General features: G+C 51.8%; 1 protein-coding gene across 1 annotated transcript; it reads left to right on the top strand.

Annotated features, from left to right (window-relative positions):
• Positions 1-18,503: 18,503 nt before the first annotated feature.
• On the top strand, positions 18,504-50,301 carry LOC144717484 (uncharacterized). Its single transcript, XM_078592854.1, has 6 exons — positions 18,504-18,965; positions 33,897-33,980; positions 43,607-43,894; positions 44,582-44,720; positions 48,269-48,571; positions 50,160-50,301. The coding sequence occupies exons 3-6, from the start codon at positions 43,660-43,662 to the stop codon at positions 50,299-50,301; spliced, it is 819 nt and encodes a 272-aa protein (XP_078448980.1). The 5' UTR covers positions 18,504-18,965; positions 33,897-33,980; positions 43,607-43,659.
• Positions 50,302-72,089: the final 21,788 nt, after the last annotated feature.

Genomic DNA, 72,089 nt, shown 5'->3' with positions numbered 1-72,089 from the left:
CCGCTCCCCTTACCCCCCCCGCTCCCCTTACCCCCCCCCCCCACTCCCCCTTACCCCCCACCCCCTTACCCCCCCAGCCCCCTTACACCCCACCCCCCTTACCACCCCACCCCCCTTACCCCCCCACCCCCCTTACACCCCCTTACCCCCCTCCAACCCCTGCCACCAAGCACGTGCCGGCAACCCGCGTGACGAGGATCGCTTTGAAAATTAAATCCCGACAACGATCCGAAAAGCGGACAACAACCAACAACAACCAACAACTAACCCTCGCTACGACTAAAAATAAACGGGCACCGATGACTGGTGTGGTGTGTGTGTAAGCGCGTGTGTGTGCATGTGTGTGTGCGTATGTGTGTGTGCGTGTATGTGTGCGCGTGCGTGTGTGTGGTGTGTGTGTGCGTGTGTGTGTGCGTGCGTGTGTGCGTGTGTGTGTGTGCGTGTGTGCGCGTGTGTGTGCGTGTGTGTGTGGTGTGTGTGTGGTTTGTGTGTGCGTGTGTGTGTGTGCGTGTGTGTGTGGTGTGTGTGTGGTGTGTGTGTGGTGTGTGTGTGCGTGTGTATGTGTGTGCGTGTTTGCGTGCGTGTGCGTGAGAGGTGGTAACGCGTTACCTGGCCGTTGGCAAAGCTCCTCATTAGCGTCATCGCGCCTTCAACACGTTCCCAGCTCCTTGTTGTTATCCAACTTTTTAACAATGCACGCATATTACACGGGACTTTGCACGGGCGATAGTTGGGGGGGGGGTGTGGTGTAACTGGCCACGTGCGAACCTGTTGTTTGTCAAAGCGAGAGGATTCAACAGAATGTAGGCATCTGCGGAACCGTGCCACGGATTAGAAGGACGGAACTTGGAGGGCCCGTGCCAGTCATGGGATTGAGGAGCAGCGCGCACCTCCGTCGGCCGCTGACCCTCCTTCCCGCCAGCCAGTGAGAAAAACTTTGTTTTTAGATATAACAGCATGTGCAGTATAAACATACGAATAGGTGTGTACCTTTCTGGCAATAAAACAGGAGGTGTTAAGATGTTAAAACACCAAAAATAAACCTTTTGCAAGGAATCAAGTCTGCATTAACCACACACAGGTACTTGTGGTGAACATGAAAAAAACATGCTTTGATAATTATCAGAGAATAATTATCTGTGTAACAATTTTTTTCTCCTGGGTAGTAAGTGTCATTTCCTAATTGACAGTGCCTCAAAAGTACAGGAAATGGCTATTATTCCCCACAAACTTTGCTTTTGTGCCCAGGACAGTGATATTTCGAAATTTACCTATTTTCTAGAACATTCCAGATAGATTCAGTGCTGAGTAAACTTGGAGTAACTTCTAGAACATTCTAGAACTTTACAGTAATATAAATAGCCTTAAGCCTACCAGTTCAGTTTAGTTCCAGCCGCCTAAGTGTATACATATCTGCAGATGCATTTTGCTATTTCTGCGGCCAATTTATCAAGACAAGAGCGAAAAAGTACTCTGTGGAAGCATCTGCTAAGATGTGTGAGGCCTATAAGGCATATTTCGGCATGCCTGTAAGGGATCAAGACAAACCCTAGGCACCTCATTTCACCTACGAGCAATGCAAAAAAACTCTGGGAGGTAAGATGGACAACTGTTGCCCGGAATGTCATGTTATAAAATTTGCTAAAATTTGTTAGATTGTAAAAGTTTTTAACTTTAAAATGTTTAACAATTTTCAACGTTCTAAAAAAAAGAGACGCGAATGACGTCATCACTCCAGAATGTTGCTCGTTCTGTCGCGTGGCTTCTCGGCCTTGCAGCGCGCGTCTTTGTGACGTCACAGACACGCGTCACCCCGCGCCTATAATGGTGGACAAGCCTCGAGACAAACGATCGAGGGATGATGTAATAACATCCTCACTTAAACGCGAGCCCGCTCTCAAAATAACATCAATGCATTTTCACAATCGGCCATGGTCAATCCACTGCTGCATGAAAGCCTCCGCGGGGCCCGCACCAAGACCTCTCACAGCCCCGTGATGTTCAGGGTGGGCCATAGGTCAGGACACATCGGGTTATGAATTTTTTTTTTTTTTACAAATCACACGGGGTTATTTAATTTATTTTAACACACTTTCAAACTGACTTCCATGAACGTCAATGCCCGGAGTGGCGTCGCGAGAACCCAAGGCCAAGGAAGATATCGGGAGCGAAATGAAAATGCGATTTGATTGTGGATTACAGCTGCCTTCTTTAGCATACGCAAACACTGAGATGAACCCGTGTTCGTCTTTAGTCAATTGTATTTCCATTGCTAAATGACGTCTGGAAACGAAGAATAAACATAGATAGCGATAATAGAAACGTAATATTAACTTAGAGAATAAACAATAAAACGTATTTTAATACCAGTGTTAACATCAATTAAATAACCCGATGTGTCTTCGCCTGATGTTATTGCTCCGTCTCCTCGGGGGGGATGTAAACCTCCGCACGCCCTTCCCTCTTGCCTGCCGCCTCGAGTTTATTATTGTTGACCATCTGCCGCTACCCCGGCTAGCCGAGACGAATCCTTCCCAAGGCGCGCTCGTTTCACTCTACCAGATCGACTGTGGTCGACAAACCCTGCGCGGGACCTCCGATCGATGCAATTCCTCTGCCTCTCGATGCAGTCGTTCCGTCGTTTGCACAACTCGCTTGGACAGACGCAATGCATTGAATTGTATTCGTATTATTATTGATTTCATGTTTTTTCATTTTATTTTATTTAAAGTGATCCGTGACTTTTTTTCGATGTAAAGCTTTCGTGACTGCAGGGATTCATAGTCTTGGTTCTTTCGGTAAAGTCACGTAGAAGGGAAATAATAATAAAATAATATAATAATAATAATACATTTTGCTGATTTTTCTCTTGCCGTAGTTTTCACACCTGATGACGATTGCTTGTGTTGCAATCGAAACGTCGTGAGAATTTGTATAATCTTGTATTTGCATTATTTTAGTATTTCCCTTCTACGTGACTTTACCGAAAGAACCAAGAATATGATGCGTGGCTGCCATGCTCTTTTTTTCGCGACGAGCTAAACACCCCTAGAAAGTTTAAGTGCAACGGATTTCCAATCCGCTCTGCCCCTCCGTTGTGATGTTTTGCAGGCTCTCTTTCGACGGCGCTGTGTGTGTTCGTGCAATCGCTGCGCAGGAGAAGACCAAAGACGACTTCGTGTGCCCCGCTCTCTTTGTTTCGCTCGGCTCCTTTCGCAGCGCTTAGAACGCATCTGACCTGTCACGTTCACATCGTTTGACCATACTTCACCACGCTGGTTGGTGCGGCTCGGTGAATAATCAGTCGGTGGTGGAGGGTGTATGTATGCACTGTATGTCGAACTTCTTTTGCACCGTACTTAGCCAACCGTGCTGATCGGAGGTGCGGGGGTAGGACAACAAACTCGACACAAAAGTCAGTTCTGAAGAAATGCGCTTTCAACCTCGGTGATTTAAAAGTTGCATAGCTCCGGTGGCTTCCTAATATCGGAAGGAAGAGCGTTCCAGACGGCCACAGAAGCAGCGCACATGGCGGTGCACGATGCAGTGACCGCCGTCTTTGCTCGATGGGTATCCACAAGGTACTGCGGGGATGACCACCGCAGTTGGCGCGATGGTTTACATTCATCGACGAGATCAGCGAGGTATCGTGGTTCATTTGTTGCAAGCACTTTGTGTCAGCCGTGGTCGGGAATTGAACTTGAGTTCGCGTAGCTCAGCACGCGAACCACCGCCGCGCCGTCACTTGCACTCCAGCACACGAGACTCATCCTGGCCTCCTGGGATTCTCAGCGGCCTTAGCAAAAGTAAACGTGCCATTTGTAATGATGGTGCATAACTTAAATGTGCCTTGCTCTGGCCTCGTGTTGACTCAGGACACCCCCTTGCAAAAGGAGACTTTGACGTCTCATTGGGGCGTCTCACCGGCCCGAATACAGTCCGTCGCATTTATTGCGCGCATGGTGGCGGCGCAGTTTATCGAGCGGGTTTTGTGCCATAAACCGCGGCCACCTTGAGTGAGAATCTCCCGGCAAATGGCGAGCGAATATCTGTGCTGGTCCCTCTGGGCACCCACTTCACAAAGCACCACACTGGGTCCGGGCGCGGTGAAGTATGGCCCAGTCAAACCGACACGCCGTGGACGAGAGGGGCTTCATCAGCACAACGGTGGCTTGCTAACGGGGGGTTGTAAATGAACAAATTAGTTTCGTCTCCCCTTTAAAACAGCGCGTCAACGCTCTCGTATCGATCCCCCAACCCACCACACGGCGCTTGGTCGAGTGATGGGGCGTGGCTGGCGTGCTCCTGGGTGCAGGGCATCACCCCCCGCGCGCGCGCGCCCTTGATTGACCCTGTGCCTCATCACCTGAGTCACGCAGCCAGGTGCAATCACCGTCCCGTGTACGTTCGCCCCTCGTCGCGTAGATGTCGTGAACTCCGACCCTTTCCTAGCCATATGTATTAATATTATTGTTGTTGTAAAATCTGGCCAACGATGCTATTTCACTATGCGGGTCGGTGTACTGAATTCCGTGTGTATTGGGGAGAGCGGTGGGGGTGTGATGTGGAGTGTGTGGGTGTGGGGGGGCTCAGACGGTCTGTCTGCCGCTTACCGGTGTCGTCCGCCAGGAATAGGGCTGCAATTATGAGGGCTGTGGATAATTAGTGTTGTGATGCCTCGCGTCCGGCCCGCGAAGACCCTCCCAGGACACGGGACGCCCCGTCTCAGGTCTTACCTCGGACCCCTGTAGCCTCAACCCACCCCCTCCCCCACAACGATCCCCTCCCTCTGCCAGCAGACCCCAGCCCCAAACCACCTCGACCCCCTCCATCGCACACCTCGACGAACAAAAATAGACTACCCGGTTTTACTTTCGCGCGGCTCACCATTTCACTACTTTTTAAAAATATATATTCCAATAAGTGCCGCAAATTGGAAATGCCAACGGTTTCGCGTGTTTTCATCCAACAGTTGATTGCTCACGGCTGATGATGACGATGACTACTACGCTGGTGATGATTTTGTTTTATTCTGTAGGAATGTGAAAGAAAAAAACACTGCACGCCCTCCAAAAACAAATGTATGTAGTGGGGAATGAGATCGGGTTGAGTCCCATCCTGATTGTAGAACACTCCGTGGTGCAGAGTTCACCACTCATCATCACCGTTCATCACCACAATCGTTGTCATCACAGCAGTAGAATCATAAGCATGGCTGTCCACTGATGAAACACCACCATCCTCACTGCTCAATTATCATCACCAAACTAAAAACTGACTTCAAACTATCTTTTGTTTTACCAGATAAGGCCCACTGAGCTGTGTAGCTCTTTTTCAGAAGCGGCCTGGCCACAAATGACAGCTCAACGAAGAGGCTTACCACGTGGAAATGTACAGCAGCCAAACACTCTAAAAGCGCGTTGTTGATTCTAAATGTGGGGGGGAAAATACCGGAGGACCCGGAGAAATATCCACGCGACCACGGGGAGAAGACGCTAACTCCAAACATACAGCAGGCATCAGGGTCGGGATCGAACCCATGAGTTTCTGTATACCAGGCGAGGTAGTGAACATCTCACCACCGCGGGGAGATGTTTATCACCGTGAACTCCTGCTCCTCATCATCATCATCCATCATCACCATCATCATCACCACCGTCGTCGTCTTTGTCTGCGACCAAATCCAGGATGGGGGATGGGAAAGGCGAGAGGCGTGTTGTGGGAGGCAGTTCGTGGCGAGTGGTGGGGGGGGGGAGATCGTGGGGAGGGGATAGGGGGTGGGGGTGGTAGAGAGGTGCCTTGAATCAATCCGTCCGCCCGTTCCTAAAACATCCCCGCTCTCCGTGAACGCGTTCCGCCGCCATGGTAACGTGGAGAGGCGCGATGCATCGGACGCCCCTAGCGGGGAATTAATTGGGAGCTTTAATTGGGAGCAAATTAGGCGGGCGCTGGGAGGGGGGGGTGCGGGTCCCGGGACATGTACGTGCACACGCAACGCGCAGACAAAGGTCCCAGCGTTTAGCGTTCTACACAATGTCCTGTTAGCGAGCACCTATTAGGGCCACGCTGCATGGGCCCACAAATGCAAATATCTCCCGTATAGCCTTGACATAGTTGGCCAGCACCACGCCCGGCCGCCTTTGTCTCCCGAGTGGCGATGTTTACACACACCAGACCAGGTACTCATGTGAGGCTGAGTCGACCTAGGGGAGGTGTTGGTGGCCGTGAGCGGGAATCGCTCATCTGTTTCCCGTGCCCCTCGTCCCCACTCACCTCTCCCCTCCCCACACCCAGACACACGAAGCTCGTGGATATTCCCTGGTAGATCAGCGCCTACGAGCCAATGTCTCCCACTGCTGCATGGCTCTCTCTGGGCGAACGTCCGGAGAGAGAGAGAGCCATCGACTCCGCCGATACGAGATTGAAACCCGAGCTGCCAACACACGAGGAGGAGTTGCAGACACCACCGAGAGCCTGCATGACATCCACCGCGGGGATGACGCCGGCTCTCATCACCTCGACCCTGCGGGGCGAACGCTGGCGAGAAGAGCGGACGGATAAACGGGCACCTGCAGGAGACGGACCCCCACGAAGGGACCAGCCCCCTGGCTTTGATCTGACCATAAAACGATGAAATTCTCCCTCGACTGCAATGAGGGCGTCACGCGGGCATTGCACCCACGTGCAGTTCAAACCCTCATCGGGTTGAATATTATCATTCTCGCGTTCACGGCGATTGAAGTCCCCGCTGAAGACGACACCACCACGTGTGGACCACGGCCTCCACTCTACCTAGTCCTCTCTCTCTCTCGTCTCCCCAGTCTCTCTCTCTCTCTCTCCCCGCTTACTTCTCACTCAACTCCACCCTTGATATGCACGGCGCTTTGAGATCCATCGTGTGTACGTCTAAAGCGTCGATATGCAGTATCGTGCAAAATTTTCAAACGAAGGGGAAAAAAGCCCCCAAATGCGACTGCGGCTCCACGTCGCCAAACCCCGGGGCCGTGGTCCTGAGCCACGGCCCCCACGGGATCGCCGAACGGGGAGAACGGAGCAGCCACGCAACGACCTCCACAAACGCCATCAGTTGTCTCAATCAACTGGGCCTGAATATCCAACATTGCTCAGTTTCAAAGACAATTCCATAGATGATTATCAGAGCATGTTCATCTGCATGTTCACCGCAAGTACGTGTGGCTAATGCACACATGATTCTTTGTAAAAGGTGTCTATTTGGTGGTTGAACATCGCCATAAAGGGTCAAACCTATTCTTTTTTTTCATATCTGCATTGATTTTTGACGTAATCTTTTTTGTACATTCAGACGTACGCACAAAGGTTGAGGGTGGGACCAATGACCACGCATTTCCCCTGCCGCCTTTGTCTCCCCGAGCACGGGTGCTTCCACGCCGCGTAGGGCGCGTGCTTAATGAATGAATTAATTAATTAAGGCTGGATCGATCGAGATGGAGGTGGAGAAGCTCCCAGGGGTCGCAGGTCAAGATGCGAATCGTGAACGGGAACCCACCAACTCGGTCGGTGGTGCAGTGTGCTAACCACTGCGCCACCACTCCAACTACGGCGTGAACTCGCGGCTCTGCTGTGTACATTGCAACTATTTAACATTTTGTGTTTATTTATTTGACCAGGTAAGGCCCACTGAGCTGGCCACGAATGATAGTCCATCACGTGGAAATGTATCGCAGCCAAATGCTCTGAACGCGTGGTGCTTCTAAGTGTAGAGGGAAAAAACCGGAGGACCCGGAGAAAAATCCACGCGACCACGGGGAGAGGGACACCGCAAAACTCCAAATATACAGCAGCAGGCATCGTCAGGGTCGGGATCGAACCCACGACCTCCTGTATAGCAGGCGAGGTAGTTAACATCTCCTAGCCACCGTGGTACCCGTCGTCACGGTACATGCATTTGCACGCGGGGGATTTCTCTCGTACGCCACGTGCCAAATTTTTCCCATGAAAAGATTTATTTTATTAACTCGTCTTTCGTATTATCTTCTCACTCATTGTCTGAAGCGCATTTTTGGCACACATTTCTCTTCCCGCAATATAGGTCAGTGATGCTATTGCGTTATAATACCTATCTTTGTGTAGGCTGTGCCTATATTTGCGTAGGCTATATTATGTACGTATATTTTACACACAACAACAACAAACAGCTGCCATTGGCACGTTTGCTCACGTGACAAAAGTATACATCTTCTGTGTCGGGTGGAGGGGGGGTGTACGACACACATTCTACTTACGCGACCTGACCAATGAATCATAACAATAATATTGATCGCGAAGGCCCTCCACGTGTTGAGCGTTGCCCTTGCCTTACACCGATTCAAAGGGACGACCTCGCGGAGTCTTCTTGGTTCTTTCGGTAAAGTCACGTAGAACGAAAATAATAAAATAAGAATTAAACATAATAAAATACAATTCTCACGACGTTTCGGCCACAACGCAAGCAGCCGTCCTCAGGTGAAGAACAGGTCTGTCGGAAAGACAGCGTCTGACAGACCTGTTCTTCACCTGTCTTTCCGACAGAGTGAGGGTGAGTGAGAATGAGTGAGTGAGGTTGAGTGAGGGTGAGTGAGTGAGGGTGAGTGAGGGTGGGTGAGGGTGAGTGAGTGAGGGTGAGTCAGGGTGAGTGAGGGTGAGTGAGTGAGGGTGGGTGAGTGAGGGTGAGTGAGTGAGTGAGGGTGAGTGAGTGAGGGTGAGTGAGGGTGGGTGAGGGTGAGTGAGTGAGGGTGAGTCAGGGTGAGTGAGGGTGAGTGAGTGAGGGTGGGTGAGTGAGGGTGAGTGAGTGAGTGAGGGAAAGTGAGTGAGGGTGAGTGAGTGAGTGAGGGTGAGTGAGTGAGGGTGAGTGAGTGAAGGTGAGTGAGGGTGAGTGAGAGTGAGTGAGTGAGAGTGAGTGAGGGTGAGTGAGGGTGAGGGTAAGTGAGTGAGGGTGAGGGGGTGCCGGGGGATGGACCGAGGCCGAGGGAGTCGCCACCCTTGGCGACTATTTGCGGACTGCGTCGTGACCCCACGTGTCAAGCAGCACCACCGTCTCGCGTCCACCACCACCACCACAGTGCATTGCGGCATCTTGACATTTTGTTGTTGTTGTTTTTACCGAAATCAAACAAAAATGGCTTTTATTATTTTGATTTCCGGCTCCTGGGCTAGGTGGGGGCGGGGGTGAGCGAGGAGGGTGAGGTGCAGGCTGTCGGGAGAGGTGAGCGAGTGAGTGAGGGGTGAGCGGCGTGGCAGAGAGGTGAGCTGGATTCGAGACTCGGTAGGGCAGGGGAGAGGCGAATGAGGGGTGATCGGGGGCTGTAAGCTGGGGGGGTGGCGGGGGAGGGGTATGGGGGGGATGGAGAGAGAGGATGGATCTGGGGCTGAGAGCGCGGGGCGTGTTGGCGTCCCCATGCCGTCAGGCGCTCCTGCTCGACGGCTCTAATTGAGGGCATAATGAATAACAATCAGCTCCCGCCGCCGCTGCTATTGACAGCGCGCGTTCGTGCCAAGCAAACCGCGACGGCTCGGACCGCCGAATCCCACGACGGCCATCCTCATTCCAACACCATCAGCTGCACCCGGGGGGAGGGGGGCTCGGAGCGGTGGTGCTGCAGCAGCGAGCCACGAATCTGTCGGAGCCGAGTTCGAGTGGCGGTCACGGCTCACGGCGGCTTGCAAGTGACGGCTTCGTTCGTCACTGAACACTGTCCCGGGTGGCTGGTAGTAGCTGATTGCGCTGGTTGTGATTTTGTTGACCTAAACTTATTTGTGTACATATTCTTGGTTCTTTCGGTAAAGTCACGTAGGAGGGAGATAATAAAATAATATGAATATAAAACAATAAAAATTCTCACGACGTTTCGACTGCAACACAAGCAATCATCATCAGGTGTGAAATCCAAATTTTCATGCCGTGGATTTCACACCTGATGATGATTGCTTGTGTTGCAGTCGAAACGTCGTGAGAATTTTTATTGTTTTATATTTATATTATTTTATTATTTCCCTTCTACGTGACTTTTCCGAAAGAACCAATAATATGAATCCCTGCAGTCACGAAAGCTTTAAATCAAAATTTATTTGTGTACCTTTCCTATCGTGGTTTTGGTCGTGTGTCTTGTTTGTTGTGTCACGTTGCGACCTGCCCCGACTTGACATTTGTGCTCGAGCGCTGGACAGCTCGGAGCATTCCTCCGGTGTGAATACATCACATTCTGGTTCCGAGGCGCTGTGTGGCTGAGTAGCCGTAGCGAGATGCACACTGGGTGTGGGGGGGGGGTGCCGAACCAGACAGCTTCCAAGCCCCTCGTGGCGAATGACACCGAAACAACACCACCCCGCCCCCCCCCCTGAGCGACACGCTGTTGGGAGGCCTTCATCCAGCAGTGGATTGAAGGAGTGCCACCGGTATATACCGAAGCACGTGGGTTGCAGTGTGAAATGCGATTTCCACCGTATTAGTACGATTGCTCCGACGTTCACCTGCGGAGTGTTTTTTTGCGGGCCTGACACCTAGTTTGTCTGATTTGCTCTCCAAAATGACACAGATTTGCGGTCCTCTACAATTTCGAATTCTTTATTTCCCAGGAAGGCATTTGGGGATCCATTCAAGGGCACTGAATGGACCGGGTGGGTGCCTCGCGTGTGAGCGGAGACAGGACAGGGATCAGTAGTAATGTCCAGATGACCCTTCAGCACATTCACAGCAAGCCGACTTCACACTCACGTAATATATCGTATATGAGTGTACTATGTATATCGTCAATTGTGGCAGTCTTATGAATAAAACGAACTGGATGGGATGATTGTAACGCCTGGATGGGATGGTTGTAACGGACTGGATGGGATGATTGTAACGGACTGGATGGGATGATTGTAACGGACTGGATGGGATGGTTGTAACGGGCTGGATGGGATGATTGTAACGCCTGGATGGGATGGTTGTAACGGACTGGATGGGATGGTTGTAACGGATTGGATGGGATTATTGTAACGGACTGGATGGGATGATTGTAACGGGCTGGATCGGATGGTTGTAACGGACTGGTGGGGATTATTGTAACGGGCTGGATGGGATGGTTGTAACGGGCTGGATGAGATTATTGTAACGGGCTGGATGGGATGGTTGTAACGGGCTGGGTGGGATGGTTGTAACGGGCTGGATGGGATTATTGTAACGGACTGGATGGGATGGTTGTAACGGACTGGTTGGGATTATTGTAATGGACTGGTGGGGATAATTGTAACGGACTGGATGGGATGATTGTAACGGACTGGATGGGATGATTGTAACGGGCTGGATGGGATGGTTGTAACGGCCTGGATGGGATGATTGTAACGGACTGGTGGGGATAATTGTAACGGACTGGATGGGATGATTGTAACGGACTGGATGGGATGATTGTAACAGACTGGATGGGATGATTGTAACGGGCTGCTTGGGATGGTTGTAACGGACTGGATGGGATGATTGTAACGGACTGGATGGGATGATTGTAACGGACTGGATGGGATGATTGTAACGGACTGCTTGGGATGGTTGTAACGGACTGGATGGGATGATTGTAACGGGCTGGATGGGATGGTTGTAACGGACTGGATGGGATGATTGTAACGGACTGCTTGGGATGGTTGTAACGGACTGGATGGGATGATTGTAACGGGCTGGATGGGATGATTGTAACGGACTGGATGGGATGGTTGTAACGGACTGGCTGGGGATGATTGTAACGGACTGGATGGGATGATTGTAACGGACTGGATGGGATGATTGTAACGGACTGGATGGGATGGCTGTAACGGGCTGGATGGGATGATTGTAACGGACTGGATGGGATTATTGTAACGGACTGGATGGGATGATTGTAACAGACTGGATGGGATGATTGTAACGGGCTGGATGGGATGATTGTAATGGGCTTGATGTGATGGTTGTAACGGACTGGATTGGATGGCTGTAACGGGCTGGATGGGATGATTGTAACGGACTGGATGGGATTATTGTAACGGACTGGATGGGACGATTGTAACAGACTGGATGGGATTATTGTAACGGACTGGATGGGATGATTGTAACGGACTGGATGGGATGATTGTAACGGACTGGATGGGATGACTGTAACGGACTGGATGGGATGATTGCAACGGGCTGGATAGGATGATTGTAACGGACTGGATGGGATGGTTGTAACGGGCTGGATGGGATGATTGTAACGGACTGGATGGGATAATTGTAACGGACTGGATGTGATGATTGTAACGGGCTGGATGGAATTATTGTAACGGACTCGATGGGATGATTGTAACGGGCTGTGGATGGGTTGATTGTAATGGGCTGGATTGGATGATTGTAACGGGATGGTTGGTATTATTGTAACGGACTGGATGGGATGGTTGTAACGGGCTGGATGGGATGGTTGTAACGGACTGGATGGGATGATTGGCCCTGGCCAGGAATCTAATTTAAGTCCCAGGTTCGGAGTACAGTGCACTAACCACAGCCCCACTGCTCCCATCATTGGCACCAAATTATTTCCGTCGTTTTTGACAATATTTGCTCATGTTTATATTATATTGGAACAATCCTGCGACTTTCACTTGAATGACACATCTCACGCTGAAAGTGCACAAATAACAGCTTTTCGCCATTTCCTTGCCTATGAAGTAGTATAAAAAAAATATATTTTTTGGCATTGGCTTGCGAGCCTCAGAGCCCATGCTCTGCACGTGTGTTTAAACATCCCAACACAGGTCTGCAAAGCACACAGGAAATGTCATTGCATATCTGTCATTCGTGTAAACCACCCACACACACATTGCATGTGACACAAAGACAAAGATCCCCCGTATAGCCTTAACAGAATGTAGATGCAAGTGCTCTGAGCAAGTAGCATCTATGAAGGCCGGGAGTGGGTGGCCAGCACTACGCCCTGCCGCCTTTGTATCCCTAAGTATTATGTAGAACTTCTTTCGCACCGTACGTAGCCAACCATGCTAATCATAGGTACGGGGGAAAGGTCAACAAATTAAGTGCTGATGTTTACACACTGCACCAAATACCCATTTGAGGCTGAGTCGACCTAGGGGAGGCCCAGCACTGGTTCGGATATTCGCCGACTGATATGGATTGTCAGCGGGAATGGAACTCGGGTCGCCGGGTTCCTAGCGCTGTGCGCTAACCGCTGCCCCACCGCTCCTCACACATACAAGATGACAAGACCTACGCTGCACCAGGTACGTGGACTCGTTTACAGCCGAGTCGATCTAGGGGAGGCCCAGCACTGACTGCTTCATAAATTGGCCGCTTGCATTTTTGCCGTGGGCAGGAATTGAACTCAATGTGTGTGGGGTTCGTAGCGCAGTGCGCTAACCGCTGCACCATCGCTTCCCACCCACGCACGCGTGTATTACAGTGTGGTCAGCTTTGACACGGCGGCTCGCGCACTGCGCTACGAACCTGCCAACTACAGTTGGATTCCCGCTCACGGCCACCACCGGTGACGAGTATCTGAACCGGTTCTGGGCCTCTCCCCTAGGTCAACTCAGCTTCAAGTGCGCACCTGCTACGCTGCGTAAACATCGCCACTGGGGAGACAAAGGCGGCCGGGCGTGGCGCTGTGCGAACGCCTTTGTTGTTGCATCAACAACTCGGAGGGGGTGGTGGGGGCGGCGAAACGAATGCAGTCATCCAAACTCTCGCGAAAATAATTTTAAAATTGAACGAAGAACGTAACGAAGAGTGTATTGTTATTCTTTTTTTTTACTCGATACGGGAAGTCCGACACATGGTGTCATGATTTTGTTCAAGCTATTCACAGTTGCATTACGTCTACATATAATGCAGGACACCAAACAATATTCATCTGATTATACGTAATGTTTCCGATCTCCAAATAAGTGTTTTTGATCGAAAAAACGCCAGACAATTCACGTATCTGATAATTGGCAATGTACTGCTTTTTAAAGAAAAAAAATTTTTTTTAAGTAAATAAAATAAATAACGAAACTAATTGTTATTTTATTCAGAGCCTTTTTGGCAAAGCCCTTACTTAAATTCTAGTTCGTATGCTACTCTATATGTTCCAAAGGCTATGTTTAATAATCAGCGCGTCAACATGGCTGGTTTCCTAATCGTCGCAACTGAAATTTGGAGTGCATAGCAAGTCTGTAAACATGTTAAAACACATTTCCATATGTACATACGTGCACATTTACCACGGGGCAGCAAAGAATATGGCTAATCAACATTCATAAATAAAGTCCAGGGCGATGGTAAAGTGCCCCGTGAAGTTGCCGGCCTCCTTCCTTTGGGGACTGACCAAAATGGGCGAATAAAACTCGAATGTAAAGACACGCGCGGAGAGAGACGGGAAGGGGAACGCGTTCATACGAGAAACAAATCGGAAATCGGTCACTTCCTCGTAACCCCTCTCGTCGCTAAATCCGTAAATGGTTACGACATCAGAGCAGGGAGATAGTGCGCGCGCCAAGCCACGAGTGGTATCGAGCGCAGACTGCGAGCCCCACGTGTGGGTCCTTCCCAGAAGCAGACTCTGCAGCGGTGAGCACTGCTGACTCATACTGCACTGATGAGTCCTAACAAGGATGAAACCGCGCTATGAGTTGTCCATCTCTGCATATCGCCGCCGCCGCCGCTGCTGCTGCTACCATTCGGTCACATTTGCTCAGATGAATTTCGATGGGTGATCTGAGACAGGATAACTACGCTGTGCACGACTTAAGGAACTGCTGATGGGCTAAATCTTGACTTAAATCTTTCGTGACTGCAGGAATTCATATTCTGCGGGTCTTTCGATAAAGTCACGTAGATATGTTCAAAGAAATAACAAAAATAACAAAAAACTACGACGTTTCGATCGCAACACAAGCGGTCGACCGCTTGTGTTGCGATCAAAACGTCGTATTTCTTTTAACCAATCTACGTGACTTTACCGAAAGACCCACAGAATATGCTTTTGTTTTGTTGCAGGAGGAAACAAGGGCTGAGTGCTTTTTTGTATAGGTCTACACTTTGCTGTTGTGGTCGTTGTTGTTGTTGTTGTTGTTTGAAACTGCAGCCATCATTCCCTTAGTGTCCACGCCTCGACACGCGTCCGCCAACATCAATGGCTCGTTCGTAACCAGCCCTGCTCCTTTCTCTCTCGCGCGTTTTCAACCAGCGCACTGCAGGACGCACGGCGGCGATTCTCTCGTAGCTTCTCTCGCGCCGCTGCTGCTGCTGCTGCAGGCTTTAAATTCCCTCCCCATTGTGAGGTCGTTGTTGTTGTTGTTGCTGCTACAACCTTGCTCAATTGCATTGCTCACTTTGAAGTGTGTCAGTTGATCATCTCGAATATCTCTATCATCGTATTTAACACGTAGTAGGCTTTCACGATCAATATCATCCATAAGAGGTTTTCTTCGGGTTAGATCGCGTAAATATATAAATGTGTGGTTAAAACCCGCCACCACCCGACACAACCAACTAGTAAGGGTTGTCACGGAAACAGAACGTGGCCAATTCGTCACTAGTACAGCACACCGGTTGTGTGTTGGATAATGTACGTTGGCTCATTAATCCCCCCGCCCCCACTTTGCGCAAGAGCGCAGAAGCGTGGTCACCACATCTTCTCCTCTATATAAGGATCGAAACAGGTGGACTTCTCCACAAATCTGGCTATCGCCCGATGAAGCTGGTTGTAATTACTGGCGAAACGTCGTACTCAGATGGTAAATGTTGTGGCTTGGCACGTTCTGTTTACGTGACAACCCTTACTAGTTGGCTGGGTCGGGTGGTGGCGGGTTTTAACCACACATTTATATATTTACGCGATCCATCCCAAAAAAGCCCACGTCTATTGTGTATCATGGTGTCGTGAGGTCTTATCTGCGTGTCTATCGTAGGTGCGCTCTGGTGGTCAGCGGTTGTTTTGTGCAGAGCAAGTCTTTGGAACTTCGCTCAGCAACGTTGTTTTTTGAGGTTTGTCGTTATTTTTATGCCGACAAACGGAAAAAAAAACCCAATGTGGAACGCGTGTCGCCTCCGACCTTTAGCGGGCAGCTAACCACATGAGTTCGTGAGTTATTTGGAATGTAATCACTCACAACAAGACTATTTTGTCACATTTGTGCTGTCTGGTTTGTATTGTCTGCCTCGAATTCATCGCATCGTCCCTTTTGGGTGCACTAATTCAGTATAGGTCTAACCACAGAAGAAACAACCCAGAGCCCTGGCCTATTTATGGGATCGTGGGCTTTAACCAGGTCAATGAGGCTGAGAGGTAGGTCCTGTTGAAATTCTCTCCACCTCTGCAGTGGAGAACTGTCCACCCCTCATGGTGACTGGAGCCAGAACGAGTCCACAGGACCTCCTGCATACCACACAGGTCCAAACGGTACCGCTCAAGCTCTTGACAGAGGAATGGAAGCTTCTCCTCCGCAATGAGCGTTCGGACAGTCCACGTGACCACGCTCAGTGTTTTCCCGGTGTTCACTGAGAAAGCCTGATCAGAGGGGAAGAAGGGTCTTCCTCCGCCAAGCCTAAACGGGTGTTTCCACCGTGGTTACTGGTCAAGGTTCGTGTTCAAGCCAAGGGGTTACCAGCCCCACTTACACACTGAACTTGTTACATACATACGCACACAAAATACAAAGATCTCCCGTGTAGCCTTAACATACTGTAGGGGCAAGTGCACCTATGAAGGCCGGAACGGTGCACGAGGGGGTGGGTGGCCAGCACCACGCCCGGCCGCCTTTGTCTCCCCAGTGGCGATGTTTACGCACCAGGTACTCATTGGAGGCTGAGTCGACCTAGGGGAGGCCAGGGATCGGTTCAGATAATTATCGTCACTGGTGTTTGCCGTGAGCGGAAATCGAACCCGGGTCGCCGGGTTCGTAGACGCAGTGCGCTAACCACTACACCACCGCTCCTCGCACACACAGACACACACAGACACACACACAGACACACACACACGATGTACGCTAACCCTCACCCCGGCATCACCACACTCAAACACTCTAAACTCGCGACGTTTATTCTAAATGTGGAAAGAAAAACCGGAGGACCCGGAGATAAATCCGGACGACCACGGGGATAGAGACACGCAAACTCCAAATATACAGCAGCAGGCATCGTCAGGGTCGTGATCGAACCCACGACCTCCTCCATACCAGGCGAGGTAGTCAAAATCGCCTAGCCACCGTGATGATGAGAGAGAGAGACACGCAAACTACAAATATACAGCAGCAGGCATCGTCAGGGTCGTGATCGAACCCACGACCTCCTCCATACCAGGCGAGGTAGTCAAAATCGCCTAGCCACCGTGATGATGAGAGAGAGAGACACGCAAACTACAAATATACAGCAGCAGGCATCGTCAGGGTCGTGATCGAACCCACGACCTCCTGCATAGCAGGCGAGGTAGTTAACATCTCCTAGCCACCGTGGCGTCTGTACAGCACTCCGCACAGAATCACATCACAATCTACAACATCCGTCGTCGACCGCATTACACCTCGACTATCGTACCAGAATCGACAACTTTATTTGTTATCCTGGAGAAACCCGATGAGATGCGAAGCACGCGACGAAGCGAGACCAACAAACAAACACGCTGAGTAAACACAGACGGTGCAAGCAATGGGAGTCTTTTTTTGGGGGGGGAAACATTTTTGCTTGATCATGCCTCGAAGCACAGTGGGGTTCGAACTTTCCCAGGCAAAGTCACCCCGTGTCCACCAGCAGGGCCTTATGGGTTTTTTGCGGTTTTTTTGGGAAGATTTGCTGGTTTATCCAGGATGTTTCTGTTGCGCGTCGTCGCTTTAAGATGTTCTCCGTTCATATTTTGTTTGTTGCGGTTGCACCCGACTCAAGAGCCGCGTGGCTCACGGGGCTATACCTAATCAATGAAACTTGGAACGGACGATCGTTGATTGACATCCCACGGACTGCTGGGCCGTGATAGAGATTTGCTCAGCCTCTGTCACGGCGACAAAGACAAAGGTCCCCCGTGTAGCCCTTGACAGACTGTTGGGGCAAGTGCTGTTAGCGAGTTACACCTGTGTGGGCCGGTGGCCAGCACACCCACCCCCATCCCCATCCACCACCCATGTCCCAGAGTGAATCGTCGATGCCGGAATGGGCACAAAACTCCTCCCCACAGCCCTCCCACAACAACTCCAGACCACGCGTCCTGTGACCCACCCCCACTCTCCCCCCCCACTCCTCCCCACTACACCCCTCCCCACCCTCCCCACCCCTCCTCACTCCCCACCCTCCCCACCCCACCCCACTCCCCACTTCACCCCTCCCCACTCCACTCTCCCCTCCACTCCCCACTTCCCACTCCCCTCCCCACTCTCCACTTCCCTCCACTCTCCACTCCCCTCCACTCCCCACTTCCCACTCCCCTACCCTCCACCCGACCCCCACTCCACCCCTCACTCCACCCCTCCCCACCCCTCCCCACTCCCCCCACTCCCCCCACCATTCCCCCACCACTCCCCTACCCCAGCCTTAAGTGAGTGTGGGTGGCCCCGGCAAGTCTCCTGCACAACAACGCGCGTCCCGCTGTCGGACAGGACGTGGCTTGGAGTGTCTCTACGTGTCCCGTCTCGTCACCCCCCCCCCTATACCAGCTCGTCTGTCTCCCTACATAGCTCCTCGTCCGTGTCTCCGTTTGTGTCTCTCTGTATCGGGGCTGTCTCTGTCCGCTCGTGTCCCGTCTGACTTGGGGCGACTCCGACCCCCGTGTCTCTCGTCAACTCGATGTGTGTCCACTGCGTGTCTCACCTGTCCCACCTTCGTGAGAGTTTGCGTGGAGTCGCTGAGTCGACGGGTCGGGCTTAGTTGTTGTTGTTGTTTGTTTGTTTTCGTGATCGCAAGTGGCGATTAAGGAGTTGAGGAGTTGTAGAGCGAAGGGTCGTGTCGATGCTACTACACGCAGGGCACGAGTGAAGTAAGTTACGTGACACACACACCACGTACACACACTACACACACACTCTACATACACACACTACATACACACACTACATACACACACTACATACACACACTCTACATACATACACTACATACACACTACACACTACATACACACACTACACACACCACACACATACTACATACACACACACAATACATACACACACTACACACACACACTACACACACACACTACATACACACACTACATACACACACTCTACATACACACACTCTACATACACACTACATACACACTACATACACACACTACACACATACTACACACACACTACACACACTACACACACACACTACACACACTACACACACACTACATACACACTACTTACACTACATACATAAACTACACATACACGCTACATACACTACATACACACACTACACATACACTACATACACACACTACACACACACACTACACACACTATATACACACTACACACACACACTACACACACTACATACACACTACACACACACACTACATACACACACTACATACATACACTACATGCACACACTACACACACACTACACACACACACTACACACACACACTACATACACACAGCACTGTGCTTGCGTACAACACGTGTCGTGCATGTCACCTGCGTGATTGAAACGTGCTGTACTGTAAGCACCTTACATAACGTGTTCTGTACAGAGCACACACACACACTACACACTCTACACACACACACCACACACACACTACATACACACACTACATACACACACTACACACACACTACACACTACATACACACACTACACGCACTACATACACACTACATACACACACTACAAACACACTACACACACAATACATACACACACTACACACACACACTACACGCACATTACACAAACACACCATGGCATACCTGTGGACACGTCACACACGACACACAAGAACATAACCACGTGTACACACCGCGTATACACATACACACGGAACATATACACCACGTATACATAGACACATATCACATACACACCGCATGCATACACATCACATACAAACTGCGTAATCACGTCACATGCAGATACACACCACGCATTCACATACACACACACCACATATTCACATAAACACACACCACGCATTCACATACACACACACCACGCATTCACATACACACATACACACCACGCATTCACATACACACACACAACACATTCACATACACACACACAACACATACACACACATCACGCATTCACATACACACACACCACGCATTCACACACACACACCACGCATTCACATACACACACCACGCATTCACATACACACACCACATACACACACCACGTATTCACATACACACACACCAGGCATTCACACACACACCACGCATTCACATACACACACACCATGCATTCACATACACACACACCACACATTCACATACACACACACCACGCATTCACATACACACACCACATACACACACCACGTATTCACATACACACACACCAGGCATTCACACACACACACCACGCATTCACATACACACACCACGCATTCACATACACACACCACATTCACATACACACCACGCATTCACATACACACACCACGCATTCACACACACACCACGCATTCACACACACACCACACATTCACATCCACACACCCACACATTCACATACACACACACCACGCATTCACATACAGACACACCACGCATTCACATACACACACACCACGAATTCACACACACACCACACATTCACATACACACACCACGCATTCACATGCACACACACAACGCATTCACATACACACACCACGCATTCACATACATACACACACACACACACCACATACACACACACCACGTATTCACATACACACACACACCACGCATTCACATACACACACCACGCATTCACACACACACACACCATACATTCACATACACACACCACGCATTCACATACACACACACCACGTATTCATACAAACACCACGCATTCACATACACACACACCACGCATTCAAATACACACACACCACGAATTCACACACACACACACCACACATTCACATACACCCACACACATTCACATACACACACCACGCGTTCACATACACACACCACGCATTCACATACACACACACAACACATTCACATACACACACACACCACGCATTAACACACACATCACATATTCACAAACACACACCACACATTCACATACACACACACAACACATCCACATTCACACACACCACGCATTCACATACACACATACACCACGCATTCACATACACACACCACGCATTCACATACACACACCACACATTCACTTACACACACACACACCACACATTCACATACACCACACATTCACACATACACCCACACACCACACATTCACATACACACACACCACGCATTCACACATACACTCACACACCACACATTCACATACACATACACCACACATTCACCTACACCCACACACATTCACATACACACACCACGCATTCCCATACACACACCACGCATTCGCATACACACACACCACACATACACACACACCACATACACATACACACAGACACCACATACGCACACACATCACGCATTCACATACACACACCACACATTCACATACACCCACACACATTCACATACACACACCACGCGTTCACATACACACACCACGCATTCACATACACACACACAACACATTCACATACACACACACACCACGCATTAACACACACATCACATATTCACAAACACACACCACACATTCACATACACACACACAACACATCCACATTCACACACACCACGCATTCACATACACACATACACCACGCATTCACATACACACCACGCATTCACATACACACACCACACATTCACTTACACACACACACACCACACATTCACATACACCACACATTCACACATACACCCACACACCACACATTCACATACACACACACCACGCATTCACACATACACTCACACACCACACATTCACATACACATACACCACACATTCACCTACACCCACACACATTCACATACACACACCACGCATTCCCATACACACACCACGCATTCGCATACACACACACCACACATACACACACACCACATACACATACACACAGACACCACATACGCACACACATCACGCATTCACATACACACACCACGCATTCACACACACACCACGCATTCACATACACACACACCACGCATTCACACACACACACCACAACAACAACAACAACAACCGCCATTCGCCACTAAGTGGCGGTGACGTCACCACGACGCTTGTGCCAGGCCATGTGCACCTTGAGGCCACGTGAAGTGTCGAACGCCCGCTGGCAGGAGGTCACGGGGCAGACCCAGGTGCCACGGGTCGACTGACCGAGATGACCGAGATGACTGGCTGATGCACCACCTGTGCCCCCTACTGTGCCAACTTGCTGTGCTTTAGCCACCCGGCGCTCCGCTCGTTGTTGTGAGCGTCGCTCCTCCGCCCTCCGTTGTTGTTGGAGGGCGACTGCCTCCAACTGCCCAGTAGCGTCCTTCACGAGCCTCCTCCACTGAGGCCGATCTTGACACCGCTGGTACCAGTCATCGGCAAGTCCACTCAGCTCCACGTCCTCCTGTACCACATCACTCCATCTCTTCTCTAGCCCGTGCCGCGCCCGTTTAGCCCCCTCGATCCGGCCGAACAAAAGCTGTTTAGGCATGCGGTGGCTGGGCATGCGGGCTACATGACCCAGCCAACGCAGCCTTGCCTGCCGGAGGAGCTCACTGATGGGACTTTGCCCAGATCTTTCAAGGACTTGTGAGCTCCTCACACAATCCAGCCTGGTCAAACCCAGGATGGATCGTAGGCAGGCCAGCCTAAATGTTTCCAACCGGCGAAGATGCTCCACTAGGGGGGTCCACGTTTCGCAAGCGTAGAGAAGGGAGGGAATGACCGTGGCCGAGAAGACCTGAAGCTTCGTGCGGAGCGACAGACCAGGTAGCTTCCACACAGCGTTACGCAACCGATGAAAAGATATTGCCGCTCGACTGATTCGGAGTGAGACCTCTGCTGATAAACTGGAGCTGGTCATGAGCACACTGCCCAGGTATGGGAAACTCTCTACTCTCTCCACAACTGCCCCATCACCGATTGGGAGTTGTGGGGGCGGAGTGCCCGATGGTACAAAATACCCAGGCAGGTGCTTAGTTTTGGTGGGGCTGATGGTAAGGCCCCACCTCTTAGTGGCACACTCCAGCCTCAGCAGCAGCGTCTCCAACTCCTCTTCTGAATGAGCAGCTATTACCAAATCATCGGCATACATAACGTGGTTGACCAATAGGGAGCCATCCCTTGATCGCACCCGGGCGTCGATCAGCCTCCCATTATATCTGTACCAAATGGTAATTCCCCCGGTACAGCTATTGAAGGCTTCACGAACTACGCAGTCGAAATAGATGTTAAATAATGTGGGAGCCAGAGGACATCCCTGTCGCACCCCAAGGTGTACAGGGAAAGGCTCCGACTCCCGGCCACGTAGTTTTACCCGGGCCCGCTCACCATCATGAAGGTCCTTAATGATCGTGAGCAGAGGGTCAGGGACTCCGAAAGCACGAAGAACAACCCAGAGCCCAGTCCTACTGATGGTATCATAGGCCTTGACCAGGTCAATAAAGCAGAGATGTAGGTCTTTTTGGAATTCCCTACACCTCTGCTGTAGCAGACGGACAGAAAATATGGCATCTGTGCAGGACCGCCCTTTCCTGAAACCACATTGGGGCTCCGCAAGCCTCTCCTCAGCATGCCTAGCAAGGCGATGTTGAATAATCCTTGCCAGGACCTTACCCGGCACACTGAGGAGTGAGATGCCCCTGTAGTTGTTACAGTCTGTGCGGTCCCCCTTCTTAAAGAGGGGGACCACCAGGGCATCCTTCCAGTCCTGCGGAACCCGTCCAGTGGTCCAGACTGTTGTTATGATGTCATATAGGGCAGTCTGTGCACAAACGCCACCCTCCCTCAGCATTTCGCCTGGGAGATCATCTCTGCCCGGTGCCTTCCCTGGTCTCAGACTCCGGATCGCCCTCAGTACTTCCTCAACAGCCGGTACCTCAGCCAGCCACTCACAGGGGGTGACCTCTTCCAATATTTGAGGCACCGCAGCCTCAGCAGGGTTATCCCCACTTTGTGCCATGATGTTTTCCTGGCTGAGAGATTTTCCCTCCCCCAGGACCTCACAGAAATGCTCAGCAAATCTGCAAACCTGTTCCTGGGGGTCGGAGATTGGATCACCGTTTTTTCCTCTAATGATGGTAATAGGTGTGGCGCTGCAGGTTACTTTTTTGATGGAGTTAAATAGTGATTTGTGATCGCGGGCCACTGAGGCAGACTCCATCTCCTCAGCAACCCGCGACCACCACCCATCCTTACAGCGCCTTACGGCTCTCCGAACCTCCGAGCGAAGGCTGCGGTAAACCTCCTCATTCTCTGACGTGGGATGCTGTAGGCGATGAGAGTGGGCCTGTCGCTTTTTCTCAATTAACCTGAACACCTCCTCCGTCAGCCAGGGTTCCCGGGGAGGTCTGGACCGCGTACCCAAAGCAGCCATTGCAGCTGCATGAGTCACAGTCTTAAACCTCGCCCATTTACCCTCGACATCAGGTGGAGTGGGGGACGATGCCAACCCCAGCTGCAAGCGATGATGAAATTCTCGCTTGCAACTTTCATCAGCTAACTTAGACCAGGCCACTTTTGGTTGGAATGGGATCCTGGGTGTACACCCACCACCGGAGTGGAAGAATGGCAGGCGCATCTTACAGATGACTAGTCGATGGTCAGAGGGCAGATCAGCTCCACGGTAGGTCCTGGTGTCAAGGACATGGGCTCGCATCCGCTGGTCCGTCACTACGTAGTCCAGCAGATGTTCTTGCTTGGACCCGGCATGCATCCATGATGTTGTGTGGATGCGCCGATGCCGGAAGAGCGTGTTGGTAATTACAAGCCCATGGGCTGCACAGAAATCTAGCAGCCTCCTACCGTTGTTATTGAGCTGATCTGGCCCATGCCTTCCAATCACTCCAGACCAGGTGCCAGCATCATGACCAACTCGGGCATTGAAGTCACCCAACAAGATGACTCTGTCCCGAGTGGCCACTTTAGCCAGCACCTGTGACAGTAGGTCATAGAAAGCGTCTGACTCATCGGCTTTGCCTGCATCCCTCCACGGATGTTCGTCTTCGGTGGGGGCGTAAGTAACCACGACCACCACTCCTCGCCTCTGGTTGATGGGAAGGCGAGCCCAAAGTATCCTGGGGCTTACAGCTTCCCACACCTCACCGCCACGCTCCCACGCCCCCTTCATTCTTTTGTTCAGAAGAAGAGCCACACCCTGTTGTTTGGCAGTCTCCTGCCCCGAGTAGAGGACTGTCCACCCCTCATGGTGGCAGGAGCCAGAACCGGTCCACCGGACCTCCTGAATGCCACAGAGATCCAGGCGGTACCGGTCCAGCTCCCGACAGAGGAGTGGCAGCCTCTCCTCCGCAGTGAGCGTTCGAACATTCCACGTGGCCAAACAACCTCCTACCTCCTCGCGGTGCCGGACGGGCAACACTGTCGTGGGCAGTGCTGTGGGGGGAGGGCCAATGCCCATTGGCCTCTCCCCTCATGGCGTCTGTGACCACCACAGTGGCTAAACGGGGGCTCTGGACGGGTGCGAGGGGCTGGTAACCCCTCCACCTTCAATTAACCACCACTAAACTACGATTTAAACATAAACCTGTAATTAATAAGCTTGTGCCGGAGGCCCCGGGGGGTCAGGCTTTCATGACGTCTCCTGGCCAAACCCCATTTGGCGGAGCCAGGAGATTGAATTTTAACCCTCGGGGCTCCTCCAGTAACAACGAAAAACACACACCACATACACATACACACACCACATACACATACACACACCACATACACACACACACCACGCATTCACATACACACACCACGCATTCACATACACATACACCACTATTCCATATACACACACCACTATTTCACATACACACACCACACATTCACATACACACACACACACCACGCATTAATATACACCCACACACCACACATTCACGTACACACACACACCACGCATTCACATACACACACCATGCATTCACATACACACACACACCACGCATTCACATACACACACCACGTATTCACATACACACACCACGTATTCACATATATCACACGAGCGAAGTTTCGCAGGCGCGTACGGCGGTGTCGCTCACACCTTGTGTGTGTTGTTGTTGATGTTGTTGTTTTTGATGTTGTGTATAACGGGTTAAGATGTTCGCCACCCGAAGCCAGCAGACCCGCCACCACTCTTAGCACGACGTTTATAATATTGATGATGATGATGATGATCGGCTCTTGGTAAGGAAGAGCCTTCGTTCGGTATGGAAATCGTCGGGGGATAAAATCGTCCCACCCAAATCTACTAAAGAAAGCTCAGCACGTTGGTCATTGTCATTACCTTCAAAGAAAACAAAAAAAACATGCGGATAGTATGCGACGTTTCGGGCAATGACCCTTCACAGCACATCTATGGTTTGCTATGAAGATGGGCAGTGTACAAACTGGGACCTTTTTGTAACTGCTATCAATGCCCTGATACGTGTGACATTGTCTTTGTGCCGTTTAGAATTCTCTGGTCTTGACCCTGGGAGTGAGACTAGGCCATAAAGAAGGCCGTCTCTCGTGTAGGTCAGTCAGTTTCACAGACAATGCCATATATAATGATCAGAGCATGCTTTGTTTGCATGTTCACCAAAGTATCGTGTGTGGTTGATGCGCACTTTATTCCTTGCACAAAGGTTTCAATTTGGTGTTTGAACATCTTAACACTTCCTGTGTTATTGCCAATTTGAACGAGCGCCGTTTAAAGTCACGTGCGACGGCTTTAACAATCATCGGGCAAGTGTGGCGTGTAACATTAACACATTCCTGCGGAGGGAGCTGATAGGAACGTTGGGTTGCTTGGTCAATGGCCAGGGTCAACGGCGGCGTGGTGTATTCCGCAAATATGCCCGACTGTGAGGGCGGGCACATGCCGGCGTGAGTAGGTTAAACGTTGAGTTTAATAAGGGCACCACGGGGTGACAGCCCCTCCTCACCCAGCCCCACCCCTCCCACCCCCCACCCAGCCCCACTCTCCCCACCCAGCCCCTTCCCACCCTCCCCTCCCCACCCAGCCCCTCCCCACCCTCCCCACCCAGCCTCTCCCTCCCCACCCAGCCCCTCCCTTCACGACGGACGGACGGACACAATAATCCCCTGTGGGCTGGTGTAACCAGGAGGTTCCTACCAGTATACTTTGAACGATTGAAGGCAAACCCAGAGTGAAAACGATTAAATGCAGTGAAGGATATGCTAGGGACAGCAGAATATGGAGTTCTTTTGGTAAAATGTAATTTGATTCTGAAAAGCAACTTAGCTTACGAGTGTGTCAAAAGGGTAAAGTTTTGTGAGCGATGGATATTGCCCGCTGTGACACGGATCAGAAACGTGCTTCGTCATACAGGATGAGACTGCGATAGAAAGAGGAGAAAGCACGTGGTGAGTCACAAACGGAGAAACCTGGAGTCTTAACCAGTTCGAGTGTGGGGAAGGAGTTTACTCATTGCAACCCAAACATGCCAACGTTCCAATGTAGCAGGACCCTCCACAAAAGGAGCCTGAAGAGTCGATGGGCAGAAAAGTGGGCAGGGATTATATTACGAACGTACAAGCCAAAACACAGCTTTCCTGCCGGTCCAAACCAGGTAATTCTGCAGAGTCCCAGAAGAGAGCTTGATTGGTGTGTAGAAGGATGCTTGGTGGTCAGGTTTGTAGGGGTGTAACAATGCATCCATTGATACGTATCAATTAGGATAAACACATGCACCGAATCATGTGCGTAATTGTTTAAAAAAAATGTAATGTAATGCATGGAAAGAGATCACTTGAGTGGTTGCTACAGTCGACTTCACCGAATCGTCGGTTTGGATAAATTGTTAAGACCCCTACTGGGTGTCCACGCCTGGGGGTGATGGTTTTTCGCGCGACGTTCCGTAATGATTGCACGCGAAAAAAAGTGCCGTTAAATCTCGTCACGCGCTCAATTTCATGAAATGCCAGCCTCGAGAATAAAAATCAAAACAGTTTCACTTGTCACGTGACGGACATTACTCACTCTCTGTGGCAGTTACTCTGTAGAACAGAGGTCACTTGAAGCAATGCGAGAAGTAGCTCTGTGACATCCGCTTCTGCGGGGCCGTTCTCTTAACACGACGAACAAGCTGCAGTGCCTTTGTTAGAGATCCAAATGGAGACTTCTTACTCAGGATGCGATGACAATAGCACCATAGGAATCAAATTCAGGTCACCCGGTTTACAACTGAGTACGCTAACTGCCGCGCCACCACTGCGTACACACTTGTTACCGTAAACAATAAAGCTAAAGTACGCACTTGTGTGAACGGAGAATTTCTCAACAGACTTGTCATTGTACAAAGAAATGCGGCCATCTGTGGAAGTGTGGTGCTATTTAAATATATTTCGTGAAATAATGCTCCCTTTGGTTATTATGAACCTTACAAGGCGACCCTTTGTTTCTATCATTGCGCAATGCCTTCGGGTCTCTGTCTGGCCTGGACCCTTAATTTGGTCTCAATTTAAACGTTGAGATGACACCCCCCCCCCTTCCCCCCGTTAGGCAATTAGCGGCAATGCAAGCAATTTAAGGGGTTAAACGGCACTTAGATCTGCCTCGTCAAATTCAGAAATGGGGTTTCTCACAGATATGGATGAATTGGAAATCTCTCATTAACTGATTATAATGTACAACAATAACGATTATGACGAGAATGCGCTTTACCAAAGAAAGCCTCACTGAGTCTCAAGACTATTTTTAGGAGGGTCCTGCTCCATTATTTGGGGATGTTTGGTCAATTGCTCTTTTAAAATGAGGAGTTCAGATGGGCGTTGGAGGATACCGGAGACAATCCACTGTGCATACTTGGGAAGTGACACTCAAAGCTCCGCACAGATAGGTTCAACAATCCGTTGCTGCACTGACATTCCCTAGCTACATATAACATTTTGCAAAGAAAGTGAATGCAGTATATGAACTAGGATCTAATTTTTTTTTATTATGGTCTGTTCAAACTCAACGTGTATGCTCTAAAGTGCACACAATTATGCAATACTATCGGATGCTTAGGAATTACACTTTTTCTCACGCCACATAGTCATTGATGAATCGATCTGTCATTACCTCCCTCAACTAAATAACAAATGCGGCTCAGTTCATTCGGTTATATTAAGGTTGACTTACATTATTTATATTTAAAAAATTCTCAACTGCCGACGAAGAAAATCACTGCTCTGTGCTAATTCGTGCAGTGACCCCGTGACCTGTTGTTACGCTTTCCAGCTAAGGTTAAAGATGTGAACGCATTTGCTCTGTCCATCCGTCTGTCTGCAGCGGAGGGTCACGATAACTTGTAAAGATAATCCAGCACAAAGGAAATTACCGTTTAAGATGGTGTTGCTTATTAATGACGGACTTATCCCACGAGAAAAGAAAAAATCGCCAAATCGAAGAAATGGCTACACGACACATTGGCGATTACATAAAAACCAAGCGATAATTTGTAAGCCTTTTCGCCCAAGGCGATGACGTCAAATACCACGCCCTCGCTCGCCACGCCATGACATCGGTGGGACGACGCCTCACGACGTTACACTCACGCGCCTAAAACACACAAGATCTCTCGTCATTTCCATCACTGCTCCGATTCAGTGCTCCCTACACCACGCGAGAGACGGGCACACACACACACACACGCGCACACACACACACACGCACACACACACACACGCACACACACACGCACACACACACACACGCGCACACACACACAACAACCGCCATTCGCCACTAAGTGGCGGTGACGTCACCACGACGCTTGTGCCAGGCCATGTGCACCTTGAGGCCACGTGAAGTGTCGAACGCCCGCTGGCAGGAGGTCACGGGGCAGACCCAGGTGCCACGGGTCGACTGACCGAGATGACCGAGATGACTGGCTGATGCACCACCTGTGCCCCCTACTGTGCCAACTTGCTGTGCTTTAGCCACCCGGCGCTCCGCTCGTTGTTGTGAGCGTCGCTCCTCCGCCCTCCGTTGTTGTTGGAGGGCGACTGCCTCCAACTGCCCAGTAGCGTCCTTCACGAGCCTCCTCCACTGAGGCCGATCTTGACACCGCTGGTACCAGTCATCGGCAAGTCCACTCAGCTCCACGTCCTCCTGTACCACATCACTCCATCTCTTCTCTAGCCCGTGCCGCGCCCGTTTAGCCCCCTCGATCCGGCCGAACAAAAGCTGTTTAGGCATGCGGTGGCTGGGCATGCGGGCTACATGACCCAGCCAACGCAGCCTTGCCTGCCGGAGGAGCTCACTGATGGGACTTTGCCCAGATCTTTCAAGGACTTGTGAGCTCCTCACACAATCCAGCCTGGTTAAACCCAGGATGGATCGTAGGCAGGCCAGCCTAAATGTTTCCAACCGGCGAAGATGCTCCACTAGGGGGGTCCACGTTTCGCAAGCATAGAGAAGGGAGGGAATGACCGTGGCCGAGAAGACCTGAAGCTTCGTGCGGAGCGACAGACCAGGTAGCTTCCACACAGCGTTACGCAACCGATGAAAAGATATTGCCGCTCGACTGATTCGGAGTGAGACCTCTGCTGATAAACTGGAGCCGGTCATGAGCACACTGCCCAGGTGTGGGAAACTCTCCACTCTCTCCACAACTGCCCCATCACCGATTGGGAGTTGTGGGGGCGGAGTGCCCGATGGTACAAAATACCCAGGCAGGTGCTTAGTTTTGGTGGGGCTGATGGTAAGGCCCCACCTCTTAGTGGCACGCTCCAGTCTCAGCAGCAGCGTCTCCAACTCCTCTTCTGAATGAGCAGCTATTACCAAATCATCGGCATACATAACGTGGTTGACCAATAGGGAGCCATCCCTTGATCGCACCCGGGCGTCGATCAGCCTCCCATTGTATCTGTACCAAATGGTAATTCCCCCGGTACAGCTATTGAAGGCTTCACGAACTACGCAGTCGAAATAGATGTTAAATAATGTGGGAGCCAGAGGACATCCCTGTCGCACCCCAAGGTGTACAGGGAAAGGCTCCGACTCCCGGCCACGTAGTTTTACCCGGGCCCGCTCACCATCATGAAGGTCCTTAATGATCGTGAGCAGAGGGTCAGGGACTCCGAAAGCACGAAGAACAACCCAGAGCCCAGTCCTACTGATGGTATCATAGGCCTTGACCAGGTCAATAAAGCAGAGATGTAGGTCTTTTTGGAATTCCCTACACCTCTGCTGTAGCAGACGGACAGAAAATATGGCATCTGTGCAGGACCGCCCTTTCCTGAAACCACATTGGGGCTCCGCAAGCCTCTCCTCAGCATGCCTAGCAAGGCGATGTTGAATAATCCTTGCCAGGACCTTACCCGGCACACTGAGGAGTGAGATGCCCCTGTAGTTGTTACAGTCGGTACGGTCCCCCTTCTTAAAGAGGGGGACCACCAGGGCATCCTTCCAGTCCTGCGGAACCCGTCCAGTGGTCCAGACTGTTGTTATGATGTCATATAGGGCAGTCTGTGCACAAACGCCACCCTCCCTCAGCATTTCGCCTGGGAGATCATCTCTGCCCGGTGCCTTCCCTGGTCTCAGACTCCGGATCGCCCTCAGTACTTCCTCAACAGCCGGTACCTCAGCCAGCCACTCACAGGGGGTGACCTCTTCCAATATTTGAGGCACCGCAGCCTCAGCAGGGTTATCCCCACTTTGTGCCATGATGTTTTCCTGGCTGAGAGATTTTCCCTCCCCCAGGACCTCACAGAAATGCTCAGCAAATCTGCAAACCTGTTCCTGGGGGTCGGAGATTGGATCACCGTTTTTTCCTCTAATGATGGTAATAGGTGTGGCGCTGCAGGTTACTTTTTTGATGGAGTTAAATAGTGATTTGTGATCGCGGGCCACTGAGGCAGACTCCATCTCCTCAGCAACCCGCGACCACCACCCATCCTTACAGCGCCTCACGGCTCTCCGAACCTCCGAGCGAAGACTGCGGTAAACCTCCTCATTCTCTGACGTGGGATGCTGTAGGCGATGAGAGTGGGCCTGTCGCTTTTTCTCAATTAACCTGAACACCTCCTCCGTCAGCCAGGGTTCCCGGGGAGGTCTGGACCGCGTACCCAAAGCAGCCATTGCAGCTGCATGAGTCACAGTCTTAAACCTCGCCCATTTACTCTCGACATCAGGTGGAGTGGGGGACGATGCCAACCCCAGCTGCAAGCGATGATGAAATTCTCGCTTGCAACTTTCATCAGCTAACTTAGACCAGGCCACTTTTGGTTGGAATGGGATCCTGGGTGTACACCCACCACCGGAGTGGAAGAATGGCAGGCGCATCTTACAGATGACTAGTCGATGGTCAGAGGGCAGATCAGCTCCACGGTAGGTCCTGGTGTCAAGGACATGGGCTCGCATCCGCTGGTCCGTCACTACGTAGTCCAGCAGATGTTCTTGCTTGGACCCGGCATGCATCCATGATGTTGTGTGGATGCGCCGATGCCGGAAGAGCGTGTTGGTAATTACAAGCCCATGGGCTTCACAAAAATCTAGCAGCCTCCTACCGTTATTATTGAGCTGATCTGGCCCATGCCTTCCAATCACTCCAGACCAGGTGCCAGTATCATGACCAACTCGGGCATTGAAGTCACCCAACAAGATGACTCTGTCCCGAGTGGCCACTTTAGCCAGCACCTGTGACAGGAGGTCATAGAAAGCGTCCGACTCATCGGCTTTGCCTGCATCCCTCCACAGATGTTCGTCTTCGGTGGGGGCATAAGTAACCACGACCACCACTCCTCGCCTCTGGTTGATGGGAAGGCGAGCCCAAAGTATCCTGGGGCTTACAGCTTCCCACACCTCACCGCCACGCTCCCACGCCCCCTTCATTCTTTTGTTCAGAAGAAGAGCCACACCCTGTTGTTTGGCAGTCTCCTGCCCCGAGTAGAGGACTGTCCACCCCTCATGGTGGCAGGAGCCAGAACCGGTCCACCGGACCTCCTGAATGCCACAGAGATCCAGGCGGTACCGGTCCAGCTCCCGACAGAGGAGTGGCAGCCTCTCCTCCGCAGTGAGCGTTCGAACATTCCACGTGGCCATCCGCAATGGTTTTTCGTTGTTTCTGGAGGAGCCCCGAGGGTTAAAATTCAATCTCCTGGCTCCACCAAATGGGGTTTGGCCAGGAGACGTCATAAAAGCCTGACCCCCCGGGGCCTCCGGCACAAGCTTATTAATTACAGGTTTATGTTTACTTCGTAGTTTAGTGGTGGTTAATTGAAGGTGGAGGGGTTACCAGCCCCTCGCACCCGTCCAGAGCCCCCGTTTAGCCACTGTGGTGGTCACAGACGCCATGAGGGGAGAGGCCAATGGGCATTGGCCCTCCCCCCACAGCACTGCCCACGACAATGTTGCCCGTCCGGCACCGCGAGGAGGTAGGAGGTTGTTTTGCCGCACACACACACACGCACACACACACACGCACACACACACGCACACACACACACGCACACACACACACACGCACACACACGCAAGATGAGAATCAGCACTCACCTAGCATCACGTGCAACGTGTTCACCAATTATCAGGCATGTGCAGGGTTGGATAATTTGGTGAACTTAAAAAAGTACGTATTTGCGATGAACTGCGAGATTGTGAAACCCTGGTATAAGCAATCCCCCCTTCGTTTTGTGCGATCAGGCAGAAAGAGAGAGACCGCAGGGTGAGATGATTTCCCAACGACTGCAAAGCCCGTGGCAGTGACCTCACAAGCTGTTTAACAAGGTCAGTAAGCTCTATTGCAGCTCTCAGCCCCACAGCCATACCCCACCCCCCCCCCCGCGTCCGGGCTCATACCTCCACACTGGTAGACAGACTGGTAATTAGGATAGAACTGGCCTAGAGCAGAGAGCCCATGTGGCCACGGTAGCTTGTCCTGGGAACATGCTTTCTTATCAGATTTCGAATTTCTTATCATTTTCGAATTTGGTCTCATTTCCGCATTTTTATTTGCAGCTATGCTATTGGTGCCACGTGCGTTGGTTCGCTACTCTCGCAGTGCGGAGAGCATCACCACCGTGTGATCGAGAACGGCCCGCAGAAGGTGATGTCTCAGAACTGCTTCCGAGATCCCATCAAGTTACCTCTTATCCACTGCTGCACTTTCCCACACACCATGCTTATGGAGGTGACATTCACGTGGCAGTCAAAGCAACAAGAACAACATTTTGGCTCTCAAGAGTTTTCAATTTTTTCCGCATTAAGTGAGCGTAAACTCGCTGCACTTGAGAGCCAGGTTTAATCACGGGAGGCCCAAGACCCAAACATGACCCCAGGATGGAAACGGCGTGATATGTCAGTGGTGCTCTGATCCCTGAGCCACATGACTTTCCTGAAGTCGGTTACCAGGTTACTGTCCATTGTCTCCGGAACGTTTAAGCGACTCGCTGTGAATGAATGGGACCGTTTGCAGTTTTAAAAACTAGCGCCGAGCCCCACTTGCCGAGCCTGTGGCCAAAAAAAGCCTACGACAAAATCACACCGTCCAATCTCATCGGATCTGAGAAGCTAAGCAGGTTTGAGCCTACTCAGTGCTTGGGAGGAGATCCTGCCTTGGGGTATTGGCTGCGAGTTCAGGAGATGGCAGTACGGAAATATATGATTTAATTTATCCACGCGGAGCTGCGTCGTCCGCTCGTAGGTACGGTGGGTTTTCTCCGGGCACTCGAGATTTTCTCTCACGTGAAGCTACGAACGCTCCGCAATGGAATTGACGAGCAAAACACTCCAAGCACCATTTCATGCTCGAGTGATTACAACCGCCTTCATTGGGCGGTTAGCCAGAATCACCGGCGAAACGTCACGCTACTCAAATTGGAAATGTTGTGGTTTTACTCTCCAACACACAACCGCTGTGCTGAAGTAGTAACTAATTGACACGTTTTGATTAGGTGACAAACCTTACTAATTGGCCGTGTCGGGTTTAACGACACACTTATAGTTACGCGATCTAACCCAAAAAAACTTTTAGCACGGATGATATTGGTCACGAAAGCCTACCACGACGTGCCAAACTCGTGCCGTTACATGAGACATGTGGCGAGCAAACTGGGATTTTAATTTTACAAAGTCACAAAGCGTGGTCACACCTGTGCCTCCCGGTGAGCAGGGCCTTGGACACCAATTCTGGAGTGTGTGTACGTTCTCCCCCCGTTCTGAATGGGTTTCCTCCAGGTTCTCCGACTTTCTCCCATAGGTAAAACAAAGACACGCCATACAATGTAACCGGCATTGGCCTAACATCCAAGACTGAATCACCACCTGAAAATTACTCATTTGGGATCCTCCTGAAAAGTAGTCTGGAGGCCTAGTGAGGCTTTACCTGGGTAAAATCGAGGATATTGCAATGATTATTAAACGAGTTGATATCTGCAGAAAATCTGCAGCTTTTGGGGCAAGTGTTGTAAGCGAGCACCTATGACGGTCATTACGGTACACGAGGGGGTGGGTGGCCAGCACCACGCCCGGCCGTCTCTCTCTCCAAATGTGGAGATGTTAACAAACCGCACCATGTACTAATTTGAGGCTGAGTCGACCTAGGGGAGGTCCAGGTCCGGATCAGATAATAGTCACTGGTGTTGACCGTGAACAGGAATCTAACTCTCAGGTAACTGGGTTTGTAAGCGCAGGGCACTCACCGCTGCACCACCACTCCTCACACACACACACATGCACGCTCTCCGAGCAGAAATAATAATCTGGAGATGCAATTCTTGCAAAGAGCGGGAAATGAGTGTCACGTGCCGTGGCGCTGGGCGCGATGAAACTGGACTTCGCGTCCTGGGCCAGCCTCACTTTGTCTGAACACAAAAGAGTCGTCGGTGGCGGCATGAGACGCAAGAGAAGTGAGGAATGCGTGACTGTTAGCTTGGCTGGTGATGATGATGATGGTGGTGGAGATATGGTTTGATGATTGATGGTGATGAAAACGTCTGACATGCTGCATGTTGCTGATGATGACGATAAAAAAAGAATATTTGATTCCGATGATTATGAAAATAAATGTGCCATGCTGTTGATCAGATGAAGTAAGACCATCATGCTGAAATGTTCCGTGTTGTTTATAGCGGTGTTGATGCTGCAAATAATTGATGCTATTGATGCTGATGATAGTGACGGTGGCAAGCATCATAAGCTGCCTGCTTTGGCATTATACATCATCAATCTGACACGATCTAACCCATTTGTTGTTCTCTTGGTCGTGAAAGATGATGTGTAAGATAGCGATCGTGACGGTCACGACAGCGATGAGCCTCACATCTTGGCTCTCCATCAGTATCCCACAAAGACAAAGATCCCCCGTATAGACTTTACAGACTCTTGGGGCAAGTGTTGTTCGCGGGCAGCACCTATGAAGGCCGACACGGCGCACAAGGGGATGGGTGGCCAGCAACACGCCCGGCCGTCTTTGTCTCCCCAATGCACACTGCACCAGTTACTAATTTGTGACTGAGTCTACCAAGGGGAGGCCCAGGACTAGTTCAAATATTCGCCACTGTTATTGGTCGTGATTGGGAGTCAAACTCGGCTCGCCAGATTTGCAGCACAGTGCGCTAACCACTGCACCACCGCTCCCCATACGTGCACATGCACACACACGCCACTGGACACGCGCGAGTTCTTTGTCCCGATTTTACGCGGCTGCCCCTCTCTCGCCGGTGGGGCGGCAGACGGCGAAGGAGGACAAGGAGGGAGGAGGAGGAGGAGGTCTAAGAGCGCGCGTGCGTCATCCGTGACACGCGCAAGCGCACACGAGGTGCGGCTGACGGTGCCCGACAGTGACGATGATGCAACGGACCGTTCCGTTCGCTGCCTCAGACGACGACGCCGCGTCGTCGGGTTCACCATTCCCGGCGGTGTGGAAGAGTAATGAACTCGCAGGCTTCTACGTTCTCAACTCTCGGCTTGATATGAGAGCGCGTTAAGTCAGGTGACAGGGCCAGTTGTCGATGGGCTGCGCAGTCAGACACCTCCCATCATGTCAGTGCCAATATCGCTCTCAATCGAGTAGCCATCGGTGCACGTGACAACAGGGGAGCCTCTTGCGCGCAGCCCCTCGAGACCAATAGCATTTTTATTTTTGTCGTTGACATGATTATCACGCGTGTGCTCCGTGGTCTGAACTTCCATCGATAAGCTCAACAACGGAAACAACCTGCCGTGAGAAGTGAAGGGGTGTGGCGGCTTGCTGCCGTGTGCTGGGTCCAGGCGGGCGGCCCGGATTGGATACAACGATACGAAAAGGGTCGCCTACGATCGCGCTTTGCCTCCGTGACCTTCGGGCAAACCGTCCCCCGTCTCTTCCCCTCGTGCGCGTCGGCTGCAGCTGCCGGGGAGGCATCGTCCTGCGCCTCCACAAACTTATAACGAGCCCCACGCTTTCATCATTTCAGAAGGGCCCCGCTGCGTAATTCGGGCAGCCGCTTGCTCGCACACGCACGCACACTCTCCCTCTCTACGCTTTGGCAAATTCGTACATTTGTATGTGTGGCTCAGCCCATAATCTTTCGTGGTCTAGATGTATATATATTTTTCACTAAATTTTGGTGTTGAGTCTCTGCTTGCTCGCATTTTTGGTTTTCCTGCTTATAATATTATCAATTTTAACACGTAGACTTTTGCAGCCAATATAATCCATAATACAGCTGTTTTGGGTTAGATCGCGTAAATATATAAATGTGTCGTTAAACCCGCCACCACCCGACACAGCCAATCAGTAAGATTTGTCACCTAAACAGAACGTGCCAATTTGACTTTAAACGTTCGTGACTGCAGGAATTCATATTCTTGGTTCTTTCGGTAAAGTCACATAGATAGAAAAGAAAATACATTATAAAACTAAATAAAACATAAAAAATAATCAATTTAGTATTTTTATTTTCTATCTACGTGAATTTACCGAAAGAACCAAGAATAAGAGCATGCCAATTTGTTACAAGTACAGCACACCGGTGTGTTAGAGAACAAATTTGGAAAGCAAATGTATATTCATTCATTTGCCCCCCCCCCACTTCGCACAAGAAGGGCTCACAAGTGACGTTATCACATCTACCCCTCTAAGGAGTAAAACAGGAGGAGGACTTCTCCACAAATCTGGCTGCCGCCTGATGAAGCTAGTTGTAATTACTGGCGAAACGTCGTACTCAGATTGTAAATGTTGTGGCTTGGCTCTCCAACACACCGGTTAGTGCTGTACTAGTGACGAATTGGCCACGTTCTGTTTACGTGACAACCCTGACTAGTTGGCTGTGTCAGGTGGTGGCACATTTTAACGACACATTTATAGTTTTACGCGATCCAACCCAACAAAAACCCACCTCTATTATGAATCATTGTTTCGTGAGGTCTTATCTGCGTGTCTATCGAAGGTGCGCTCTGGTGGTCAGCGGTTGTTTTGTGCAGAGCAGGTCTTTGGAACTTCGCTCAGCAATGCTGGGTTTTTTTAGGTTTGTCGTTATTTTTATGCCGACAAACGGAAAAAAAACCAATGTGGGAAAAAAAGATAAAATATAAATGCCTGGAAAAATTGAGAAATGTGTATCAAAGGCTCACGGGGAGGTTAAACCAAGGACCATGAAGAACAGATGAGGCAATCTATGAGTCTAGAGCATTTGTAGAGCTCACCAGCTGAGCTGCATTGAAACATCTGTGGATTCTGCAACCATTAAAGCTGTCTGATCTTCATTCTCTGTATGTGAATCACCTACAAGGACTCAGGCTTCAGGAAACTCGTCAGCACCACCAGACGAGACAGCCGACTGCTGGTATTGCTTCCAGAGGCTCGGGAACAAGAATTATGGCAGAAACACTCTTGATCGTTTTTGTAAAAAAGGGAATGAAAAAAGTATTCCCAGAGAAGGCCTGAGAGAGCGAGACTTCACCGAAGATGCCGCTACACTCGCTAAGGCTGCACGAAGCGTAAGAAGAGACATATTTGCGACTGGAATCTTTCCAATTCTCTGGTGATTCCCAACCAGAATGCCATGAGGGCTCTCTGCCCTCAAGATGTCTCTCATTTAACTGATCCTCAGTGGCCTCAGCTTGAAAGATCAAAACGGACGGGAGTCCCAGGTCCGCCTTGCCATATGTCAGAGGATTATCTGCAATACCAAAGGAAAAGACCATCCGACACAGATGTGAAAAAAATCAGGCGCTCCCTGGAGCATGAATCACCCCTTTCAATCAGAATCAGAAAATGTATTTATCCTCGAGGAATGCAATGAGCTATAAAGATCTTTTTCACAGATGTCCAGTAGGGGCGGTTGAGAACGTCACAACAACAAACAACACAAACACATTCCTGCGGAGGGAGCTGGTAGGAACGTTGGGTTGCTCGGTCAATGGCCAGGGTCAACGGCGGCGTGGTGTATTCCGCAAATATGCCCGACTGTGAGGGCGGGCACAAGCCGGCGTGAGTAGGTTAAACGTTGAGTTTTTAAGGGCACCACGGGGTGACCAGCCCCTCCCCACCCAGCCCCTCTCCACCCTCCCCACCCAGCCCCTCCCCAACCTCCCATCCTCACCCAGCCTCACCCTCCCCACCCAGCCCCTCCCCACCCTCCCCTCCCCATCCACACCCTCCCTCCCCACCCAGCCCCTCTCTGCACGACGGACGGACGGACACAAAGTTCAAAGTTAATTTATTAGGTATAGCCCTGTGAGCCATTCGGCTCTTGAATCGGGTGCAACCGCAACAAACAAAAACATGATCAAGAAAACATCTTAAAGTGACTATGTGCAAACAGAAAATCCAAGAAAAGACAGCAAAATATTGCAGAAAAATCACCGTACACCAACCCTGTGCAAATATCCCAGTGGGATGCAAGTCAAACAACAACAACCACAAGGCAACTTAGATTAAGGCCATCAGTCTAACTCTGTACTACAACAAACAAACATGGCCAAACCAAAAAACTTTTCGAAAATCAACAAAAAAAAGCCATAAAAGCAATGAAACAGTGCAGGTCATAGGAACTGTGACCGAATTTTCACAATAAACGACGTAAACAACATGTACTACCACCAAACTCTGCAGCCATAGCTGGCTGCATAAGTCACTCCACAACAGCAGGAGCATCAGTCGGAGTATGAACATTTTTCAATGCACCTTTAAGATCAGCACACTAAATCAAAACACAGATCATACTTTGCATACTTTGCAGCGATCATCCGGAGCGAAACATTGTATTTTAGGCCACTAAATTGCAGTGGCAGCTAAGGGTGCACAACTCCTCTAGAGCAGTTTTGAGTGACACAATAATCCCCTGTGGGCTGGTGTAACCAGGAGGTTCCTACCAGTAAAACACGATAGTTGTGCAAAGTACAAGAAGGGTAAAACAATTACCCAAACACAGACAAATAAAACTAAACCATCCCCATCCTACCAGGCAAAGCCGACATCGGCTGCAGTGTTCATTCCACGACCAGAAGCAATGAACTCGTCCGGCAGCTGTATCAGATTGGTGTCAGCGTTTCATACAATGGGATTGTGCAACTCGAGGACTGGGCAGCTGCTTCTCTCGAAACGACGATTCGCTGCTGGAGCCGTTGGACAATGTGGACCATCATCCTAGCCACGACCACTTCGGCAGGCTCTTTTCATGGGACCGCTATCAGTTTGTTAAGAAATTCCACCAAGACGGAGCATAGTGAGTGCCGACCACCTGTGACGATGCCACCTTCTGGAAGTCCAAATACACTCTCGTTTTGACAGCTATGCCTGTGTCTCAGCTGTGGCGCTGAAGAGAACTGCTGCCGCTGTACCTGTGTGAATTAGACCACTCCAGAGCTGCGTGTTTGAGGCCAGAGGCACTGAAACAATCATGCATTTGCAGCTTCTTGGAAAAGGCCAGCTCACGAATGATGATGCCATTGGAGGGGGCTGCATGTCATGTCTCTCAATGACCCTCCAGATTTTACTGTACTCCTCCTAACATCTCTTCTGCGAGAAATCTTAGACTCCGGCCACGATAACTGCTGCGTCATGCACAGTTCATGACTCTCACCTCTGTGAGCGAGGCCAAAATGGATATCTGCTGGACAAATGATCAGGCTGGACGGGCTGTCTACCAGGATGGGATATGGGTCACAAGCACCGCGTCGCAGCAGCAGGCTCCTTCTCCAGAGGGCTTTTTGGTTGGACCAAAATGGACAAATCATGGATGCCAATTTGGATATCAATTTCAGGTGTCTAAAGCATGTAGAGAGCTGATTAAATGTTCCTGCAAAGGATATTGTCTCAACTGCGAAGTGTGGAAAAGCTAAAATACATTGCACTTTGCAAATGCAAATCATAGGAATCTGTTATAGAAGACTGAGAAACAGCAAGCTGTACATCACTTCTCAAGTTCAAATGTAGGAAGGCTGTAACATTATTAGAAATATTAACGGTTATGATTCTGTTCACATTTCTGTAGCCGGTTGGGACATACTGACCCTGCTTAAAACCGCTTGGGATATTTCTTCCCACTGATAGTCGGCCATCTTGGTTACTCTCAAACATTCAGGAGGTCCTCTGGCCTTTTCTGATTCCAGGGAGTTACAAGACACAAACACTGCATTTAGTACTTTTATCCACTGTGTAACTTAATTATAGATTGCGGCTAATGGTGAAGTTTATCTTTTTTTTACCAGGCGAGAACTCAGGAGCTCAAGATAGTCTCATTTACAAGAGTGACCTCGGCCATTAGACTTGTCAGTAGGGAGCAAAGTTTGCTCGTTATAATCCAAAATTTCGCACCTCCGATTGGCATGGTTGGATACGTACGATGCAAAAGAAGTTAACCGTGCGTAGATACAAATTGAGTAGCCAGCGGTATAATTTTTCATTTTGGCAAATTTGGAACCTTGATGTTGTCACGCAGTGGCCTGCTGTGGCGATTGACGTCAGGGGATATTAAACGTGAGCTGTGGAGCTGGGCGGAGCATCGTATCTTCAGGTTTACTACAGCCGCAGCCACAACGATGGATTGTAAATAGTCAACGCTATAGCACGCTGCGGTTTGACAACGCGCGTGTCCGTGAGTGACAACGATTGATTTTGATCGGCAAAATCGATCTGTTCTTCGGCAACGCGGCCCGCTCACAAGACTACAGTGGCACGGGAAGTGGAGGGCAGATCATTCTGCCTGATAGCGGTCAGGATTTCTGCAGCTGTTTTTTGGCTGATAATGGAAAAAAACACATTTCTTTGTGTGGTTAGATGTGCGATTACACGTGGCACGTAAGAATAATTTTATTTCATTGCAAATTGCCAAGGGTTTTTTTTTTTCTGCGCACGCAAGTCGATCCCTCGCGTCACATCACGGCACATCTTTTCTTAAACGTTACCGATGTTCTGTAATCCATTCAATTACGGTACAGTAAAACCTCGGCTAGCCGCAGTCACAGTGAAGAGCCCAGCAAGCTGGGAAGTGCGGCTAGCTGCACATTTCATTAAAATCAATGTGAAAAACAGTAGCAAGCCTGTGTTGCTGTACATGGATACTGTGCGGGGAGCGGTGGTGTAGCGGTTAGCGCGCTGTGCTACGAACACAGCCACCCGAGTTCGATTCCCACTCATGGCCAACACCAGTGACGTATATCTGTACCGGTCCTGGGCCTCTCCTTGGTCGACTCAGCTTGGAGCGGCGTGCTAACATCGCCACTGGAGAGACAAAGGCGGTCGGGCGTGGTGCTGGCTACCCATCCCCTTGTGTGCTGTGCCGGCCTTCATGCGTGCTTGCTAACAGCACTTGCCCCAACAGTCTTAAGGCTATATGGGGGATCTTTGTATTTACTTTATATTACTGTGAATATATTAGTGTGTAATATGTGTGTGTTATTGCACAGACAAACAAATATAAAGTGCTTAGGGTATGCTATGTGCTGTTCACCATGCAGTGTGGGATTTATGTCCATCGGTCGGGGGGGTAATGCACCTGTCCCCCCCTCTCCTATCTCCAACCACTCGTGCCCATTTTTGTCAATGATAATTGACGGTAACGGTGATCATAATGACGATTAAGGTGATGGTGGTGGTGATGATGATGACGATAACACCTGAGCAGGACCTGCCATTGCACAGCATTCCTGTACACATTCATCCGATGAAACCTTACCGAGTCTAAAGACCCCCTGTTAAGGAGGGTCCTACCACATTGGGACGTTGGTCCAGTTGCTTTTAAAGCAGTGCTTCTCACTTGGCAAGGCGATGAGGCACCTGAGAAAACCCGCCATGTGTGCAATATTTACACGAGTTAAAAGAACAAAACTTTGCATATATTTTGTTATTGCATTCCTCAAACCATCCGGAATGCGCCTGATCTCGTGTGACCTCGGAAGATAAACGATTGTTCCCTTTCTACGCCCAGATCACCGTGCTTGCCAGGAGTCGGCGATGCATTGAGACGGACGGGCGCACGGAATGGACGGCCTCTGCCGGAGGGAAGGCGCCGGCGTTGGCACCACAAGCGGCTCGTGGTTCGGGCCCCTGGCGACGTCGGGACGGGCGTCGAACCGGGACCCCGCGCGCGAGCCTCCGAAACTGACCCACGACCCTCCCTGGGAGGAGACCTTTGACCCCGAGGTGTCGCCCAGGTCGCAGGACTCCCCCCTGGACCTCACCCGCGAAAGGGGGGTGCCCAAAACCTACGACCGGCGTAAGTGTTCCCGGGAGGGTCTCGCGAGAAGCGCCGCTTTTTCGGTTCCGTGACGGTGCGGCCAACGCCGCGTGCTGCTGCTGCTTGTCGAAGGGGGAAGAGAGGAGCCACGCGGCCGGCAATCTGAGCACCATTGCTGACCCCGTGGGAGGGCCTGTGTCCAAAAATGGTCGTCGCTTGATCCGACGAAGTTGGTATAGCCGGCCCAAATTGACTAAATCTCGATTATCGATGTGGTAATGTGGGGGCGAGGAAATGCAAGTCGCGCGTGAATTTGGCCATGTACATGTTGTTGTAGAATGGGGGCGGAACCGTAGAATAATGCTCTTGTAGAGTGCCTTTCATACCACGAGATTCAAGGTTACATCACACAACGCGTTATTATTCGTTCAGAGAAAGAGGCAAAACATTTCCCAAGGCGAATGTAAACATAACATAATAAATACATGAAATAAAAACTTGATGAAGCAGTAAAATATGGAATAGATGCCAGAACTAAGGCAAAATTATGCAACTAGGCCTTATTTTCTTTTTTCTCGCAATTAAAATCATACAAATAATAACAGTATAAGGTTGGTAGTGGCACCATTCTTATCTGAAGCGTTTGTTTACATTTCATTGCCCGCAATATTTTGCGCTCGTATCGCTCCTGAGCGGAACGTTTTCCGCCGTACCCGTCGCGAGCAGATGGAGCCCTCGACCTGTCCCTGAAGACGGCCCCGTGGGGGCGCGCCGCCGCCGCCGAGGGCGGCCTCACCGTGCCCTCTCTCGCCGCCGCCGCCACCACCGCGCGCGCTCGAGGAAACCCCGCGGCCTCTTCCGCCGAGTAGGTCACCGCGTGACGCCGCCGCATCGCACGCCAAGCTTGCCGCACCGACTACCACACCGTCGCATCGTCACCACCCACTACGCTGGTGAACCACCATGCCAATAAACCACCAGTCGCTCGAATTTGTGTTGTCCTTCTAGGCCTCCCCTAGGTCGACTCGGCCTCAAATGAGTACCCGGTGCGGTGTGTAGACATCGTCCCTGGTTGGGTGTGGTGCTGGCCACCCACCCCCTTGTGTGCCGAGCCGCTAACAGCACTTGCCCCAACAGTCTGTTAAGGCTACACGGGCAATCTTTGTTACTGTATTCTTGTTCCCCCGCACCTCCGATTTGTTGTCCTTCCCCAGCGCCTCTGATTTGCACACTGGGCTACGTACGGTGCTAAAGAAGTTCAACGTGCATGCATATACATACACATACATACACATACATACACATACATACATACACATACATACAGATACATACAAATGCGCTACCCCACTACTGCTGGACCAATACCTACATCGAACAGACCTGCCACCTCCGATTAGCATGGTTGGCTAACACACATACAAGCGTGCTAACACACATACAAGCGTGCTAACACACATACAAGCGTGCTAACACACATACAAGCGTGCTAACAGACATACAAGCGTGCTAACACACATACAAGCGTGCTAACACACATACAAGCGTGCTAACACACATACATGCGTGCTAACAAACATACAAGCGTGCTAACAGACATACAAACGTGCTAACACACATACAAGTGTACTAACACACATACAAGCGTGCTAACAGACATACAAGCGTGCTAACACACATACAAGCGTGCTAACACACATACAAGCGTGCTAACACACATACATGCGTGCTAACAGACATACAAGCGTGCTAACAGACATACAAGCGTGCTAACACACATACAAGCGTGCTAACACACATACAAGCGTGCTAACACATACCAGCGTGCTAACAGACATACAAGCGTGCTAACACACATACAAGCGTGCTAACACACATACAAGCGTGCTAACAGACATACAAGCGTGCTAACACACATACAAGCGTGCTAACAGACATACATGCGTGCTAACACACATACAAGCGTGCTAACACACATACAAGCGTGCTAACACACATACAAGCGTGCTAACACACATACAAGCGTGCTAACAGACATACACTACAGTGCCACACAGCCCAACACAACGCCACTAACTACATCAACAGTGACCCAACGCAAAAAGCCTCCACACTGAGCACCGCACACCGTGCAATTCATCCCCACCTCACCACCCATCCCTACCACACCACAAAATTCCACCACACCACCCAACCTCACCACACCACCCAATCCTACCACACCAACCATCCCCACCATACCACCCATCCCTACCACACCACCCAACCTAACCACACCACCCATCCCCACCACACCACCCAACCTCACCACACCACCCATCGCCACCACACCACCCATCGCCACCACGCCACCCATCTCCACCACACCACACATTTCCACCACACCACCCATCACCACCACACCACCCATCTCCACCACACCACCCATCACCACCACACCACCCATCGCCACCTCACCACCCATCCTTACAACACCACCCAACCTCACCACACCACCAATTTCCACCACACCACCCATCCCCACCGCACCACCCATCTCCACCACACCACCCATCTTCACCACACCACCCATTTCTACCACACCACCCATCCCCACCACACCATCCATCCCCATCGCGCCACCCATCTCCACTGCACCACCCATCTCCACCGCACCACCCATCCCCACCGCACCACCCATCTCCACCACGCCACCCACCCCCACCGCGCCACCCATCTCCACCACACCACCCACCCCCACCACGCCACCCATCTCCACCACACCACCCATCTCCACCACACCACCCATCTCCACTACACCACCCATCTCCACCACACCACCGATCACCACCACACCACCCATCCCCACCACACACAAGTGCACACCACCAGGTGACCCGTGGCACTAAAGCACTGCTGTCACATCAAGGAATGAATGAACCACCCACTGCTCCGCTACCCACCGCCACAAACGAAGCGCGACTCTTCAGCCCACCACCCGCAGCCCCAGAATCTTTCAGCGTGGCTGGTTTTTAGGAATTCAACACTCGTAGCCATGGCAGCAACCAATTTTACTCAGCTCCGATGAACAATTTGACAAAAATCACGTGCCCGGTAGCTAATTTGGTGATGGATGTGATTCTTTTGGGATCTCCCGTGGTGAGATACAACGTGGGTCGCCTGTTATTTCCTCTCGGCCACGTGTCTGACTGTGGTTAAGTGCCTCAAGGAAAGCGGCGGCTGAGTAGCCACGGGGGGTTGGGGGGGGGGGCTCATAACAATGTTATTACAACGAGCTAACGACGCGCAATCAGCGCGCGTCCGTGATGCACGGGACCTAGACGAGTGCGACGATAACAAATGTTCGGATGTGATCAGCCTTGCTCCGTCCATCCAGCGGAGCCCATAACTGAGTCGTGGGACTCTGCAGGAGGGTCCTGCCGGCGCCGCTACGTTGGCTTTTTATTATAAGGAGTTTTTATTATAAGGAGTTTTTCAACCGATGAGTGAGTTGCCGTATATACACGTGGGAGGAAACCGGAGCGCCCGGAGAGAACCCACACACGTACACACACGCGCACACACGCGCACACACGTACACACACGCACACACACGCACACGCGTACACACACGCACACACACGCGCACACACGCACACACACGTGTACACACACGCACACACACGTGTACACACACGCACGCACACGTGTACACACACACGCACACACCTGCGCGCACACGCGCACACACGCATGCGCGAGCGAGGGGGCAACGCTCTATCCCCCTGGCGAGTAGTCCACTCGCTATGCTGCCTTCTCCTGGCGGGCCAGGGTCTGGCGCACCCTCGACGCGCACGAGAAGGGAGTTTTACGACATCCGTGCAGTGATCCACCAACCCACGCCTCCACAGTGCTGGATCACAGGCCACCCACCCTACCCATAATGTCGGAGGAACTGCGTTGGCACCGCTGGGATTCTGGGTTCAAACCCTGTGATGAGACCAGAATGTCAGGTGCCTTGAATAACTTCCAGCTTGCTCGTTTCAGCGTCATTGTCGTTCAACGGACATTCCTTTTTAAGGCAAATAAAAGGTGTGACCCTCTAAGATGTGCCAAACCCGTAGACCCGCACATATGGCGCAGTTAACCAGAACCAAACCTTTTTAAAAAAAAAAATCTGCGAACCCAAAAACCAGGCGGTTCAGCTCACTGACTGGAAGAATGCAGCAAGCCTAAAATGCCGGTCAGGAATGGTGGACGCAAGCCCATTATACTTCCCCGGCACTGTTCGGTCGTGTCCCAAATCTCCGCCACACCCACCAACGCCTCGTCGCCAAAGCGCCGCGTTCGCCACCGCGGCCACCACCGGCCAACGGCTCGCGTGACGACGGCGTTTCGCCTCCCCGCCGCTCGCCCGTCTCCCTCTTCCCGCAGGAACCATGACGGCGCCACGGAACGGCCCGATGGCGGGCAGCACCCCGGCCGGCTGCACGCGGTGCTCTCGCGGCTGTGCTCCGCGCGCCACCACGGCCTCAAAGTGCGCGTCCCCGAAGGGCCGGCGCGCGACCCAAACGCCAACGGCGGTGGCAGCTGCTGCCGGGGCCAGCGAGCGGTGCTGGCCCCTGCACGGCAGCAGCAGCAGCTGCAGCTGCAGCAACTGCTGCTGCGTCACCGCTCGCCCACCCTGCCCCTTGCGCTGCCGGTGCTGGCCTCTCGGCAGACGGCAGCTCCACAGGGGCAAAGACATTCGCAGCTGCACGCAAATTCGCAGCTGCACGCAAATTCGCAGTTGCACACAAATTCACAGATGCAGGCAAATTCGCAGCTGCACGCAAATTCACAGTTGCACGCAAATTCGCAGCTGCACACAAATTCACAGCTGCAAACAAATTCACAGCCGCACACAAATTCACAACCGCACTCAAATTCACACCTGCACACAAATTCACAACTGCAAACAAATTCACACCTGCACACAAATTCCCAGCTGCACTCAAATTCACAACCACACTCAAATTCCCAACCGCACTCAAATTCACAGCTGCACTCAAATTCACAACCACACTCAAATTCCCAACCGCACTCAAATTCACAGCTGCACTCAAATTCACAACCACACTCAAATTCCCAACCGCACTCAAATTCACAGCTGCACTCAAATTCACAACTGCAAACAAATTCACACCTGCACACAAATTCCCAGCTGCACTCAAATTCACAACCACACTCAAATTCCCAACCGCACTCAAATTCACAGCTGCACTCAAATTCACAACTGCAAACAAATTCACACCTGCACACAAATTCCCAGCTGCACTCAAATTCACAAATGCATTCAAATTCACAACCGCACTCAAATTCACAATCACACTCAAATTCACAGCTGCACTCAAATTCACAGCTGCACTCAAATTCACAACGGCACTCAAATTCACAGCTACACTCAAATTCACAACTGCACTCAAATTCACACCTGCACACAAATTCACAACTGTACTCAAATTCACAAATGCACTCAAATTCACAACTGCACTCAAATTCACAACCGCAATCAAATTCACAACTGCACACAAATTCACAGCTGCACACAAATTCACAACTGCACTCAAATTCCCAACCGCACTCAATTTCACAACTGCACCCAAATTCACAGCTGCACTCAAATTCACAACCGCACTCAATTTCACAACCGCACTCAAGTTCACAGCTGCAAACAAATTCACATCTGCACACAAATTCACAGCTGCACTCAAATTCACAGCCGCACTCAATTTCACAACTGCACTCAAATGCACAATCGCACTTAAATTCACACCTGCACACAAATTCACAACTGCACACAAATTCACAGCTGCACTCAAATTCACAACCACACTCACATTCACAACTGCAAACAAATTCACACCTGCACACAAATTCACAACTGCACACAAATTCACAACCACACTCAAATTCACAAATGCACTCAAATTCGCAACCACACTCAATTTCACAACCGCACTCAAATTCACAACTGCACTCAAATTCACAACCGCACTCAAATTCACAGCTGCAAACAAATTCACACCTGCACACAATTTCACAACCGCACTCAAATTCACAGCTGCACTCGAATTCACAACTGCACACAAATTTGCAGCCACACACAAATTCAGAGTCACACTTGAATTTCCAACTGCACTTCAATTCACAAGCACACTCGAGTTCACTGCCATACACACATTCGCACACATACTCAAATTTGCAGTCACAGTCGAATTTACAAGCACACTTGAATTCACAGTCGCACTTAAATTCACAGCAACACCTGCACCCGCATTCCCAGCCGCGCTTACGACCACCGGATTTACAAACGCAGCCACAATCCCAGCATCAGCCGCACTCGCGACAGTTGCATCCGCCGATGCACGCGGACTTTCAATCGCAGCCCCGCAATCAATCGCAGCTACAGCCGTACCCGCAGTTAGACTCGCAGCCACAACTTCCACTGCACGCACATACTCAGGTGCAGTCCCAGCATGTGGGGCCTTCCCCGACGCAACCGTCGCCCCAAATGCACTTCCACACGCAACTGCAACAGCAGCAACAGCTGCAGCAGCTGCAGCAGCTGCACCATCCGCACGCCCGGCTGCTACCTCATCCTCAACTCCCCGCCACCGCCCCGGCTATTCCCTCCGGCGCACGTTGGCCGTACCTCGCTCGCAGCCCGGACGCCGCCTCCGCCAGCAGCCACGGAGGGCCGTCCGAGCTGTCGTACGGGGCCCCCTCCTGCTGGCGCCGAGCGGCAGGCACGAGCGTCGACGGGCAGCGAGGACGGCCGGACGCCATCGCCAGGACGCGCGTCTTGTCCAACGCCGCCTGCGAGATGCCGTCGGCCGTCCCTCCGGCGGCTGCTATCACCCTCGCCCTGGCTGACAGCGCGGGTGTCGATCCGGCCGCACGAGCGCCGTGGGCGGCGGTGCCGCGGACTACTGCGGCCACTACGGCGGTCGTGCGGACGCCGTGCGAAGGCCCCCCGTGGGCCTCTTGGGGGGCCGTGCAGCCCGAGGGACGGGCTCCAGTGGGCCCCTCGCTGTCTGCGCCTCACCGCTGCTCACAGGTAAACGACGCGCGTCTGAGTTGGCGTCTTGTGGGAGGGTCTGTTGAGTGCATCCTTCGTCGTCGTGACGATTGTCAGGATTGTCGTCATCGACGTCACCGTTGACACCACCTTCATGGACCACCATCATGAGTAGAGGTAGTCGTGGCATCACTGGGTTGTGTAATGATTCATTGCGTTGCAATTGAATAAACTATCGCAATTTAGCTTCATAATTCTATCCCAAGAATTCAATGTTGTGATGAATGCAAGTGTTGAAAACGTAACAATCAAAATTCATCCTCGAATCGATCAACTGCAAGACAACGCGTTCAAGCTGGGCACCATTCGCAGCTATACCACCATACATTTGTATGCCACCTTTGGTTCCGTTCTCTTCTAAATGATTCCCCGCGTAGGTTGGATACCAGCCAATCAGCATCGTCGACCTGACCAAGGAAAATAGCAGCTCGTACCACGACCAGCTGGCGACCTTCCCAACCACCTTGTCCTCATCGTCCTCCTCCACGGCCGCCACGCCCGCGCCGTGCCGCCAGGGTCTGCAACAGCCGCCGCTGCCGACTCCGCGCCTGCCGCCAAGCGTGCCCGACCCGGCGAGCCCCAAGGAGGGCGGCCTGCTGGAGACGCCGACAGAACACGAGCGGCTTCCGGACGAGGTGCGGGGGTTCGTGCGGGCGGCCGCAGCTCGGCGGGACGGGAGCTCCGCGCCGCATCTCCGGCGCTACGAGCGGGAGGTGCCACGTGCGACGCCAGATGGCCGCGCCGATCGGGCAACGCCGCTGGCGCCGCCGCCGTGGGGGGGGGGGGCAGCGGGAGCGGCTCCGGCACGTTCGTCGGGGAGGAAGCGCGCCGGATCGCCGCTGCAGAGACACGCGGCCGCAGGCGGCGGTGGACCGGCGGCAGGACACGCTCCGGGGAGCCGACGACCGGAGCCAGAGCAGCAGTCCGGAACGGGCACGCGAGACGCTGCGCGACGATCCGGAACACTTTGCAAATTGCCGTCGGCGGGAGCGGCGGCTGGACGGCCGGGACGGGAGTCAACCGCGTCACGATTGCGTTCAGGATCAGGATTTGGATTTCCATCAGGATGAGTTTCAAGCGTGTCTGGATCGCCAGCAGGTTATCACGTGGGATGCTTATCAGGACGGTCGGCAAGATCGGTGCCATCCCGCGGATGAGATTGCATTTCAGCAGGCGAGCACCGATGGTGGGGCAGCGTGCAGGGAAGTTACGGTCAGCGGAGCGGCCGACTCAAAGAGAATCGATCCAGATTCAGACGGCACGCACAGTGGGAGCCAAGCGTCCGAACTTCCCAATGACCAGCACGCCGGGGATTTCCACGCCGCTGGCTCGTTTGTCGTGCCAGCCGCGGAAGAGAACGTCACGGCAGAGAGCTGCGTGTCGCGGCTGGCCATCGTCAACATCACGACGGCCGCCACTTCGGAGGGAGCCGCAGATGCCGACCAAACGACGGAGGCACAGTGGAGCGATGACGAAAATTCACCCGCAGGCGGTCACGCTCATCGGCGGCGAATCGGCGACGATGGCGACGACGGCGATGACGACGACGGGCAGCCGCAGCCATCCGGGCCGGCCGTAGACCATCCCGGCACGCACACGGCCTTCAGGCGCTCGTTCTCGTATCCCGTCACCGAGCGCGACGTCCAGACGGAATGCGACGTAGTCTTCGTGAACGAGATGCTCGCTGAGGAGGAGGAGGAGGCACGGAGGCCCGGGGCGACGCCGGGGCCGGCCGCCCGCCGCACGGCCAGGAAGAGCACCAGGGGTCACGTGAGCAACGAGGAATTCTGGGAGCTGCAGACCAGGAGACTCACGGCGACCGATTGGAAGCCGGCGGCGAGGCGGACGCGCCCGCACGGTTCCGTGGCCACGGCAGCCGATGCCGCGGTCGGCGAGCAGCTTCGAATTCAGGGGGACGTGGTCGCCAAATTTGTCCACACGCACGCAAAGATGGCAGCCCCCCACTTCTCCAAGAAATGCCTCGTGACACTGACGAGAAACATAGACTCATTGGTTTCGCGCAGGCGCAGCTCCACTGTCGTCGAGGGCTGCACAACGGCCAACTCTGCGTGGAAGCTGAGATCCAAAGGAGGCCCCAGGAAGATTCTTTCCACGGTCGACAAGCTCAAGAGGCGGGGGTCTCCGTCTCGGCTGCCGAGCCGGCACAGGCTGGTGGTGGCACTGTGGGACCCAAGCAAGGGCCCGGACGTCGAGAGCGTGGCACCACGGAACGCGTCGCTGAAGGAGCGGATGGGATCGCGGTTGAACGGAGTGAAGAGCGAACGTGACGATGGGTGGAGGTCTGGATCTGGGGAGGCGACGCGCACACCGCACGCCGTTCAGCCTGCCGACGATGATGACGGTTGTGGTGATGTGAAGCCTCCGTTACCCTTGATTGAGCAAGAGGAAATTAATGCGATGAAAGGTGCGAGTCACGGGCTGGAAGGAAACGTCGATGAAAAGCACCCAAACGTGGGGGGACACGCCGTGATGAAGAGCGAGATCTGCGTTGCGGACTGCCTCAACGAGCTGGAAATCGACGAAGACGACAACGTCCTTTACTCCGACGAGCCGCCACTCAAACAGAGAATAAAGCAAGAGCCTGACGACGGCGATGAGATGCCCACGGTTCCGGCACGCGTCCTCCAGCACACGTCCCCCGCTGGGCCGGGGCCTGGCGCCCGCGAGGGTGAATCCTCCGGACCCGCGCGACGTCGGGCGCCGCCTGCCGGCAGCCGCGGCTTGGAGCTCGCCGCCACCTTAACCGGTGCTGGTGGGCGGTCTCGGAGGAAGCGCTACGGCCCTCGCGATGGCGGAGGCGGCCCGTCGAGGGATTGGGCTGACGACCGGGCCGACGGGTGTTGGCGGGACATGGGGCCGATCGAACCGTCGGTGTCGGCGGAGGCCCCCGCCCCGCGGCGCCGAAATTCCGGCACCGCCGCACCCGTGCGAGCGTCCGCCCCCGCTGCCCGCGACTCGTCCACGTCGACCAGGGAGGAGCGCGGCAACCGGAGGGCGGCGGCGATCGCCGGGCGGAGGGCGGCGTCGGGCATCGTCGGCACGCCCGCGTCGAAGAGGGCCGAAGTTCGACGGCACGTTCAAAAGGAGTGCGCCGACCGCTCTCGCGGCCACCGGCGTACAGCATGCCGGGCGGATGCCCGCGACCGCTCCGCGGGGCCGCACGGGACACGGGCGGCCGGCCGTGAAGCCGCCGCCGCCACGGCGCCCGCGTCCCGCCTTGTCATCGAGTGCCCGTTCGCCGCTTCGCTGTTCGGCTCGGACGCCGGGCCGGGCGGAGGGCGGAGCCCGCCCGCGGGAGGCCCCGCCTGGGGCCAGCGGGATGCCGACCTCCTCCGCTGCGGGCAGCTGCGCGGCCTGTGGCCGGGCCAACTGGAGCGGGTCGAGCGGCGGTACGCGCGCCTCAACGCGAGCTGGGTCGCTCCGGCGCCGGGTTTCGCCGCGATTCCCCGCACCGATTGCCCAAGGGTGGCCACGCAGGTGGCGAGGAAGGAAGAGCCAGAGGTCCGCGACACCTCGCTGGTGAGGGAGCTGTTCGGCAGGAGCGTGCGGCCCGAGGAGGTGAGGCGCCTCTTTATGGAGGAGTCTGACGAAACCGCCGTCGCGACCTCCGGTGGCGTCGTCGCCCAAGTCCCGACGGGCGACGAGCGGCAGGGCGGCCCGGCGGGCATAGAGGGTTTCTCGGGAAGCGCCAGCGTGCGCGTGATCTGCAGGGTGGGGATACGGCCACGTGGTAAACCAAAGAAGAAGAAGAAGGGCGCAGAGAGGGGAGCTCATCGCAGGAAGAGGAGGAGGGCCGTCGCTCGCCCCGCACCGCCTGCGTTGAAAACCGATCGTGCGAGAGGTCCGCCATGCTCGGACGCGTCACGGAGTACGCTGGAAGGCCGAGTGGAGGCTCTGTGCGTGGACTCGCCCGATGAGCGCACCAACTCCTCGCCCATCTACATCATAGAAAACACTTATGGAATCGACGCCGTCGACGGATATCCGGTCGAAATGCCGGATTTCGCTTTCGACGGCGAAGCGGACGCGCCGGAAGCGAGCGCAGCCGACGGCGCGGTCGTTGAACCGCCGTGCGACGCCGTCGACGCGGTTTCAGATTGCGACCGCGGCTCCGACTCGGGCGTCGCAACCGCCTTCCCGAGCAGCGGCGTCTGTGGCGTGCCAGACGTCGCCACGCCACGCCCGCCCATCACGGACGACGCGCGAGCGCCGGACGACGGCGATAACGCTTTCATCTTGGAGGGAGACGTCTCGCCAGGCGCGGGTCCCGGCCGGGAGGCGGAAGAGGCGATCCCGCCGGGGGCGCCGGCGTTCTGTCGCACGGTCGCCGAGCGGTGCCCCCCGGAGCCTCCCGTCTGTGACGTCACCACCGAGCTCAACGGCGGCTGCGTCCGCCTGGGAGCGAGTTCAGAGGCAGCCACGGTGGAGACGCGATGCCGCGCCGACATCGCCGACTCCAAGCCGCCGATCCGTCCGGCAGCGGAAATCACGTGGGTCGGCAACGGCGCCGGCGGGGCCGCAAACGCCGGCGCGGACTTCGACACTCTTCTTCCACACCTCGACGTTTTCGCCCAGATCTCCGGCGCGATGGGAACCGCCGGCGGCCCATGCGCCGACATCGGAAGTCCGCTCTTCCGGAACGCCGTCGATGTCATCAGCGGTCCGCACGCGACGCCGACCGCACCCGGCGGCGGCCGCCCAGACGCTGGCGGGGACTCGGCTTTCCCCTCCGAGGCGCTCGCGGACGGCGCGGTGCCAACCCTCGATGGGCCGGAATCGAACGAGCTCGCGGGCGCCGGCAGGCGTCGGCCGTTGGCGAGCGGCAATCGCTCGGCCTCCGGAGACGGGGGCGACAATCCCGCAGGCGGAGCGGCGCTGCCCGTCGTCGCTCTGGTGGCCGCCGGCGAAAGCTGCATCGAGTTCCCCCGAGACTACGTGTACATGCCGGAAGGCGGCTCCCTGGCAAGACCGGACGGGGCGGAGAGCAGCACGATGGGCGCCCGGTCGATCCCCTTCCCCTCGCTGTACCGCGTGTCGCCTTCTCTCCTCTGACGGTGCCCCCAGGGGCTTCGGGTGCCTGCTTCGGATGGTGGCGGCGCTGTCGGCGAAGTCGTTGGCTTGGCGATACGGCGTGATGACAATGACGATGATGGCCTTCCTTCCTTGACTAGAAAATCAAACTAAGGGTATTTGGGATCATAGTGCAGAATGCTAAGCACTGCACCACCCCTCTCCAAAAGTTGTGATGAAGCGTTTAAATGATTTTAAATGGTTTTTCGTGTTGCCAAAATGGTTGACTTTTATCGTTTATTTATTTTTGCATTTCAAATACTTTTTCCAAATAAATGGTCACTAACTGGTACTGCGTCATTAGCAGGGGGTGTGCAATCACTCCTTCATCTGACGATGCTAGCATCGAATCGCGCGTGCAAGGGTCAAAGTCTTTCGCGTCCGACACCTTAGTTGTATGTAATAGGTTAAACGTTATCCCCCGTAGTGGTTGCCACGTTCTCCACGGGAGAGACGAAAAGGAACCGATGCTGAAACGGCATCACAACTACCGGGTCAGATCGGCTCACCGATTTACGGCACGGAATGGTGGCGCAAAAATTTAAGCAAGGGTGGCGAGCGCGAGTTGATAAACCCGTGTCTGTGTGAGCCCCGCACAGGTTTCGTGGCGGCTGGGAGTGCAATTGCGAACACCGTGCCCATTGTCCTTTCAGGGGACGTGAGAGTGTGGGCAGCTTTGAGACCGAGTTTTTCCCGCAGATTGCTACTCAACGCTGACCTCGCAAACAAATGACCTCGCAAACAAATGCCTGCGCCCAGTTGATGCGCCGTCCATTCAAGAGTCACGAAGGGCCATCATCGCGCCCATCGCACCGTTTCCACGTTGGCACGGCGGACGAGATGGTGGCCTTCATTATTTTTTCTTAGAAAACTAAAAGTTATTTGTTTTTGCTCACCCAATCATTTTTGTATTGCGATTGGTGCTGTCGGCATCGCGTTCCGGCGGCGTCGTGCACACGATCTTCCGGCTAAGAATGAGTAGAGTTTGGGGGTGTTGAACACAGCCGCTAAGAAGGGGTCACTGCTACTGGTCGCTGCTATGGGTCGGGCCGCGTCACTCTGTAAACCTGGCGACGTGAACGACGTTTCCGCAGCGCCCCTCTGACAGCGTGTGGCACGGACACCCGGCCCTGTGACACGACATGTTCCCGACACTTAAACAACTTCGTCCAAACATCGACTGAACCGCGGCAGAGGTCACGGAACTCACCGCAGTACAAACGTAGCAACTTCTTCTTTTCAGATGTCGGTCATTGCCGTTTTCCCGACAAAATGCAGCGCGATCGCACGTGGATTTCAAGGCTTGCAACGTCATAGCACCGTCATGTATGTAGAGGACCGTAGAGCTTGGATAACTGCAGGTGACTGCTGCGCCTGCCTTCCCGCGGCGCGTTGCAAGTTGACATCATCATCATTGTCAGACAGATACAGACTTGAGCATCTGTTGGTGGCTGGAGCACGCGCATATGTGTGCCCAGACACGGCTTCACATCGCTCGCTGCGGGTTTATTGCATCAGCAAGTGGCGTGCTGTGACTGCCACCGTCCACGCAGACATTGGACACGAATGCCGCGGAACGGGAACGTTTTAATTTCCCTTCGTCAAGGCGACAACAGTTTACACTTACTGCTGCATAACAGGCGTTATTGTACGTGATTTTAGCCGAGTGAGAGATGTGTTCCGCGTGTGGTCAAATGTGTCGCGGAATTCGTGTTTTTTTAGCAAGAGGCCTTTTAGATGTATTGGGCGTGAGTGCCTTAGACACTGTGAGAAGCACGCGTTACCCAAACAAGTAGGGATATGGGATATGGCTTCGGCATTCCTCCTCTTCCTCCTCTTCGAAGACACCGGTGGTGCTGGTGGTCAAACCTTCAACCATGTCCGAACATCAACAGCAGGGCCGAACCGCATACATCTCCTTCACGAATGGATAATTACTCTTTGGTTCTTTCGGTAAAGTCACGTAGATGAAAAATAAAAAATATAATAAATGAAAATAACTAAATTAAATCACGACGTTTCGGAGGCAACACAAGCTTCCGTCATCAGGTGGAACAGCCACAGCAAAATTACTCACAGTAATTACAGTAATTACTCAGCAATTACTCACAGTAATTGTGCTGTGGCTGTTGCACCTGATGACGGAAGCTTGTATTGCATCCGAAACGTCGTGATTTAATTTAGTTATTTTCATTTTTTTATTTTTATTTTTCATCTACGTGACTTTACCGAAAGAACCAACGAGTATAGATCCTTGCAGTCACGAAAACTTCAAATCTAGAATGGAGAATTGAAGACGAAATCCAGAAAGCGGTGCGACTGTGGCCATGCGGCTCACAGTGTGGCCCCACACAGGAAACTCGTAGAGACTCATCGAGACTCCTCATAGAGATACACAGGGACGCATAGAAATACACACAGACCCATAGAGATGCATAGAGACAAAGACCAATCGAGATACATAGAGACAGAGATACACAGCTACTCAGAGATACGTAGAGACTCATAGAGATACATCGAGACAAAGATACACAGAGACCCATAGAGATACACAGAGGTTCACAGAGATACACAGAGACTCATAGAGATACACAGAGACACGTAGAGATGCATTAAAGACAAGCCTCAGCTGTGAGATTGTGGCCATGCCATCTAAACTGCAGGCCACGTAAACCAGTGGAGGCTGCGTTCCTGCAACAGAGAAGGAGGAGGAGGAGGGGTATCAGCGACACCACACGAACTCTCTCCTTGCTGACGCCCTATCGTCGACAAGAACATCTCAACGTATCGCTGCCATTTACAGGAATAGATTTCAATTTGTTTAAATGCGTGGGTTCGGGTCGGGGCCGTGAGTGTTCGCGGTGAGCGCGTCGAGTTGATCCGCTGTCACGATGTTCACCGAGTTTCCTGGGAGCGCCGCTTCACACAGGCAGGTGTTCATCCTTGGGACTCGTCCCCGGGAAATACATCCCCAGGGATTCGAGTGAAGAGGCTCTGGCCGCGTAGGCAACGATATTCAACGTTGATTACAACAACAACACCAAGAAAAACAACAAAAAGGTCAAATTCAATATTCTGCCGTCTGTAAGATATTCGATCGGGATGGGTTTGGTTTGTAATCTTTTTTTTTTCTGCTGCTGTTGATCCACGTTTTCAGTTTCATTTATTTATTTCAGTTTCATTTATTAGGTATAACTCTGTGAGCCATGCGGCTCTTGACTCGGGTGCAACCGCAACAAACAAAAACATGAACAAGAAACATCTTAAAGTGACTACACGCAACAGAAAAATCCAGGAAAAAACGGCAAAGCCTTCCAGAAGAAACACCGCATTTCAACGCTGTGTGCAAACATACCAGTGGGACCCCCAACTTTCGCGACACGACTACATATGTAGTAGCTACGGGCCCCGCACTTTCAAGTCCCCCACGCTAAATGCTTTCAAGCTATGAATTCCGGTTCAGTGATTCTGCACTTGCTCTATTACTATAGTACTAGACTGCCTTTAACTTTTATGAACGACTGGGTGTTTAAGGTCTGCGATTTGTCGTTATTATCTGGCTGTAACTTTAAAAAATACAATTACTTTACTATGCAAGTTACAAATTTGTGTTTGAATATTCATGTGTTTTATTTATTTATTTAGGGCACCTTTATAACATATGTTACAGGGCCCGCACTAGCTTCATCTGACACTGGGTGGGGCGGGGGGTCCATCTGACCCCCCCCCCCCTCGTTGCAGTTGGTGACTGCGATGGCTCCTGCAGGTGGCTCAGTAGAGGCACAACGCGGATGTGAATCGTAAGCGAGTGGGGCTGCGTTCTCGCGGAGGGCTCTAACATCCCCTGGCATCTATAAACGAGGAACATTATGTTTTGGGAAACCACTGAAACAACAACTTGAGAACCCGCAAATGTCGGTGTGCAGGACACACATGAAAAAAAACCTGTTCAGGATGTTGTTGATAGTGGGACACGAACAAAGTGAATTGTTTTTCTGCGTGCAAATGAGAGACAATGCAAACTGCACTGGGAAGTGTCCTAATGAAGCTCGCATTGGTTGTCTTAAAACAACGTGCGTCCCCGACCTTCACACGTGGCCTGGCGCCTGCCATAGTAACGTGGAATGTCCACCACGAGCTCTGTTCCATCCCAGTGAAGACAGAGCAACCACTCTGCACTGATGTTGTTTTTGTTGTTGCAGGGAGCTGCTTTTGACAGCCGCGTGATTTGTTGTTGAATACTCTGCGTTCAGATCGTTTGGTTGAAACTTTTGTGGATGGAAGTTATTTGCACTTTATAGACAAGTGGGAAATGGTTTATCAAGTTTTATAGTTGTGGAGGGGGAGTTTTTTTATATCGTTCAAGAAATGTGTCCATCGTTGAATAAAATGAGTCAACTCGGATTGCTGCGGTCACTCGTGAGAGTCTACGGTGAGAAAAGTGCTCGTGAAGTCAACGACGGCCCCACGATAAGTCGTCTTTGAAACGGATTTATTTTGTTAATGTGATGATCAGCCACGGCCAATCCACTGCTGGATGAGGGCAATACCCAAGCCGCGACCAACCGCCCGTGATCCGCCCAGCTCGTGCTGATTGCATCGCTCCATCTCCCCTCCCCAGGATGTACACTCTCCTGGAAACATTCCATTCCACTCCGTTACTATTCTTGACCATCGGCTACATCGTCCCGTCTAACCGCGTGTCCTGTCAAAGCCCACGCGCTCACCACGACGGGACCGTGTTCGAGATTCATCCACGGGAACGTCGCCAACATGTTGGGCGCGTCTCAACACAAGTATCCCATCGTTCGCTGACGCTTTTGTGGCCCAGGGTGGGTGTCCGTGAAGGGTAAAACCATCGGGGCTCGTCAGATTACACGAAGCCATCCGTGAACGCCATCCTCGGTTGTGTTCAACCACAAAACGGAATTCCCCCACGCGCTCGCACTGCCTCGTTACATCGAACTCCAGCCACGCCTGCGTGGCCCATTGCTCCCAATCATAAACTCCACAAAAGCGAGCAGACATTATCGACTATGTCACAGTTATGCGAATCACCCGTTATCGGCAACACGTACATTGTGAGATCAAGAATCGCGGTATTGGTGGTGAGAGTCTCCGTAGCACATTCAGCGTTACGTGAACTGTTCAGGCTGATAGCTGTAGGTGAATTCACCTGTTCATCACGTTTGATATTTAGCGCGGTCTCACAAGCGCTGTGGAGACGTATTACATTTCTCACCCGCCCCTACTGAATCAATGAACCGCCCCTACTGACTTCATAGCTCATCGGATTCCTCGAGGATGAATACAAACTATGAACTTCACTGTGGACGGTTCCTTTCAATTCTCTGTCTCGTTGGTTTTTAATTACCGTCATCATCATCATGAATCACCGTCATCATCATGAATCATCATTATCAATCATCATGAATCACCGTCATCATCATCGTCGTGAAATTGGTGGAATTGGTGGGTGTCGTGTAATATATTTATAATAAATAAATAAATTATGGTAACGCGATCGTTCTCGTCGTTCGTGCGCTCCGGACAGCGGTGCGTTTGAAGACGGCACCTTTCGCCAGTCGCTCAGATTTGCGTTTTCACCCCCAACGAGACATCCGCGAGCGAGCGAGCGTGAACACCAAACGCTCCTGCGTCACGCTCCCCGCCCTCACCCCCCGAGTCTCTTCACCGCATCTTTACAACGCTGCCAAGTGTTTACTTTGCACGTGGAGATTCTACGGCGCGCGTGTTTCACATCGTCGCCCACGCCAGCGGTTGGCATCCTCGCAGAACGCGACGCGCTAATGGCGCCTCCTCTCGCTCTCCCCGCCGAGCTGGTTGTTGTTTGTGTTGTTGTTTGCTTGTGTTGTTGTTGTTTGTGTTGTTGTTGTTGTTCGGCTGCGTGCGATGTCCCGACGCTTCGCGCCGAGTGGCTCGGGAGATTCGATGCCTGAAGAAGCTCCCCGGGGGGTGCATCCAAAACGTCGGACTTCAACGCCGCGTCAATTACAGGGGGCATTAATGAGACGGGGGACGGCAGGTGCGATGAGAAGACACAGCGGATTGCATTTATGGGGACGTCCAAAGAGAAAACACGACAGACCGAATGCGAGCATGCGCGGGTGTTGCCTGGCAACATTTCTCTGCACGAGGCCCGGCAGACGACAGCGAATTAAGTTGCAAAAAGACATTTGTAACAAGTGGACGCAACGGGGAGAATCTAATGCAAGGTGATTGATGCCATGGACAGAGGTAAGCGTAAGAAGGCGAACGCCTTTGAAAAACGCCTCTCGACACAATGACGCCTTCAATCAACGTGTTCGCAATTTTCATCCAGCATTAGAAACTAAAAAAAATGATTTGGCTAAGAAGGGAAGACAGCCTCTGCTTTCGGCACAACAGACTGCCCTAGGTGATCGCCTCGAGCCACAGCGGCTGCGTCACACAAAGCGCCAGACTCACACCGCGACCCTTGCTGCTCTCCGCCTCGTCATCATCGTCATCATCATCGCACGCTACCCGCACAGAGAGACACGTTTCGTTCTCACAGCTTCCTCGCCTGTGTCGCTTTGTGGCAGCAAGGATGAGAGATCTTTCAAGAATTTATGAGCTCCTCACAAACTCAGCCTGGTTAAACCCAGGATGGATCGTAGGCAGGCCAGTCTAAATGTTTCTAACCGGGGAAGATGTTCGATTAGGGGGGTCCACATTTCGCAAGCGTAGAGAAGGGAGGGAATGACCGTGGCCGAGGAGACCTGAAGCTTTGTGGGAAGCGACAGACCAGTTAGCTTCCGCACAGCGTTACGCAACCGATGAAAATATAATGCCGCTCGACTGATTCGAAGTGAGACCTCTGCTGTCAAACCGGAGCCGGTCATGAGCACACTGCCCAAGTATGGGAAACTCTCCACTCTCGCCACAACTGCCATCGTGAAGGTCCTTAATGATCGTGAGCAGAGGGTCAGGGACTCCGAAATCATGACGAACAACCCAGAGCCCATCACCACCACCACTACCACCATGGCCACCGCCACCACCGTCACCACCGCCTGGATAAATACAAACTGTCGCGGCACAACTCGTTCTCGTTCGGTCCCATTGTTCCCACGAGTCCACGGAGGTTTAATATATTCAAATGCAAAACCCCTTTCTGTGAAATGATAAGAAAAGGTAATCACGGCGGCGGATGCGTCGTGCGAGGCTGGGATTAAACGGACCCACAAAGACGCTACTCTCAGCAAACGGCAGGAAGGCAAAGCCCCCATCAAGTTGCATAACACACAACGGCTGTGACGAGGATGATAAATGTTGATATCTCGTCCTACTCTGAAAAAATAATAAAAATAACAATCATACATCTGAATTCTATCAACGTGCATAAAGACAGCCTCGTTGACTCTTTGTTTTCATCGCTGCAGATTTGCCGCGGCGACAGCGGGTCGAGGGACACGAGGACGAGAGAAAATGGAACAAGAGAGGCGGTTAAATGCGGTCTCCACATCATCGCGCGGCGCTTTCAGATGCGCTGCGGCCGTCTGGAACGCTCTCTTCCTTCCGATATTAGGAAACAACTGGAGCCATATGCACTTTTAAATCATCATCATCAAGATTGACAAAACTCATTTCTTTAGAATTGCTTTTTTTGTCTGCGTTGAGTGACCCGCACCTCCGATTCGCCACGGGAGGCTACGTGCGGTGAGAAAGAAGTTCAACACACGTGCGTGTAAGGTGCACACACACACGCGCACAGAGAGTGAGAGACGCCGTGGAGATTGCATTGAGAGGCAGCGAGAGGGATTGCACGTGGATTCGAGGCGAGCGGACGAGAGAATCGGTGACAGATCGCATTGAGCTGTCAAGCAAACCAAAGTGGGGGGGGGGGGGGTTGGAACGTTTCCTCGGATTCGGTCCCTGGAGCGATGATGACGGCTTAGGGCGGCCGGGTCTCAGGACGCGGGGAGCAAAACGCGCGGCCATCCTGGAGATGGAGCGATGAGATCTCAGGCAAAAATAGGTGCGAGTGTTGAATGTCATCGTTCCGCATGGTTTCTTTCATCAAGTGTTTAAATCAATATTTTTAATTAAAAAATAAGAACCGTGTGTAAATGTCAACATGGAATGCTTTGCTGCTGCTGCTGTTGTTGTTGTTTTTCCGGCCCAGACGCCCTTGGGGAAAAAAAGATCTCCATCAGAGCTCGCCGGGGCTTCAATCGCTAAATGCCACTCAAGACGCGCATACACAAACGCATGTGAGTGCGCCTGTGTTGAACTTCTTTCGCGCCGTACGCAGCCAACCGTGCGGAGGGAAGGGGACCGAGGATGGACGACGACTTTCGCGAGGCGAGGAGGGATGAAGGTGACCTGTGGGCAGAGCGTGGCTCGTGATGACGGTGATGACGCGTGTCACCTCCGTAGAAATGTAAACATGTTTATAAATCATTGCTGTGATCTCGCAAGGCTGCAGAGGAAAGGGACTGAGTAACATTCAAATTGATTAAATTTCGATTTAAAGCTTTCGTCACTGGCGGGATTCATATTCTTGGTTCTTTCGGTAAAGTCACGTGACTTTACCGAAAGAACCAAGAAGATTCAAATTGATTCTCAAAGGTAACATTTTTTTTTTTGGACAACAAAAAAAAATCGCATTTTATAAACAGACTCTTTTTGAGCTGTCGGGAAATTGTCTGTCGGGCGACAAACATATCCTTGACGGCACCGCATGAATTAATCGCATTAATTAATCGCATAAATTCATCGCATTAATTCATCGCATTAATTCCTCACATTAATTCATCGCATTAATTCATCGCATTAATTCATCGCATGAATTCATCGCATGAATTCATCACATGAATTAATCACATTAATTCATCGCATTAATTAATCGCATTAATTAATCGCATGAATTAATCGCATTAATTCATCGCATTAATTCATCGCATTAATTCATCGCATTAATTCATCACGGATTCAACCGATCAGGGCTCTGGGAATACAGCGGCGATCGCCTGCCGGAACAATTCGCTCCTCAGGCCGGCGCTCCGCATCTAAACATTATGTTCTGGTCGCATTTGCTTCAAGCAAAGACTATTTGTCGTGGCATGAATGCTCAAAGAATTCGAATCTTTATTGATGCTGGAGGAATCCGATGAGCTATGAAGCACCTTCCTCGCAGATGGCCAGTCGGGGCGGATTAGAACGTCAACGCAACGAACCGTGCAGAAACACGATGGGAGTGCAAAGCATCGGGCAGGGAAACGCATCACTTTAAAAAGTATACCAATGAAACGAAACCGTTATTTTCGTATCGTACGGAGTAAGGCCCGCTGAGCTATAAACTTCTTTTCAGAAGCGACCTGGCAACAAATGATGAACTCAACAAAGTGGCTTATCACGTGCGTTTCATTTCTAGCAGGAAAATCATCTGAACGTTGGTCTAAGGTTAACCCACCGTGGGTTCAACGTTGGTCCCACGTTCATTTAACGTTGACCCAACGTTGACCCACCTTTGACCCAACGTTCATCTAACGTTGACCCAACGTTGACCCACCTTTGACCCAACGTTCATCTAACGTTGACCCAACGTTGACCCACCTTTGACCCAACGTTGGTCCTACGTTGACCCGACGTTGGACCCACGTTGGTCTTACGTTGACCCAACGTTGACCCAACGTTGGGTCAACGTTGGTCGAGCGTTGCCATTGGTCTAATGTTGATGCAACGTTTCATCTTAAGTGGGTCTTCACCCAGCAGTGAATTGATCAAATAGTCGTAAAGAAATGACAACTGTTGTTATTTTCACACTAGCAGTCGCCGCCCGCTTCGCGGGCGGTGTGTATATGCTTGGTTGGTGGGGAGTTGAAAGTGGCTGGACACAATAGACATGTTTTGGTGATTATTTTATGTTTATTTTTGTGAGGTTATATGCATTTTTATGAGCCGCTCAATCGACAATATTAAATAATACAACTTATTCAAATATAGAATGCAACTTATTGAAATATCTGGCGATACACGATATTCTTCGTGTACACTCCGTCTTCCTCCTCGTCGTCAGGTCCCTCAATAAGCGCCTTGATGTTGGATCTTGCCGTGACTCGCGATAGTGCCACGTACAGTTGGCCGTGCGAGAAGCATGGCGTTGGTAGACATAATCCCAGGTTGTGAACAGTTTGCCCTTGCGCCTTGTTGATGGTCATCGCGAAGGCTGGGACAATGGGGAACTGTTTGCGCCGAAGTCGAAATGGGAAGTCCTTCGTGTCCAATTCGCGGCGGATATGGTTGTTCTCAAGCAGCGAGTCCAAGACCAAGTGTGGGTACTCGGAAAGATGCGGGAGGTCGTCAAAGTCCGACAGAGCCATCCCACCTGCCGTGAGGAACTCGTGGAGGCTGTGAAGGGTCTTGAACTTTACCATTTCTTTTATTTTCTTTGATGCTGCGGGCATTAAAGTAGTACTAATCACATACCTTCATTTCCCATAAATATGCTAAATTCCTCTTGATATGCAAATTATTTTGTCAAGGCGCCCTTTCCCCCCCTTCCAACCCAGCTTATATATATGCTCCAAGCACGCGTGCTGTTTCATTCAGACGCTGTCGCCTCGACAGACCTGGTTTTCACCTGAGGACGGCTGCTTGCATTGTGGCCGAAACGTCGTGAGAATTATTTTATTATGTTTTATTTTTATTATTTTATTACTTCCCTTCTACGTGACTTTACCGAAAGAACCAAGAAGATTTACCATTTCTTCTTTGTTGGTCAGCTGGCGGTACTGGTACTCGTAATCGTGAGGCAATTCGTCGTAGAATTTATCCCAGAGAGCCTTCGTATTTGCTGGCATGGAATACAGCAGAATGGTAGCGAAGAGTTGATGAAGCTGGTACGGCATCTGAAAGAGCGAGGCTTCTTCCAGACACGCAACCCATTCGCGATCGCTCTCAAGGTAGCCTGCTCGCATGGCTGCTTCCAGCGGTTTGTTTTGTTTTATTTTATTCGTAACGCACCATCCAAATGCGCTTCACCATCCACCATGCCTTGCATCGCAAAGACACAGCTCCGGTGTGCGTTAGCGTGTCCGCCATCCACAGTGACATTGGTCAGCAATTGCACCGTTCCGATCGCACACAGGTTGGCCCCTGCATCCTGCATCTGCATGTACACACACACAGACAGATCCGCTATGGGGCCACCTATTTTTTTTCTTATAAAATTTTATTTTGTTGGTGTTTCACGTTAACGTTTACGTATTCGCATTGTGGGTGTTTTACGCATGCATCACATTTTAGGGTTCCTCACATATGCTATCAGAGGTGTGGGTCACTCTCAATCGAACAATAACGGGAATCGTTTCAGTTATGACAGCTTGCAGATAGAAACATTGCATGATCGTATACTATAATGACAGAATTTGTACCCCAGTGGAGGGCATCCCCCAACCGGCGCTTCTTACCGGTACTGTGAGACTTACAAATCCAGACCTCTCCTCCTCCTGAAGCGTTCACAATACCCTGTGGTAGTACCATAATCATCTCAATAAAGCGATCACTTTCCACTGCCCATTTTGATCCCGGGAGTTACCCGGGTGGTGTCACACTCTACTCATTGTTTTAGCATGTCGCAAATTCCGATATGGCTTGTGCAACGGCCAAAGAGTGACAGCAGCGGGGGCCGGGCTGCAACCTTCTTAGACAGTTTATTACATTTCAAAATGCATGGGATTGGCACTCCAAAACATGAAAAATGTACAGTAACGCCAACTGCATCCGTGCCAAACATGATACGCGGACACATGCTGCATATTATGCAACACATGCCCTTACCAGCAGCAGCATGCCGTCCATGGAGACGTGATGAACGTCAATACATAATAATGGTAATAAGCCGGATAGTACCCATGTACCCATCAAACAGTCAGCTCGGTTGCCCCATGGGGGTATTGACCCATGGGCGAAACTGTAGGGGGCGCTACGCAACTGGCCGTGGTCCCGGCAGGTGAAGCTGCCAGCTCAGTCCGCTAAGACTCACTGTATAGCGACCCCTGCCTACTCGTAAGGTAAAGTTGTTTGGGGACTCCACTAATCGCAGCACGCAGCACCCATTTTTTACATAAATATACGTAATATTAGCGTAACTACCATTCGCACACTTGCATACACACCACACTCGCACAGCGCAGGGTCTGCGCCCACAGTGCACTGCACCACTGCGGCGCAGACCTTGCCAGACCTCTGCTATCGCTCTCTTCCGGGCGTGTTAATTATTTATTTTTATCGAATCAAAGTGAGCTGTGGCTTTTTGTCGGCTGTTTAATTTTCATCGAATCAGAGCGAGCTGTTTGGGCGGGTCCGTAAATAAATTAACGTCCAGATACGCACGCAAACGACCAAACCAGCGTAGTTGTTTAAGAGAATATCGGTGCATTGTGACAATCACACAGCAGACGCTGCCATTGAATAAAGCGGGTGGGGGGGGGCGAAACCGAGATGCGATCGTGGGCGAGCTCCAATTATGTCCATTGATAATTATCTACCTATAACGAGTGGCCCAGCAGGTGCAGCCTGACGAGGCATTCACACACACAATGCCCATTATGGCAAGAGCGGTGATATTCTTGAGTGGGGAGGGGTTTTTTTAGCAACTTGATTCCTCCAAAAAAATAACAACAATAGCCTTTAATCTGTGGCAAACTGCGCATTGTTCTCGGGGTAGGCGCTTGGGTCGGGATTGAGTGAACAATATGGCTATTGATAATTAGATTATCAATCACATTCGCCACACTGGATTTAAACGCCGCTTATTGCGCACGCGATTATCTGATGATGTTTGCACGCGCTTTGTTTTGTGATGCTCAGGGTAATTAAATCTGCGATCGACGTTTCGTGTGGTTACCCTTCTCTTAAGACAGGTGAGTGAGCGGATTCGTAGGGATGATGGTGGTGATAATAGTTGTTTTACCCTTTTATCTGGAAACAAAACTGACACGTTTTTTACAAGGAGTCATGTTTGCATTGACCACAATACCTGCAGTCATAATGGAAACAAAAAACATAACTCTGATAATGTATGCACTGTCCTTGAAGTTGATTGGTCCACACCCGAGACAGCTTTCCTTAGAGCCTAGTCTCACATGGTGTTGGACCAGATGACGCCAAAAGGCGCACAACTCAAAGACAATGCACCATCAGAGTATTGTGGTCAATGCAAACATGACTCCTTGAAAAAAAGGTGTCAATTTTGTTGCCAGATAAAAGGGTAAAAAACAATTATCATATTTTGCTACTGGCAAAGGAGGTTCCAATGGGGTATGATGGTGGTGGTGATGGTGGTGATGGTGGTGATGGTGGTGGTGATGGTGGTGGTGATGGTGGTGGTGATGAGGATCGGATAGGTGGAATATCCGACTGGAAATCTGTGACAAAGAGCTTCATAGCCCATCGGATTTCCTTCACGATGAATAAAGATCTCACGTTTATTCTGGAAGACTCAACAATTGAGCGACGGCTAAGGGGATGAGATAACACGCGCGCGAGTGAGGGAGATGGAGCGACCAATTCAGGCCGCATGCAAATCAATCCTCGCCGTTGTCATCCCGAACCCGTCCATGCAAATAACATCATTGGAATCACTCGTCGCTCTCTCGTTTCCTCTCTGACCCAGCGTGTTCGCCTCCGTAATTATCTCGTTCGCGAATTCGCGCCTGCGCCCGAGTTCGTTCGTCGGCGGGCGAGCGAGAGAGAGCGAGAGAGTGTTTATTTGAATTCAATTTCAATTTGCATGCGAAGGCATACGAAGAAAAGAAAAACGTTTACTCTCGAATTTTATATTTGGACAAGGTCACCAACAGCCAAGCCGGGCGCAAATGTGTACGCGTCATGTTAATTACCCTGAGTGTCCGAGCGACTTGGAAGGCATCCCTTGCCAAATGTTAGCCATCGGTGACATTTCGGACGCTGAAATGTCGCGTGTAGTGAGTGGCGCAACGTGCAGTGAGTGTGTTCGAGCGTGTGATTGTGTGTGACTGTGTGTGTGTGCGGGGAGCGGTGGCGCAGCGGGTAGCGCGCTGCGCTGCAAACCCGACAAGGACCCGAATTAGATTCTCGCTCGCGGCCAACACCAGTGACGATTACTGTGTACGAACCAGTTCTGGGCCTCCCCTAAGTCGACTCAGCCTCAAATAGAGTACCTAGCGCGATGTGTAAATACATCGCCACTAGGGAGACAAAGGCGGTCGGGCGTGGTGCTGGCCACCCGCCCCCTCGTGCGCCGTTCCGGCCTTCATGGGTGCTGCTGCTCGCTAACGGCACTTGCCCATGCGGTCTGTTCAGGCTGGGGTCGGAGGGAGGTCTTCGTCTTCGAGCGGCGGGGTTCACAACGGCCGCGTCAGAGGCACCGTGCCGGCACTTCTGCTCGAAAGCCGTGAAACCTGCGGGTCTCGGCCACGGGAGATGAACGATCCCAGTTTGCTCACGTGTAGTCGGCTCCGCAAGGCTGTGCGGGGTATTTGTGTCGGTGCGGGTTCGACTCGCAGCCACCCGTTACAATCGGTGGCGCGCGCGCACACGTGGCTGAACCTGCCGTCGACCTCCAGCGCTACTCGACGACTGTGGGTAGCTTTGAAATTTAAAAAAATAACACGCGTGCTTCGGACAAAACACTGGGAAGACAAAGGCGGCCGTCGTTGTAATTACGCCGCCATCCACACTCGTCGACGCGACTCTCTAATTTGTTCCTCTCACTTTAAACGCCGCTACTCGGATGGATGATGAATTCGTGTTCATGAGCGGGGATGATGTTGATGTCTCTGTCTCGGCTGCCCACTCTCTGGACAAGGGGAACCGCCACTTCGTTGCGCTTTAATCGCATTCTGTTCCAGCGGTCATCTCCTTTCACTCGGAAGACCGTGACGGGGCGTTGACCCCACGATGCACGAGACGCAGTGCCCTGCCGCTGTCGCGGACTGTTACTGAATTGTCGCATCCGCGGTTGGAGGTGGTGGTGGCGGTGGCTTGCAAGGGGCCTTCGTCCAGCAACGGATTGACCCCGGCTGATGGTTCGGACTTTTACAATGATCGATGTTCCGCCGTTTGTGCGTGGACACTCGTTGGGGGGATGCGTCTCTTCGACGAAATATTTTACGCACAATCTTGATTTGAAGCTTTCGTGACTGCAGGAATCCACACTCTTTGGTTCTTTCGGTAAAGTCGCGTAGGTTTAAAATAAAATGAATCACATTCGGCAACGTTTGTTCTTCACGTGACAATGTTAGCACGCCTAGGATCCCCTTTGTTATGGAATTGCCCCTGTGTAAACAACGAAGTGTATGGTGCATTCAGAACGGGGTCCCGGCATTTCAATGAAGCGATCGTGCCAATATCGTCCTGGTCATCTAGCGCCTGGCTGCTGACGACATCCAGAACATCGAAACCGGTCCAGAGTTTTTGCTTTCGTTAAATAAATGCTGCTAAATTAATATTGGTCTGGAAAGCCAAGAGGCTGATGAACTCAAAACATAGACATTTAAAAAAATAGACTTACGTTCATAACGGAGATATGCAATACGGAGATTTTGAAAATACAAACTTGTAAGCACATTTAGTTTGTTTAACCAGCTGGGAACTATAGACCGGTAATAACGAGGGCGACGGAGGGAGTCGAACCGTGATCATCTGCAACCAAGGTTTGTGGCCGTGCGACGGAGAGGATTGGTGGATCACACACAGATGGGCTGTGAAACTCCCTTCCCGTGGTCGTGGCTTAGAGGCCGTAACCCCATTGGCTCGCTACGAGAATGCGGCACGGTAACACACACGTCGCCTCCGCACGTTCCGTCTGGACCGGATAGAGTGTTTCCCCCTCGCACGCGTGGGTTTTTATTTCTCTGCGGGCGCTCCGGTTTCCTCCTCCCACGCGCAGACGCTCGGTAATTGGCTAAACACGTCTTCAAATATGTAGGGGACCGCAGAGCGTGGACAATTGTTGATCGCGCCGGCTGCTCACCATCGCGTGGCTGCTGCTATCGCGGTCTTCTTCCAGCTCCT

Source organism: Lampetra planeri, chromosome 4 (genome assembly GCF_965212315.1).
Source record: "Lampetra planeri chromosome 4, kcLamPlan1.2.h2, whole genome shotgun sequence".
In the NCBI taxonomy this organism is placed as follows: domain Eukaryota; kingdom Metazoa; phylum Chordata; class Hyperoartia; order Petromyzontiformes; family Petromyzontidae; genus Lampetra; species Lampetra planeri.
Note: the sequence above shows the minus strand (reverse complement) of the source record. Positions and strands in the feature narration are given on the sequence as shown.

Coding starts and splice junctions, on each gene's coding strand:
- LOC144717484 (XM_078592854.1), top strand. CDS start 43,660: ATGGACGGCCTCTGCCGGAGGGAAGGCGCCGGCGTTGGCACCACAAGC. Junction 44,721..48,268: donor CCCGCGGCCTCTTCCGCCGA/GTAGGTCACCGC, acceptor CTCTTCCCGCAG/GAACCATGACGGCGCCACGG. Junction 48,572..50,159: donor CAGACGGCAGCTCCACAGGG/GCAAAGACATTC, acceptor CCGCATTCCCAG/CCGCGCTTACGACCACCGGA.